Consider the following 72,089-nt stretch of genomic DNA (forward strand, 5'->3'; position numbering starts at 1 on the left):
GTAGAAATAAATATGGACAAGGGTATAAAAGACTTGTACAATGAAAACTACAAATTACAACTGAAAGAAATTAAAGACCTAAATAGATGGCAAGACATCCTATGTTCATGATATGGAAAACTTAATATCATTAAGATGTCAATATTGTCCAAAGTGATCTACAAATTCAGTATAATCCCTACCAAAATTCCACAGTCTTTCTGCAGAAATGTAAAAGCCAATCCTCAAATTCATATAGAGTGCCTGGAGCCAGAGTAACCAAAGCAATTTACAGTACAACACTACATACTGTACCATGCTGTTTTGTTTTGTAATATAATTTGAAATTGGAAGTGTGAATCATCCAACTTTGTCTTTTTTCAAAGTAAAACAGTGTGTTATTGTATAAAAATAAATGCATCTACCACTATAACAGAATTTAAATCTAGAATTTTTAATGAAGGTGCTATGTACATGCAATGAGGAAAGAACTGTCTCTTCAACAGCTGGTTAAAAAAAAGGTTGAAGATAAACAAATGGCCAAGAAGCACATGAAAAGATGCACATCATTAGCCATTAGGGAAATGCAAATCAAAACCAAATAAGATTCCACTTCACATCTACAATTCAATCATGGCCATCATCTTTCTTAAAAAGTGTTGGAGAAGAGGCAGAGAAATTGGAACTCTAGTGCATTGTCAGTGGGAATGTAAAATGGTGCAGCCACTGTGGAAAGCAGCATGGTGGTTCCTCAAGAAGTTAAATAAGAATTACTATATCTTAACCCAGCAATCCACTTCTAGGTATATACCCAAAGAAATGGAAAACAATGTCACAAACAGATACTTGTACACCAATGTTTAAAGCAACATTATTCACAATAGACAAAAAGAGGAAACAACCCAAGTGTCTATCAACAAATGAATGCATAAAAATTAAAAGTTGTACATATACACAATGGAATATTATTTGGCCATAAGAAATAATGACCCTCTGAAACATGCTGTAACACAAAAGAACATTGAAAACATTACACTCAGTGAAATTATGAGGAAACGTAAGTTCAAATATTATGCTGGCACCTATAAGAAATGTCTAAAAACAGCAAATCCACAGAGACAGAAAGTAGATTAAAGGTTAACCAGGGAATGGGAGAAGGATGTATAGGGAAGTTTCTGTTTGGTGGATATGAAGCATGTATAAAAAAACAATAAAAATAAAAATAAATTTAAAAAACTAAAAATTCTTAAAGAGAGAATGATATAAAATAAATGAACTTATTTTACACCTTAAGACTCTAGATAGAGAAGAGCAAATGAAATCCAAATTAAGCAGAAGAAGGAAAAAATAAGTATCAGAGTAGAAATTAATGAAATTGAAAAAAAAAATGAAAACAAAACCTAGCTATTGATAGCAATACAATTTTTAAACCTCTAGCCAGATTGATCTGGAAAAAAGAGAGGACATAACTTACCAGTATCAAAAATGAGAGAGGTGACATGACTATGGATTCTACAAATAGTAAGCGGATAATCAGGGACTATTATGAACAACTTAATGCCAATAAATTTGAAAATATAGATGAAGTATAAAAATTCCAAAAAAGACCCAAATTTATCAAAATTTGCTTTTTAAAAAATAGATCTCCCAAATACCCTTATATTTGTCAAAGAAATTGAATTCGTAGTTGAAAACCTTCTTACAAAAATAACTCCCAGGGCCTTCTTTCACTGATGAATTCTATCAAAAAAAAAAAGAAATGAATATTAATTTTATACTAACTCTTCCAGATAATTAAGAAGAGAATACATCCCAACTCATTCTGTGAGGTCACCATGATTCTGATACTATCTTAGTTTTCTTTTGCTGCCCTCTGTTTATGGCTCCTGCTAAGATGGCTGAGGGACAATGCCCTTAAATTTCTTTAAGGTCATCAGGTTTGATTGAGAAGCTCTTGAGGCACACCTTTATCTCTTGAAAGAGGCTTTCGTGTGACTGGATATCTGACTCTGATTTTTCTGAGGTTTTAGCAAAAGGTCTATGGCTACACCTTCAGCTTTTTCTCTATATGCTACATTTTCAGAAGAAACCTTTTGCCATCTAGAAAGTCTGAGAATTTTCAAAATCATCCAATCCTAGTTCATTTTTGTTTAAGAGTTTTATCCTCAATTTTATCTCTCTTCGAACATTTTCTTATAAGCAGCAAGAGATACCAGATAGTGCCTTCTGGAAATGTCTTTAGCTATGTATCCAAATTCTTCATTTATAAGTTCTGCTTTCAGATAATTACAGGGCAAATTTTTCTGAGCTTCTTCTACCAATTTTTAATAACATATTCTTCATTTCCTTCTGAACCCTCACCAGCAGCATCCTTAAAGTTCAGATTTTTAGAATGACAAGTTGCCCACCAAAAAAGTAAAACTATATTAAGGATTAAAAGAGACAATATTTCATTAAGGAAGAAAGAACAGCTATAAGCATTTAAGCACCTTAAATATAACTTTCAAAAACATAGGGCAAAAACTGATCAAACTAAAAAGAAAATCTGAAATCTGATAAATCCACAATTATACTGAGATACTTTAACCTAGTACTCTTTAAAAAGTCATAAGTTGAATATAAAGAAATAAGTAAGAATATTGATAATGAAGATAGTCATTGGACAAGTTTGAGTTAATAAATATTTGGATAGAATTGTTATGAACAAAAATGGAGACTAAGATTCCTCTCAAACAGGTATGGAATGTAAACTCAAAAACAGTGCGACGAAAGAAAAAACAAATTCAAAATCTGACATCATAAAGACCATGTTCACTACTTATACAAAGAAACAACATCTAGAAATTAACAATCATCACAATTATATCTGGAAATTAACCAACACATATTAAAGAATTCTTGGTGCTTAAAGAGTTAGTAAACTGTCATAGGTTTCTGAATCTCTCTTCCAAATAAATCCCATAGAAATAGAATATACATACCACAGAAATCAGAAGGAAAGTGTATTGGTCTAATGGATCAAAAATAAAGACACTGAGAAAAAGAGCAATAATGAGCTGGCAAAAGGAGAAACATGTCAGAAAGGAAAGAGGAGGGTGGAGAGCCAAGGTGGAGGGGAAGAAAAAGTAAGAGCTTCTGAATTGTGCAACATTCTCTCCAACATATTGCCTACCCCCCATAAAAGGCTAGAAAAAAAATAGCTAATATCACTGGGGGAAAATGATTTCACAGAAAAAATAATAATAAGACATCAGATTTTCATGGGAAATCTATACAAAAGATAGAAAACAAAATAAAACAAACAAACCATGACCATCAAAACGGGTAGTTTAGTGGTTAGAGTGCCCACCTTTCATGTGGGAGACCTGGGTTCGATTCCCAGACCATGCACCACCACCCCCCAAAAAAACCATAAAGACCAGTAGAATTGATGAAGTGAAAATATCAAGAATTTTTAAAAAGTATAATATACACTTTCAAAGAGATAAAGAGGGATATTGGCAAAATGAAACAAGAATACATCTATGAACAAGAAACATGTATAAATATTTGCTATTAAAAAGCAAAGAATTGAAAGAATTTAGAAGCTGAAATGCATAGCAGAATGAATACAGCCTTAAGTAAATTAGAGAACTAGAAGTTCCCAATTGCTAAAAAAAGAAAAGAAAAAGAAAACAAAAGAAAGGGTTCATAAAATCCAGGAGAAATTAAAGCATATTCCTCCTTAATATAATATGCAGAGGTTATCTCTATATCAATTAAAGAACAACATAATATAAGAGAATAAAAGAGTTGATCTGGAAAATTTCAAACAAAGCCTATGAAAAGGCTAACACAATAGAAAGAGCTATACATGTATGATCAAAAAATAAAATAGAGAAAACAAGCATAAAAATTAGGAATAGAAAGAAAAAACCAACCATCAAACATAAAGAGGAATTTGGAAAATTTATAAAAGTAACATATACAACTTCATACCAACAATTTCAGAAAAACTTTAAAAATCACATGCTTTACTAGTAATATCTCATTATTAAAATTGGCTCAAGAAGAAGTACATCCAGTGTTTTGACTAACAATAATGAAATAAATATGAAATTCATTCAAATATCAATATCCTCCCCTCTAAAACAATAACAATAAAAACATAGACTAAAGCACAATGTCCAGATGATGCAAAGAATACATAATCTCCAATGTGAATGTTCATGAGAAGGGGAAAGGAGGAAACTTATTTTATGAAGTCAGCATAAATTTGTACCAAACCAGACAAGGAAGTCAAAACACAATAAAACTAGAGTATGATCTTCCTTATGAAAATAGATCTGAAAAATTAAACATAAAAGTGAGAATAAAAAGAACATAGAGGGTGCAAGGGTAGTTTAGTGGCAGAATTTTCACCTGCCATGTGGGAGACCTGGCTTCAATTCCTGGCCCGTGCACAGAAGTGGTGCTGTAATAATGGGATAGCCACATGGAAAAAGAATGAAATGTGACCCCGCCATATAGCATAGAAAAAAAAGAAGAAGAAGACAGAGTAGATAGACCAAAAGGAAAACAAACAGTAAGATTTACCATTGTAAATTCAAATGTGTTAGCAATTACATTTTATGTAAATGGTATAAATGCTCCAAATTAAAAGCCAAATATTATCAAACCAGATATAGAACAAAACCAAATACATGTTACTTTCAAAATATACCCTGTATAAAAGTTGAGAGTAAAATAAAATGAAATACATATATGAAATGAAATATATTAACCAAATTCTAAATTAACCAAGTGAAAGATGATGTAGCTCCATTAATGTCATACAAATTAAACTTTAAATCAACACAATACATTTTAGAGGGACACATGAGAATGATTTTTAAAAATCAATTTTCTAGCAAGGCAATTCTAAATGTGTGCATACTAATAAGTCAGATTCAATATATATAAAGCAAAAATTGACTAAACCACAAGGATAATTAAACAAATGCACAGTCACAATGAGAGATTTATCATTACTGATTGTGCCAGTTTGAAGTTAATATATACCCTAGAAAAGTCATGTCCTTTAATCCTCATTCAGTATTGCCAGATGGGATCTTTTTGTTGTTTCCATGGAGATGTGCCCCACCCAACTGTGGGTGGTAACTTTCGATTAATTGTTCCCATGGAGACATGTCTCCACCCATTGAAGGTGGGGCTGTTATGGGATCCCTTTAAGAGGGAACCATTTGGGAAAGAGCCAACAGAGCCCACACAGGCAGAGGTCTTTGGAGGTGCAGCAGGAGAACCCCCCCGGGGAATCCTTAGGAAATAAGACGCCAGGAGAGAAAGCTAGCAGATGTCACATGTGCTTTCCCAGCTGACAGAGGTGCTCAGGACCCATCAGCCTTTCTTGAATCAAGAAAATTAAGGTATCTTTCCCTGGATGCCTTAATTTGGACATTTTCATGGCCTTGGAATTGTAAACATGTAATTTAATCAATTCCCCTTTTTAAAAGCCATTCCATTTCTGGTATATTGCATTCCAACAACTTTTACAAAATAAAACACTGATGAGGAAGCAAACTTTTCTCAGGAATTGCTATCAAGAAAGAAAATTAAGAATATAGAAAACTTGAATATGTTAAACGTATAACATTTCTTGACATAAAGCTTATGTCAAGAAATATCAAGTAAACATATATAGAACCTTGTAAATAGAAACTACAGAATAAACTTTTTTTCAAACACCCATGGAACATTTACAAAAAATAACCATATGCTCTGACATAAGGCAAATCTCATATTTCAAGGGACAAAATCATATAGGTTTCATATATACATTCTCTGACCAATGCTCAATTAAACTAAGAATCAATAAACACAGTTTAAAAAAAAAGAAAATCTCATAGGTTTACATATTTTAAAATAGACTTTCAAATGACCCATGAATCAAATAATGGAAATAAAAATATATTTTGAGGCAAATGGTATGTAGTATATAACAAAAATTCAATATATCAAAACTTTTAGTTCTAGTTTCTCAGCTGCTAAAAAAAAAATACAATACAATGGAATGCCTTAAACAATTGGAGTTTATTGACTCACAGTATTGAGGCTAGGAGAAGATAGAGACTTTCTGGGGCTGGGTGCCAGTGATCCTTGGTCCTTGGCTTTTCCATCACATGGCAATGCACATGGCCATGTCTCCTCCTTTCTCTCCCAGGTTCCAGCTTCTGGCTTCTCTTGTGGCTTGGCTTATAAGAATTTCAGCCATATTGGATTCAGGCCCACCCTTACTCAGCGTGGGCACATCTTAACTAGTAACATCTTCAGAGAACCTATTTACAAACGAGTTCAGACCCACAGAACCCCAGGAGTTGGGATCTGAACACTTTTTTGGGGGCACATGATTCAATATCCGACACAGGTAAAATTTTATATAGTGAATGCATGTTAGGAAAATAAATAAAACTTTAACTCACTGAGATAAGTATCTATTTCAAGAATTCAGGGAAAGGAATAGAAAACTAAATCCAGATAAAATATAAGGAAGAAAATAAAATGAGTAGAGATTAATGATACGGAAAATTTTTTTAAAAAATAGAGTTGATTAATGCAAAAGTTGGTTCTTTGAAAGGACTAATAAAACTGCTAAGTCCTTGATTAGACCAATATTGAAAAAACTAGAGAAGATATAAATAACCAATACCAGGTATTGAAAAGGAACATCATTGCAGCTCTTCAGGCATTAAAAAGTACATTAAGTGATATTGTATACAACTTTATACCAATAAATCATAAAATTAAAATAAATGAACAGATTTCTAACAAAATGCTATTTACCAAATTGATACAAAAATAGTTTTATAATTGAATTATAAATTGAATCTATAATTAGAAATCTTTCCAGAAGGACAATGCCAACTCTGATCCCTCTACCAATCAATTCAAACAAATATTTCAGTTAGAAATAATGCCAATCTTACAAAACTTTGAAAGAATAGAAAAATATTTTTAAAAAAACTCCTCAACCTATTTTACAGGGCCAGCATAATCTTCAAAGCAATATAGCTAAAGAAATCATTTAAAAAAAAAAAAAACATGGAAATTCCAAGGCTATTTTCATTCCTGAATGTAAACGCAAAAATTTAATCCAGAAATAAAATTAAAAATAAACACATGACTGTGCTGTGTGTATTTTCTTACTGTTTCAGATCCACTCTGCTTGGTGTGATTGGAGAATGGCATTCAAAGTCTGCATCAATGACTTTCTGTTCCCTTATGCTTTCATCTGATTTAGGGAGCACTGGCAGGAGACTGGAGGAAAGAAAGACACGGAGACCAGGCTATGCATTCCTCCCGCTGCTGCCAGGCATTCCTCTCCTCCTGGCTCTCTCTGTCTTCGGGTCCTGATAACCACTCCTGATCATCACTCCTGCAAGGCTGGGGATATCAAGGGGGTTCCACTAATATACTCTTGTGATTTCATCTCTAGTTCACACCTTTCTAAATAGCCCTTCTATGAAACTCTCTTTAAGATACTCAGTTTGATTAGGTTGTCTGTTTCCTGCAAGGACTCAATGAAGCTTAAGGTTTATTAATTATGCAAGTTTCACTTACTACCCTAAAGTCAATCTAATGCATTGCCAGTATAAAGAGAAAGTATCGTAACATGTCAATAGATGCAGAAAAAGCATTTGATAAAACTAGATAGATGATTGATAGAGAGATAGATAGATATAGATATGGATATACAGATAGATGCATGTATGTATGTATCCGCAAATTGAAATAAAAGGGATGTGTTTTCTTTTAATCAGATAATCGATGTCTACAAAAAAATCTGTACAAAACACCATTCTAAATAGTGGATGCTGAAAATTGTCCTTATGAGATTGGGTATGAGACAAGGATGCCCCATATTTCCTTTGCTGATCATTGTACTACAGGTGCTTACCAGTTTAATAAAAAGATATAAAGGTGAAAGAGATTAGAAGGAAAAGACAAAAATTTTGTTATTAACTGACCATTCAATTGTGCATGTAGAAAATCCAAAAAGTAACTACAGAAAAATTATTGAAATGAATAAGTGGTTTTAGGAAATTTGCAGGACAAAGTTCAATTTTTAAAAAATCAGTTGTATCTCTATGCACCAGCAACAAAGCATTAGAAAACGAAATTCTAAATAACTCTACTCAGCACAGCCACAAAATTGTGAACATTGAAAAATAAATCTGAGAAAGGTATGCAAGAATTCTACCCAGAAAATTGGAAAACTAAAGAATTTTTGAGGTTGTGATAAAAGGTGAACAAAATCTAATAGACGAGTCTAGAAAATAGAGACTCATGATTATATGGAAACCTGCTTTATGATAGAGGAGTCACTAGAAGGCATCGAGATGAAGATATACCAATGGCTAGAAGGCACATTAAAAGATGCTCAACATCAATCATCATCAAGGAATTGCAAATCAAAACCAAAGATATCATTTCATAGCCATAAGAATGGCTGCTATTTTAAAAATGAAAAATTGTAAGTACTGGAGAGGACATGGAAAAATGGGAACACTACTTCATTGCTGGTGACAATATAAAATGCTACAGTTGCAGTGCAAGACAGCCTGGAAGTTCCTAAGAAAGTATAGAATTAAAAAGAAAAAGGGGGGGTCCACTTTCTCTTTCCTTTTGCTGGCTCCCCAGGCAGGAGCCATTTTCAGGCTCCCAACTGCTTTTCCCTTTCACTTCCCACCTACCTACCTGCTTCCTCGCCTCAATAAATCTTCTAAGCTTTAAAAAAAAACCAAGAATTACCATAAGACCTGGCAATCCCACTACTAGGTACATACCCAAAAGAATAGAAAGCAATTCCTTTAAACTCAAACAGATATTTTCACACTGATGTTCATAGTGGCATTATTCAAAATTGCCAAAGGATGGAAGTAACCCAAGTGCCCATCAACTGATGAGTGGAGAAAGAAAATGTGCTATGTACACACGATGGACTAGTATTCAGCTAGAAGAAGGATTCCAGTTCTCATACGTGTAACAACATGGGTAGGCCTTGAAGACATCATGGTGAATGAAATAAGTCAGACATGAAAGGACAAATATTGCGTGATCTCACTGATAGAATACATTAGGATAAGCAAACTCAAGAGTCAGGATCTATAGATCTAGATCCCAGGAGACAAGCTGTGGATAGGGAATGGAAAGCTAAGGCGTAAAATGTACAGTGTTCCAATTCAGAACGATGGAAATGTTTAGATAATGGGTGGTGGTGATGGTAGCACAACCTTGTAAATGCAGTTAACAGCACTTAAATATATATATATATGAATATGATTAAAAGGGGAAATGTTAGAGCATATACACTGCAACAGAATAAAAATTTAAAAGAAAATTCATGGGCTGCACTACACAAGCAGTGAACAGTAAGTTAAACCATGGACTTTAATTAATAGTACAATTATTAAAATGTGCTATCAATTGTAACAAGTGTTCCACTCCAATGCACCGTGTTGGCGGTGGGGAGGGTATGGGAATCCTGCATTTTTTGCATGATTGTTCTGTAAACCCACAGCTTCTCTAATAAAAAAATTTTAACTGAGAAAATTATGGAGTAGTCAATAAATGGAGTGGGCAATTATACTTCCATTTGGGAAAAAAAAAAAATGTGTTTCCTTCCATACCCCACTTTCAAATGTAATTCCAAGGAAATTAAAAACCTAAATCTTGAAACCAAAAGCATTTGAGTAGAAGCCATGCAATTGTGTTTATAAACTTAGATGAAGGAAAGAAAGCCTTCTTAAACATCTTCAAAAAGCAAAAGCCAGAAAATAAATGATTTGCACATTTAGCTACAATAAAAATGTTAAACATCTGAAAGGTAAAAAAAAAAAAAAAAAAAAAAAACACTTCTGAAATGCAACATTTTTAACATATAAAGCAGACTTGTAAAAATTCCTTTAAGTTATTTTAAAAAATCAAGCCAGTAGGAAGAGGCTTTCTCACACTTCCTCAAGCAGGTGGGTCCTCAAAGGGGGAACTTGGTGGGGACCACGGGCTGCCTTGTGTGGGTGGCAGGGGTGGGGTCAGGAAGAATGGAGAAGCTGACCCTGCCAGCCAGGAGCTAGACACCCTCCCCAACCCCCTCCAGCTACCCATCAGTCTCCTGCCCAGCTTGGCCCCTACCACTCAAAGACTGACCCATACATAGCACACAGATGTTTGTTTTAAATAAAAACAAACTAACAAAAACCATACTGTCTTTGTTTTACTTGAGCTTCTATAATATTGCACAATGGATTGGTTTAAATAAACACTGGGAATTTACTGGCTCATGGTTTTGCGGCTAAGAGAAGTCCAAAACTGAGGAATCAGCAAAGCCGTGCTTTTTTCCAAAGTCTGTAACATTCTGGTGCTGGCTGCCAGAGATCCTTGGGGTTCCTTGCCTTTCCAGTCATGTGGTAATGTCCAATCCTTTTCAGCCCGATTCTTTTTATCCTTTATCTATGGGGTTTCTGATGACTTCTGGCTTTTCCTTGTGACCTTCTCTAACTCTGGCTTCTGGTTTCCATCTCTTTATAAGGCTTCCAGTACTGTAGATAAAGACCTAATCTCACTCAGGTAGACTACACCTTAATTTAAAATAATATCTTCAAGAGATCCTATTTACAAGCGGCTCACACTTATAAGAATGTGGATTAAGATTATGTCTAAATTGTGGCAAATAATTCAACCTCCCAAAACATACAATGAAAGAAAGCTAAGGATATACACAAATGATTTCTAAAATGTAGATACTAATAGCTAATATAAAAAAAGATGTTTAATCTCAGTGGTAATGAGGCAAATGCATATTTTAGTTGACCTAACTTCTCTACTGTTTAATCAGTTGACTCTGAGTGCTCCCCACTCATCCCTCTCTCCGGCTAACCAAGGAAGACAGCTCTATCACTGTCTGGTGGACTCTACCAGACTAGGCCAATGAACCTGAGAAGGGCTCTAAGCAATTTACAACCACAAAGAAGTTTCAAGGAGCCGAAGGTAAGTGACCACTTATCTATGCCTGTCTCAGCCACTCTGTAGCTAATACCAACAGCAAAGACGAGTGTACAGTCGTCAGAAGCTCCATTCACTGCAGCCTTCAGAGAGCCTCATTTAGACCAAAGGAAAGCCTCTGCTCATCAAATGCAATCTAGAATTTTCTAATAATTTCCAAATGTTTAGGAAAAAAACAAAAGCCTGGTTGGGGCAGGAGGTAGGACTTCAAATCTGACATAGTAAAATTAACGTCACAATTAAATAGATTTTATATTTTTAAAAAGCAGAATATAACTTTAAATAAATGAAATTCATATCCTCAGAGAGTCTTGTCCTTCTCATCCAAAATAAAAGAGACATGCTTCTCTAAAATATTTAGGTGCTTAGAAAACAAATACAAGTATGTTTAATTATTAGTAATGTATTTTTAACATAATTATCAATTTCATAGATTTAAATATTCATATAATATATGTCAATATATGTAAACAATTTAATGGATGCAGACTTTTACACAAATATTCATTAGTGAATGCTGAATTTTTTTTTAGATAAGTTGTAGTTTTACAGAAAAATCAAGCAGAAAGTACAGAATTCCCATATACCCCCCCACACACTCATTCACAGTTTTCCCTGTGAAACATACAATGAAAAAAGCAAAGGATATAAACTTTGCATCAGTGCGGCACCTTTGTTACAGATTAAATAATACTATTATAATGATAGTATTAACTGTAGTCCACAGTTTACCTTCAGTTTCACTGTTTGTGTTGTACAGCTCTATGTTTTTTTTTAAACTTTTATTCTGGTAACATTTATACAACCTAAATTTTCCCATTCTAATCACTTTTGAATATGCAATTCAGTGGTGTTAATTCACTTCACAATGTTGTCCAACTACCACAACCACAATGAGCTAGAAAAAAGAAGAAATCCAGATTTTAAAATTGAATTATCACTCTCGTCTCCCTTACTCTTTGCAAGAGTGCCCACATGTCCTCTTCCCCTCTCTCGGCCTCTCCATCTCCCTTCTCAGCTCTCCAAAACTTCCCACTCACTTCTCTTCGTCTAGGGCTGTGATGTGGCTTGCCTAGTGTATATAACCTTGGTTCACGCTGAGCCTTTGGCTCCTCCCTTGGAGGTGGCAGAAGCCCCATCTCCATGCCCTGTAGATCCAAGAAGGCTCAGGGCAGTGGGTGATAACCCTTTGGGACCTGACTGGGGGCTTCTCCCCATGTCAAACAAGAATCCATTGGGAGCCAAATCAAGTTCAGTCTCTCTCTCTCTCTCCTCAGCTCTCTGAGACTTCCCCACACTCTCTTTTCCTCCCCTCTGAGGACCCCAGACCCTTTCTGCTGAATCTGTTTCTCTTTTCACCTCTTTGACAGAGGTCCTCTCCCTGCCTCCATGAGAATCTTCCTCAGCCTGGCTTTCAATGCCTTCTAAAGCATTCCATCTTTCATAACAGAATTCTGGGTTGAGGATTCTTGTACCACACAAGGTGTTGTCTTTGATTCTAGGGAGTCACCTCTGGTGTAGGCCCAGGGGAATTGGGTCCATTCCAACGGGAGTGTCACCCCTTGAAATCCAGAAGTGGGGTTTGCAGGAAAAGCAAAAGTCCTGGCTCACCTGATTGAAGTGGGTTAGACTGTGAGAGCCAGTAAACCCCCCTCCTCCCCTCCCGCATTTGCCTTAAGATACACATGCATCCCTCTTGCCCTCTGCTCACTCACGGCATCAGCACTCCAATCCTCACCCACCACGGGCCAGCCTGAACCGTGATTTCTCCTCCCTACTACTGCTCTCCGGTGTGGTTGAAGCCATGATGGGACTTTCTCTTAGGAAACTACTAGTGTTAAGTTTGCTTTCACTTTCTAAAATCTGCACTGCAAGGAACAGAGGGAGCCTCATTTGTGGCTCTTTCCTATAATACGCCCATGTCCAGACCCCATGGATTGCCTGAAACATGTACTAAGCCACATTTCATTGTGTAACTGGCCTTTCCCAGGACATTGCCCCTTAAGGGGAACCTAACTTCTTTGTTGTATATTCCTTTCCTCTAGCCCAAACCTGGAAGCACCCAGGAAGATTTTCTCCCTAACGTTTCTTTGTTTGTGGCAAATCCTTTCCATTCTCATAGGCAGTAAGTCAGGCAGTAAATTAAAAGCGCAAACATTTGTAGGAAGATGAGTAAGTCATCTCAGCAGCATCTGATGGAATCAGGCCATCTGTCTTCTGAGTCTTAGAGGACCCCAGGGATGCCTGGGGATAGAAAGCTTGATCTCATGGCGCCAAAGGATAAGCATTCATAATGGCAGGCCAGTGACCCAGGATGCTGGGGACTGGTACAGAAATCTGCCTTTTTCTCTTCTCTCTCTTCCTTAGAAATGGGTTGTGCTTCCAGTATTCCAGCCGACAGTCCACTGGGCTGCCTGCTACAAAACTGGAATAATCTTCCCACTACAGGGCTAAAACAGAAAAATTTATTCTCTACTGCAATGCTGTCTGGCCACCATACCACCTGGAGGACAGCCAGTACTGGCCCACAAACGGAACAGTCAGTTATCACCTTATCCTACAGCTAAATCTTTTTCGTAAAAAGAAGGGAAACTGGTAGCTGTTTAATGACCTTATATCAGGATAAATCCATGAAAGGCTTTATAAAAACAAAATAAAGTTTCAGTGGCTATGAGATTTCAAATAGAGTTGAGAGGTCATTCCAGAGGTTATTTCTATGTATTAGATAGATTTCCTTTTTAGTTTCTAGTATATTAGAATATCTAGAAGGAAATATCTGAAATTGTTGTATGGCAATCCAGTAGCCTTGATTCTTGATGATGAGGATATAACTCTATGGCTTTTTATGGAGTGTCCATGTGATTGTGAAAACCTTGTGACTGACACTCCCTTTATCCAGTTTATGGGCAGATGAGTAAGAAAATAAAGGTGAAAAAATTACAACATTTTATTTAAAAATTTATTTAAAAAATTATTTCCCTATAAATAATAGGGAGATAGTGGGTAAGGGATGTTTTGGGTTCTCTTTTATATTTTTTTATATTTTGGAATAATGAAAATGTTCTCAATTGATGGTGGTGATGAATGCATAACTATATGATGACACTGTAAGCCATCAATTGCATACCTTGGATGATTACATGGTATGTGAATGTATCTGAATAACATTGCATAAAAAACTGTCCACATCATCAAAGTGAAATTGCTTAGTCAAGATGTGGGTTACCTACATTAAAAGGACAAAAAAAATCTCTTGCAGAATCAGGAAGCTCCATTTCCATATAGGACACAGTCCTTATGATTTCTTCCTTACCCCAGAAAAGGTGTGATAATCTGTTATGTCTAAGATTGTGTATTCTCTTTTTTCTTAAGCTATATATATTGTGCCTTCATATATAATGCAGTGTAGCTATCAGGCAGGATCATCCTACCAAGGAGAAAAATAAAGAAATGAGTATTTTGTGCCTCTAATCAAGCAGTCTATTTTGTGCCCTTATACCTCGAACTGGGTGGCCCAGTGTCGACTATTATTTCTCCCCAACAAAAGCTAATCTTCAAATAGGGTAATACATCAGCACATCATTAAAATCTCAGGATGAATTTAATTCCTTGGTTAACTTCTTTCCATTGCATTTGCATTTTAATTATCATCTTTATAGGTTTTCCCAATACAGGTATGACTTTCAAGTGCTAATTTGAGTCATCTGTAACCCCTCCACCACGTACACTTCCTGAATACAGAATGAGCAAGAAAAGTGTCAGGGGGAAAAAGGGGGAGAGAGCAAGAGAAGGTCTAAATGTTAAGTGCTATACATTAGTGATAGACTGTTTACTCCAAAACAAATTACACAGATTTTTGATGTTTTACTTTCTTCTTCCGTAAAATTGGATAGTAGCGACTCCAGCCACTTTCACAGAAGCTTGTAAAAACTAAATAAGGTGTAAGAAAATTCAAGATCCAAAAGAAACTCCTCATATTCCTCTAATGGCATCTTTCTTTTTATTGCATTTCTCCTCTGTAGCTAAGGATCTGCTCTCCACTCCAATTATCTCTAATAACTGAAATGTAAAATCGAACTTTTGCATCCAAACTGCAGGTCACATGTCTAAGCAAAACACAAGAGAAATAAACAGCATGCATGAAAAACACACCCACATTCTTCCAAAATGGTTCTTTTAAATATAATTCTTTCGTTAACTCAATGCCAAGACAGTATCTTTTTGTTGTACCTTATATAGGTGCTCTGACAAATCTCTGAATTCTTGTTTTTGCCTTATTGAAAAAGAAAAGTGAAAGGAAACCATAGTGTCAAAAAATTAGCATGTTCATAGCAGCAAATATAACATCAGATTGGGAGGATCGATTACTCATGAAGACACATGTTCACACTGTAAGTTTCAGAGCAGCCTAGTTTTTCTAGTTATTTCATCACTGCTTGTCTACTAATGATTAAAAATAAAAATGGTTGAAGTATATGGAGAATGCTAAGGTGAGGACGTATAGTTTTGATTCCACTCCTTTTACTTCAGAAGTATAGAAAAGGAGGTGTTTGTTTTACCTAGAACCTAAAGAAAATAAAAGGCGGGTGGGGGTAGAGAAACTTCTGAAACAGAGATAAGGAAGGCTGGCTCTTCATTGATGAGAAAGACAGCGATATCAATCCCCTTTTAGTGTGTACATGTATGTGTGTGTATGCGATTTAATGTTGTGATGAACGGAGACAGCATAGTGTCGTGATTAAGAGCATGGGCTCTAAAATCAGTCAGGTTAGACTGAATTCCAATTCCCCCACCTATGAGCTGTGTCACATTGAGCAGACTATTTAAATTCATAGGGTTTGAAATTTTTTAATCTGTAAAATGGATACACTAACAGGTAGTAACTCATACAGTAAAGTGTCAGCAAGAATTTGGCCTGTCACTATTTTTAAAAAAAGATCTTTGAATATGAAATAATTTAAATATATCAAGTGTAACAGGTCAGATGGTTTTGAGTTCTTAACAGTAATATAAGGGTTTCTAATACCTTTATTATCTTAAAGCTTCACAGAACCCTTCCCCCTCAGCAACCTGATGACTTCTCCTCATCTTTTACAGAGAAACCAGAAGTATTGGAAAGAAATGTAATCATCTTCCCACCACAGAACTTAAAAACCTTTCTGCATTAAAACTCATATTCCTATCTCCTATACTGTTTCAATGAAAGAATGTCCATGCATCTGTTCATGGCCAGTCCCTTCACATTTTGCTCTGGATCAAATTCTCCCTTGCCTCTTTAAGAACTGGACTTCTCAGCTGTCCATCTCTCTCCCATATGATTAGTCTTTTAACCTCTATGTATCATTGCTATTAGGATACAAACGTGCTCTTGAATCTTTCATATGAATAAACAAAACTTTGATGCTGCCTCTTACCACCCTTTTTGTCAGCTACCATTCACAGCTAAACTTCTTTTAAAAGTTGGCTGCTTTCCCTTTGCTTCCTCACTTCCACCTCATTAATTTGAACCACTGCATTCTGGCTTTTTACCCACTGAAGCTCCTCATGCCAAGGTGACTGGTGAGATCCATGTTGCCAAATCCAATGGGCACCTCCTTTATTCATCCTACTCTACCTTTCAGTCTGATTTAATTTGACCATTCTCTCTTTCTTGAAATGCTACTACCTCTTCCTTTCAAAGACACAGCATTTTCTTTGCTTCCCTCCCACCTCAGCCTCTTTTACTCTTTCTCTATTACCTGACCTCTAAATGTGAGAATATCTTGGAACTTAGCCCTTTTTCTCTGTCTATACCATCTCCCAATATTGGTTTTTCTGTTCCTAGGGTTCTAATTAATATATTTGTGCTAATATATTCCAAATTCATATTAAGCCCAGATCTGTTCCCTGAGCTCAGAACCATATCAAGCACATACCTGAAATACCCACATGCATAACTCAGAGATTTCTTAATGTTAATATTTCTAAAATGGAACCTTTAATATACCCTCTTTAGAAGACTGGTTTCCCAGTCTTCTCCATCACAGAGTTGGCACATCATCACCCTAAAAACCCAAGCCAAGTAAAGACTACATTTGATTCCTCTGTTTTCTTTGCCTCCTATTTTCTATGCATCAGCAAATTCTACTGATTCTCTCTCTGAAATACCTCTGTAATCCAAATCTATGAATAGTATTAGGAGAGAGTTCTCTCACCGTATCAATTCATACTCTCAAAAGCTGTTTATTGTACTCCCAACCCCATGAAACCCTCTAAACACAATCAAAAGGATACAGAAGGAAAAATCTTCATTTTCAATGAAATCATAAAATATGAGCCATGCTCGTCATACAAGGAAATCTACACATAAAGTAGGAAGTTACGAACATACATATGGGTTTAACTCTTGAACAAAATACACAAGACATAGACAATGGGGGTTGGTCAGTAAAAGCAACAAGGACTACTCAACTCCACAGGGCCACATGGAAAGTGGAACCAAATGAAAAGCCATGCTGGTAAGCCATTTTTCTGGTTTACAACCTAGGCTGCTCATGGATGTATAAAGTAGAGTGAAGGCAAGAGGAAAGACAACTATTACAGCCCACCAGACCTCAGCAGAAGAGTTGTAAAATAAAGGGTTTTGATATGCCATAGAGACATCTAGGGCACTGAAAGCTGATGTCAGAGGTGTCCCAAAGCAAAGGAAATGGCACCTTCACTAAGAGAGCTGTTAAGATGAGAAACATGCATTGACCCTACATTTGCTAATTCACACCTTCTCCGTGCAGTTCTCTAGTAATATTCCTCGGCAAATAATCTGACCCATTAAAAGCAGAAAAACAATACTTGAAACATATTTATATACACTCCAAAAAATAAGTAGGAAGGGAAAATAAAAAGCAGGCAAAGAAAAAAATAAAACTCATTGCAAGAACAATACTCAACAGATTAAGAGTTCAGACAAATAATCATCCATGGTCTCAACTAAATTTCAGACAACATCATCTGTCCACAAAAGAAGAGCCCTCAAAAAAGACAAATGAATAAAGAGTTGTTAAGACAGCAAAAGAATAAATAAAAAGCTGGTTGGGTGCAGGAATAAACTGGAAAAAAAAATACACAAAAAGAAAATATACATGTATTAAAAAGCTATTAAAATATAAAAAGATGACAAAAAATAACATTCAGCTACACATTGACAAGCTAGATAAAAATATAAGTAAATAAAATTGGGAAAGAATAAATATATAGGGATGCTTATAGAGAAGATGGTAAATCAATGACCAAAGAGATCCACTTATGAGTATAAGTAGTGTTCCTGAAACAGAATTCATAGTGAATAGAACTGAAGAACCATGCACAGACATAAAAAATGTTTTCAAAATATAGAAAAAATTGAATCTGCAGATTTAAAGAACATTCAATTTCCAAATTGTCTACGGGAAATTGATTTAAAAATGAGAGACACCAAATGCTACTCTGGTAATGGATTTAGCTAAAGAAAGTATCCAGGTAGGAAAGGAAGAAGTGTACAGAGAGAAAAGTCAGCTGGCTTCAGACCTCTCAGTAGCTACTCCTTTTGCTAAGATTCAAAAGAAGACATGTCTACAAAGTTAAGAGAAAATAAAGCACAACCTAATAATTTAACCCAACCAGGTTATCCTTAAAGTTAAGACTAGAGGACACATATTACCAAACATGTAAGAACTTAGCATCTCTCACTTCCTCAGGAGAATAAACAAATATTTGACTACTTACCCAAATAAATATTGAATCAAAATACGGGAATAAGTACTGCATCAAAACAAGATTGGTACCAGATTTCTCATTGGCAATACTGAATCCAAGAAGACAAAGAAGTAGTAGCTTGACAGTTTTGAGGAACAATAACTCTGAACCTAGACACCTCTACAGAAATAAGCTATCATCTTTGTGATGGTAAAGTTCAACAATTTAAAGCAGTTAAAAAAAAAAAAGTTAACCACAGATCTACTCTGAAAGAATTGCTTTATAAACTATTTCAGCAACAATAAAAGAAAAGCCAGGCAGAAAAATCAGGATGTAAGAAACGCTGATGAACAAATGGAGCAGTAAAATATATTGCTAATTTTCTTATTTGTTGTAAGGGGGAAAATAATTGATACTAATTAATTCTAGATATCATAAGTAAAATGTAAGTAGGAATTTGTGTTTCGAACAGGTTTTACTAAGTAATAGAGTGACACACAATCCCAAACATCTTGATACCCTACAAAATCAATTTTTTTCTTACTCGTTTTTATGCTGTCTACAGATTCCTCTAAGTTGGACTTATATTGAAAGATCTTCAAGATCTAATGCTAAATGGACATTAATCAAGATACAGAGAAACATTTATATACAGAAATACATATAACAATGTGAATCAAAGTGCAGCCTGTAGACTAGTGTTACCAGTTTATGGTAAGTACGAGAATTCAGTGCTTTATAGAAACTTGAAGTTCCCATAAACTCTTTTTTTTTTTTTTTTTTTTTTGCATGCACAGGCACAGGGAATCGAACCCTGGTCTCCAGCATGGCAGGCGAGAACTCTGCCACTATGCCACCATTGCTCGCCCTCCCATAAACTTTTAATTATATTTATAAAACTCTTGGTCTGTATCTGATTGGAAATTTTTAAAAATAACTGGTCATTCATTACAGATAGTTTGAGAAGTACCGATAGGTAATAGTCTACATAAATAGAGATTAGCATGTGCTCATATATATAATATCTCTAGAAATATTTATAAGAAGCTAATAGTGTTTGCTTTTTTCTCCTTTCCCCGCTAAACTTCTCAAAAGAGACAATGCCTTTGAGGTCCTGAGCTCCCTTATCATCATGTGTGTGTGTGTGTGAGAGAGAGAGAGTGTGTATGGAACACTGTGGTATTGTTATTGTTCCTGAGTGAGAGGTGAGAAGGGAATAGTTTGCTAACAGCCTTTTAGGTTCTCAAGCCTGAAATGGAAAATTCACCTTCAGCAGCCTACCGAAAATCTTACACAGAGGCCGTTTTTGCTAAGTCTGAGCTATTGAAAAGAAAAGTTGGTTTTGTCTGAGATGGGTAGGAAGGGAGGCTGCGCAGTCTCCCCAACTGAAAAGGGACAGCGCTTCAGTGCAGAATATGGGACCCCCCCTTACGTGGGAGGTGGAGGGGTGCAGGTAGAATCTGGGTCCCCCTGGCTGCAGGAACACCAATGGGATTGACTACATGAGTGCCTGTGAGGATGTCAATCAAGGAGCTTTGTGCTCCAAAGACCTTCTCGTGGCTGAGGCTGAGCACAGACCTGACCGCAGCCTCAGCTGTGCCAGCACACTGGGTAGAACCCGGCCCTGTGCGACACAAGGAACCACCGTCTCGTGGCCAATGAGGAGAAGACCATGACCCTGAGCCACTTATTTAACTGAGCCATTTATTTAACTCCCTTTAAGTTCTGGAGCTCTTTTCTGCTATAAACAGAGCAGTGATGCCACAAGTCTTATTGATATTGGCCATAAGCCAACTGTGGCACGTGGTGTTAAATCGAGATTTAATTTCATTTAGACAAATGTAGGATGTGACATAACTTACACTGCCAGTGTCATGGAAAGATTGAACTGGTTTCCTCTTTGTTGGATATGATGATAAGTAAATTAGGTTATTTAATTCTCAAACCCTATGAGAATATAATTTTCTCCATTTTACTTAGGGAGATTTACCCAAAGATTTGCAGCCTGATTTTGGCAGAGCTAGCACAAGCCAACTGTTGTCAGATCTACTAAAACTTGTGGAGAATTACTGTAGTACAGTAGAAAGAAAATGGACTTTGGAGTCAGAAAATACGTTCTGGAGATTAAATCCTGCTGTTATTACTACTAAATATCTAGCACATAATACACAACACCTAAAACATTAATTTTCATTGCTCCCTTCTTTTCCCTGTTGGTATTTAACCCTAGAAAGAGAAGAGCTTGATTTACATTTTTTTAAAGTCACAATCAAAACCCACATGCATTTTTACCATATCATATGCTGCAAATAGAATTTAGGAATGAGTGAAAAAGAGGTTTTAAAAATCAGCTTCTGAATGCTCACTTAGGAAAGTCAAAGTTTACCTCCTTGCATCAAAATGTAGTTTGCAGTCAATCATTAACCTTCGGTTAAGAGAGCTTGTCAGTTTCTGGCTTATTGGAGGTGTGCATCCAGCAGCTGTAGGAAATTTTCTCGTGCTTTGGAAAGAGTGAAAATAGTGAAAGAATATGGTTATCAATTTAGACAAAACGGAGCCTGTATCTTGCCTTCTCTACTTACTCAACTGTCTAACTCTGGGAAAATCATCATATCTTCATGGAATTATGGGAGAATAAAGTGAGATAACACGGTAAAGCATCCTGTAGAATACTAAGCCCAACATAAGAGTTTAATTGCTCAGTAAGTGGTTATTTTTTTTTTAACTTGCTCTTTTCATCCATCAGATTGACTTGATGAGCTCTAATAGGGAGAGAACTGAGGAACTGATGCAACAGGGAAAGGCTTCTTGACTAATTAACATAACAATTTTCTTATGAATTACTCATTGCATTAGGTCATTCCCATTTTCATTCCTCTGTGTTTCATTTCAGAAATAGTTCAGAAACTATTCAGAAATGGTTCAAAAACTATTTCTTGAGCATTACTGCCCTCTACTAGGTATTAAATAATGACTAGCTGTCACCCCTGCTCTCAAAGACAGGATTCCTGAGTAATAAAGAACTCGGTCTGACCACAAATTCCTTAAAGACACATGGAGTCTTACCTTTGTAAGACCTACGTCACCTAGCACGGTGCCTGCACCACGCTGAGATTTAATACAATTTTGCTGAATTTAACTGAATTTCTGTCAGGGCCCCATTTCTCTATAGCTTAAGTTCAAATTCCTCTACAACATGACACAGTCTTTTATCTGTGGCATATATATAGATGCCTGGAATCCTTCTACAGATGTTTCTATTTTTCTCATTTAAGCTAATACCATTTTTCTGGATTTAAATGGGCCCATCTGTGTCTCTACAAATCCTCTCATCTATTAAATTTGTTCTTGTTCCAGAGAATTTATCAACTAAATAATAAAAATCAAAAAGTAAAGCTAAAAGCAGGAGGAGGTGGAAGAGGAGAAAGAGAATTACAATAGGGAGATACAGAAAACAATTTCTTGGAAGAATTATCACTGAAGACATAATTATCATGCATTAACAGCCGACAGCTAGCATTAGTCTAAGGAAACTGTCTGTACTCTCTAAGTACTTCAGACAATGTGGTATTCATTTATGAATTCTTGACAGTTCTTAGATAAAGTGTGCATAATAATTTTGCAGCATTCCATTATCTGCCTGAATGTGCTTTAATTTTAGAGTTCTAATATATTTTAAATAATTTTCCCAAGTCCTAAACATACTTCTATTCAAATATATGACCCATGTTTAAGGATCATCAAAAGGATTAAAATAAATTTTTAAAGTTCCTCCTTTCCTTCTTTGATTCATCTCTGTTCTATCCATAGGTCTTTGAACAGGTTTCCGCCTTGATAAATTGAACCTATGTAATTGCCTTGAAAAGTACACTCAGCTTTCAGGAAGGAATATGTACCATTCTCCTGCCCAAGCCAAGGCTGTCTGAAGGTGCCAAGAAATGCTCATGAGGAGATGGTATGGACCCGGACTGCTAATGAAGGGGAAGGTACCAATGAAAAGACTTGGGTAGCTAATACAAAGAGACAACCTATCACATATACTCCACATTAAACCATCAAGGTCTTTCAAAGAATCTCGAGAACTGGAAATTGTTCTTCTTTTTCTGTTTTGCTTTGTTGTTTTTTGATGACCCTGTCAGCCTGCTTAAGGACAGGTTGTCCAGAGCCACCTCTTTACTAGTTGCCAGGAAATCAATTTAATACCTGCAAACATGCAAAAAAAAAAAAGCAAAACTCATTGATTTCAGAATGCCTGTAATTTTTTCTCTACTCATATTCTTATATATCCTGTTCTTCAAAGACAGTAGAGTGGCTCTCTTCTTTTAACATGAATAAGCTATTTTGCTTTCAGTTAGCTAACTAAAATGCTTGCATTGTCCTTCAATAGTCCAAAACACAAATAAGTAAGTGGCCGCCTTGTAAGGGAAAGTCCAAGTGGGTTTTCTCAAAACAAGTTATGAAGTGGAGAATCAGATTCATGCAATAACAGAAAAGGTGGAGCTGCTGAAAACTATTGAGTAAATTCATAAGGATTCATCATTTCACTTTCTGCATCTACTTGGCCTTTTGGTTGAAAGGAAACTCCACCAGAGGCATCAACAACAAAAAAAAGATGGTAGAATGGGGTCATCATAAGTGCAACATGAACAAGGGGCTCTGTGTCCAACTAAATATTCAGACTCACAAGACTATCTTAGGTTGCCTTGGCCTTAGCTAACTTTGAAAGACATAGGACAGAAGCCAGCGCTTGCCAGCAGGAAGGCAAAGCATCGGGCTCCTTCCTCAGGAGACTCACAGCTATTCATGCAGCAGCTGAGGGGGCCATCCGGGAGCTATTCTGTTTGCCCCCCCCCCCCCAGGTGACAACTCAGGTGTGAGGAAATGAGACTGACATCAGAACGGCGCATGAGACACCCTAGCTTAAAAGCCTCAAACCCCATAAGAGCCAGAATTCCTGTATTTATACAGGGTCCCACAAGGGACATGTCCAACTGCAAGAGTCACCACATTCAGAAAAGCCTAGAATTATGGCTTTTCTTCAGGTTTTAAAAATTCTTCCATACCAGATACAATTCACTAATCTGGGTTCATTTCTACCTCAAGCAATTACTGTCTAATAACTGACTGGACATTTTATCTTTCTTCAGTTTCCAGGGAGAAAAAAAAACTAGAAACTTAACTGGGAATCAAATTCTCATACAGAAAGGAAGCAGGTTGTGTTATCCTTTAGTCTCATTGGGTATAATGAAAATGTTGTATTTTATGTCTTTACTTTTCTCCACTTCCCTTGTCCTAACTCTTCCAAAAGCACACATGGGCGTAAGAACACACACGCGAAAATATACACATCTACACCCCCAATCTGTCATCTTATCCTCCACCACTTAAAAGTGGCTGAAAATCCTTTTCATTGAAAGTTATCTTCAGTTTCATAATTTCACAACTCTAGTAAGTTAAACGAGTTTGTGACAAGTGCTACTGGTACATATATTTAGCTCTGTCAGTGTTCTGATTTCTGTTTCTTGTATTTCATTTCTATTCTGCTCCCTCCAACCTGGAAAACTATCCTCAAGGGGCTCACCTGTATATGTATTGATTCGAGCCCTCATTCATTCTACCTCCATTCACTTAGTACCCAAGACGGCCAGGCACTGCAGTATGCACTTGGCAACCACACGTATCTTCAGTCATGGAGGCTGGTGGTTAGAGGACAATGGACCTAATTTCTTGCTAAAATAATTTGAGAAAAGTTATAACTAAAGGTATACACCTTAGTAATAAAATATAACAAGTGATAACACAAAACCAAGGAAAAAGTAAGTGCAAATGTGTTTCTCTGTTAATAAATCCTAAAACAAATTTCTTACCCAGGAATTTTATGTAGGGACTACTGATGTCATATTTTATATTTAACATACATTTTAAAAATACCAACAGAAATAGAAATAGATCCATACAGTTGCTTCCTAAAACGATCTTGAATAAAAATTTGAACAGTGGAATTGCTTATTGCTGAGAGGAGATGTATAATTTTGGAGACCAAGAGAACCCCAGGTAGGGGTCACATGGTATTGCTGATGTTAAATTAAAAAAAAATTAACCAGTGTTCTCCCACAAGAATACATCTGTATGGAGAGGCAGCACAGAAGTCGTCCCATGCATGGCCAAGATTTTCTTTTGGGAAAAGTGTTGGCCCTGATTTAGCACTCGACCAACCGAGTGCTCAGATGAGCTCTTGGAAACCAGCCTCCTGCATCATGGAAGATGCTTTAACCAGGGAATGTTTTGATGTGTCACAAACCTTTAGGAATACCTTCAGGAATACCTTCAATACTTCAATTGGTCCCTATTGGAATATCTGGTGCTAATCTCCATGACATCTAGTCATGCAATTCAGAATTATTTAGCTATAATATGTACTCTCTGATCAAAAAACTAAATTTCCTTGCGAGGTAGAGCTATTCAATATTGACATTTCATTATTTGAAGAATATCTGCCACAGGAAATGGGTTTTCTTAAAATTCATGTTATTGAATTCTTTATGGCAGTAGTTATATGGCAAGTGCAATTATCTTTTGATTTTATACCTGGTAAACAATATATACAATACATACAAAATATAATAAACAATATTTATTTCAAGTATATAGGAGCATATGCCCCTATATTGTATGGATTGAACTCATAGATCCAGTTCATCTAAAAGGAGTATCAAACAACATTTATGAAATAAAAATAAAGGATGAGGGAAGTGTTGAGGGCCATTCTTTTTTGCCCTAATTCTTGTGATATTATAAAAACACACGCTTTACAATGCTCAACAATAATCAAGAACATAAATTAAGGCCACAAATCTTGTCCCTTTTATAGTTAATGCTACAGTCAAAGATGGGTGGGAAAAAATGACCCTACTGTTGTTACATGAGCTTCTCATTTGGAACACAAAAAATTGTTTTGGCTTAAAGCATAGATCACAATCACTCAAAAGGAAAGCTGATTTTGTCTGATGGATTTGGAAAAGATAAATCCAGGAATAACATGGGGGTAAAAGACCAAGATTAGTCACAGCTGATCTCCCTTTACAGTAAAATGTATTTTCTCTGCAATGTAATTCTCAGTAACCCTTTGAAAATTAGCTACTTTCACCATGCTTATCCTGTTCAGTGTTCTCTGGGCATCTTAGGCATGTGTGTTCATGTATTTTGCTAAGTTTGGGGATTTTTCCATCATTATTTCTTTGAATATTCTTTGAGCCCCTTTCTTTCTTCTTCTGGGACTCCCATGTGCATATATTCGTATGCTTGATAGCGTCCCTCATAGGCTTTTCTTGCTTTTTATAATTCTTTTTCCTTTCTGTTCCTCAGCCTGGCTCATTTCAGCTGTCTTGTCTTCAGCTCACTGATTCCTTCTTCTGCCAATTCCAATCTGCTCAGGAAACCCCCATGGGAATTTTTCATTTCAGTTATTGCGCTTTTCAACTCCAGTCATTCTGTTTGGTTCCTTTTCAAAATTTCTCTCTCTTTACTATAATCCTCATACTTCTCATTCATTGTTTTCCTGATATCCTTTAGTTCTTCCTCTATTTTCCTTCATGTCTTTGAGCATTTTAAGATCTTTTTTTTTTAAAGTATTTGTTTGGTATGTCCACATTATAGTCTTTCATTTGTGTTTTCTAAATTTTATCTCCTCCTTTGGATGGGCTATCACTTCCTGTTTCTTTAACTTGTGCTCTTTTGTTGCACACTGTACATTTTAATATTTTAAAATGTTAACTCTGTGAGATGTCTGTTTCTTGATTTTGTAACCAGCTTGTGATAAGACAGGGATTTTCTCGAGCTTCAGCCCTCCTATCAGGAAGGTCTGCCCCAGTGAATGCCGTGTGCAGGGGCCTCCTGTCTTTCTTTGGCCTGTGTCTTGTCTGGGTTTGGGTTTGTTAGTTGATTTGGAGTTACTCTGTTTACAAGAGTTTGAATGCCCCTCTGAATCCCAGGAGACAGACCTCTCTCTCTGGGATGCTTAAAGTAGGCAAGTTTTTGACCCAGGCTGTCGCCTTTATAGTTTTTTACACTCCTTTTGTTGTATCAAGCTGCTTTCACCTGAAGGGCAAAGTCTGGGAGAGGAAGCATGCTGGAGATGACTTTCTTTTCCAACCAAAGCAGGGCCGTGGACCACGAAGTGGGCACAACTGGTTCCAAAGTGCCCTGGAGAGGGGAACGGGAAGGTGCCAGAAACATCTCCTACAGCTCCCCAAAGCTCAGCTTTCTCCACCTGCCCAGCAAATGTAGCCCATCGACTAACTATCCCCACAGCCCAGACGATGCATCGCATCTTTAAGACTAACTCCAAGGCCTTTTGTCTGGGGAGGTTTAGAACAATGGCTCCTCAGAGCCTGGCCGCCAGCTAATCAAAAGCCATGATGGTCCATTGGCCGTGCCCACCCCTGTTCTTGGGAAGGAAGATGTTTATCCTCCCAGGGGCTGGACCCCACAGCAGTTTGCCAGCAACCACCACATAGAGAGGAATTTACTGGTCTTTCCGTAATCCACCACCCTATTCCTTGCATGTGCCCGTGGGGCTGCACAGTTCTCCCAGTCCTGGAGTTTGGGAATAGTTGTTTCAGACAGTCCTTCCTGTCTAATAGTGGTCCTGGTGCAAGGCCTGGATCCTAGAGCTTCTTCCTCCATCTTCTCACCATCCCTGCTCAACCTCAGCTCCTGACTTTGCCTATGGAAAAAAAAAAAAAAAAAAAGGCTATCTGCGACTTTTAAGAATTTTTTGTATTTCTTTCCTACAACCTATTTCCTCAGCAAGTTGACACAGAAGTTCACATTTTTACTTTTGATTAAGAGTTCTTAACCCATAACTTGGATGGGAAAAAAATACATTTTATTTCATCTTTATTTAATTTCACTAATCTCTCACTGAAAACACGCCATTTCCTTCATTCTGAATATCAGCAACTAACCATGGAAATATTAGCAGTACCTGTAGTTTTATAACCGATAGAAACCAGATATTCTAACATCACGGTATAGTGTCATATTAACTTCAAATATTATTTATTTTTATCACTACTTAGAAATTGCAATGATATTAGAACTGCCACTAGGAACTAGCCTGTGATTATGGTCTTTCCACCTTCAGCCACTCATGATACACGGCTGGCCAACTACACAGCACACAGCGGTCTGACGTCATCAAATGGTGGCCAGCTCCCAGCCAGACCTTCTGTCATACCCCATCTACAATTCTTTATTACTGAATACATGGAAGGAGGTAAGTTCTTCTCATTGCTTGCTAAGGCTCTGTCAAACTGAACAGTACAAATGAGATCCCTTAACTGCTGCAAAGAAGCAAATCGTTCGTAATGAGGAGGGGGGATGTATAAACAGCCCGCACCTGATATATCTGTTAAAAATAAAATTTAAATTTAACTTTCCTATTTTTTGGGGGGGATGCATGGTCCGGGAATTGAACCCAGGTCTCCCACATGGAAGGCAAGCATGCTGCCACTGAACGCCCCCATGCACCCTATATGTTAAATATATATCCTGTTGCTGTGTTAGTAGAAATTTGTTTTCTGGTTTTGTTTGTCTGTGTTTGGCTTGGGCAGGTTCCAGGAATAGAACCTGGGTCTCCCGCATCGCAGGCGGAAATACTACCACTGGGCTACCCTTGCACCACCCAATAGAAATTTGTTTTCAATATTTTGATGATTGTGCTAGAATGAGTTTCCTTTGTAATCCTAGGTGTATTACTTTATGCATTTAAAAACATTTTTCTGAGAGGAGATTATGAGGCCTCACCAAACTGCCAAAGGAACAAAAAATCCCCGATTTAGAGGACGAGGTAAAGGTAACAACTCCTAATTTCTACATAGTCACGTCTGTGCTGGCTGTCAACACTGTAGATATGCCATTACCAGTTTGATTTTCAACATTTTTATTAAAGTATAACATATGTTCAAAAACATGCATACATCATAAAATATAAATTATCACAAAGCAAACAGCCTCATATAACTACCCTCCAGGGCAAGCCACCCAGAACTCCAGCTCATGTACCCCACCCCTTCATTCGCTCTCACTCTCCCTCAAAGGTTACCACTCTCTTAACTCCGAATACCATACATTAGTTTTGCTTGTTTTTGACCTTTTTGTAAATGAAAATAACTGCAAAGATTCATCCACATTGACATGTGTAGCTACAGTCCATCCTTGTCGCTGTGCAGTATTCCGTTGTATGAATACACCACATTTTCCCATTATATTGTGGATGAACAAAGTGGGGACATTTTTAGCAGCTTAGTGGGAGGGTGCTATGAGGCTTCTTAAGACTTGTCTGCCCAGACACATCATCCATCTCTTATTTTTGCCCCTATATCATGCTGTCTCTTCCTGGTGCCCCAGGTATCAGTTCTGAGGGCATTTTTGGGCCAGTTTGGGGCCATTGCAAATAACATTATCATCCATGTCTTTTGGAGTCCATAGGAATTACTAATTAGTCAATTGTGAACACTCAATTTTAGTAAATAAGTCGAACAGTCTTCTAACGTGCTTATACTAATTTATTGGCCATCAGCAATGTTTGAAAGTTACAATAGCTCCATATCCTCACTGATATTTAATATTGTCAGTCTTCTTAACTTGAGCTAATCTGAGGTACAGTGGTATTTGACTGCTGTTTCCAGTTTAGCGTCCTTAATTAATACTAAGGTAAAGCAAAATTTTATATGCTTACTGGGTATTTGGATATCTTCATGGGTGAAGTGCATGTCCACTCTCTTGGCATTTTTACATTGGGTTGGCTTTCTTTATCTTCTTTATTTGCAGGAGTTCTTTATACTGTCTGCATATGAATGTTCTACTTTGCAAATATTTTTCTCCCATTTTTTAGCTTTTCCACTCACTCTCTTAATGCTGCCTTTTGACCTCAAGATAGCTTGTTTATTGAAATTTTATTTCATGTCCTACTTTGCTTTTGGATTTCCATGTACTCAGATCATTCAATATCATGTTCATATATATATATATTATTTGCCTTCTTAGATTCTGAAATTAAAAATAAAGCAAAAGTATCACAAAACATGTTGTTAGAAATAGATCAGTACCGAGGCAAAAACATCTTTTAAAAGCCTGATATACAATAGGCGTGGTTAGGAAGTAGATAAGATGACAGAAACATTGAGCTCGAGGAGCTGTTAATTCCTTACTGTGAGCTGACATCTCAAGTGAGAATATTTACCTAAAATATCCCTAACGAAGATTTCATATAAAAGTTCTGTGACAGGAGTTAACATGCCAATTTTCTGAAAGAAAACATGTTTCAATTCCAAACAGCTTTCATGGACTAAAGTATTTTTGTTAAGTGTATGGATGTTATGTGAGAATTAAGACCATTACATACTGTCTAAGTGATAAAAAGAAAAGCCTAAATTACTGGGATTCTGTGTGTTATGTCTGTAAAGCTTGATGATAATCTCCAGGAACTCACAGTCAGGTGGGGGGAAGCAGACAAACGAATAGGTGTTAATAAGGGAATATGGCAAGGGCTTATGGGAGCACATAAGATGGCACTGACCCTGTCTGGAAATTTCCAGGTCTGGAAACTGAGCTCTAAGCTTAGATGTAAAAGATAAGTAAACTCAAATGGGTGAACAAGTGGGGATAAAGGGATTAAGGGCAAAGGCAACAGCTTATGAAAAATCCTACAAACAGAGAATATGGTCAGCTCAAACACCTAAAGCAGTTCCACAGGGCTGAAGCCCAAAGTGGACATTGGTAAGGAGAACGTGGAGATGAGACGAGAAAGCTAACGAGGAGTTAGACATGGTCCTCTATAACCCTCACTAGGAAAATGAATATTTACCTTTTGGGGTACTACAGAAAGACTCTTTTGAAAGGAAGTCATGTGATCAGACTCACGATTTTCTGAGTGCTCCGACTGCAGTGTATAGTATACACTATTTTGGGAAGAACAGAGAGATCAGAAGCCAGGGTGCCATAAGGAGGCTACTGTAGCAATGTAGGGGAGAAATGATAGGGTTATTTGGGGATATCTATTAGTACAGTGGCAGTACAAATGGAGATTGGGGGATAAGTTCAACATTAAGGGATGGATTCAAGACAGAATCAATAGTACTTAGTGATGGAGCCCAAATTCCCTGAAGAGTGAGGGCAACTAAGGAGTCAAGAATGACTGCAGGGGACTCTAGGGAGATGGCAGTCAGCTCACCCTCCCTAAAAGATGTCCTAAGTAAAATAGGCAAGATGGAGCCTGGTGGGAGCTCCAGAGCATCTTAGGTCAAAAGTACCTTAGAAATTGGGCCAGTAGTGAATCTGTGCTGGACCCCAGAAAAGCCAGGTCCTTTAATCACCATTCAGTATTGCTGGGTGGGAACATTTTGATTGGTCCCATGGAGATATGACCCATCCAATTGTGGATGGTAACTTTTAATTAGATGATTTCCATGGAAGTGTGTCTCTACCCATTGAAGGTGGAGTTGCTTACTGGAATCCTTTAAAAGAGGAATCATTTTGAAGAGAGTCCCTTTTTGTAGAGCCATGAGAAAGCCAGCAGATGCCACCATGTTCGCCATGTGCCCTTCCAGCTGAGGGAGTAACATTGAATGTCATCGGCTTTCTTGAACTAAGGTATCTTTCACTGGATGCCTTAGATTGGACATTTCTGTAGACTTGTTTTAATTATGACATTTTCTCAGCCTTGGAACTGTCAGTTAGCAGCTTATCAAATTCCCCTTTTTAAAAGCCATTTCATTTCTGGTATATTGCATGCCTGCAGCTAGCAAACTAGAACAGAAGTGGTACAGGAAACATTGTTAGCAGCACCGGGGAAGGGATTCTTTGAGTCTGTCTAAGGCTTGTATGACCAGACACATCATGCTGGGTCTTGCTGGCTTCCCGGTTGCCACCAACTAGCATGATAAGTGACCCTGAGATGGGAGACCTGGAGGTATCATGGTTTAGACAGTGAGGCGGATGCAGTGAGTTTCTCCCAGGTACCTCCCTAATTCTCCAAAAGTCAGCCTGGAAAAGGACATCCCATAGATTGTAGTGTAGTTTTCTGACAATTCTGAGGAAAGGGCCTCCCTTCCAACCGCTCCCAACCATCATCTCCACAGACTTTCATTTTAACATGTTTTTGTTATTTGTATGTGACTATTACAAATAACCTTAGGAAAGAAAGGTGGAATCTCTTAACTGCCTGAGTTATAGTTTCTGTCACCCACGGGACTGAGAGTTTAAATGAGAAGCTAATTTGTTCTGGCAGGATGAAATGAGTACATTTACTGCACACCTTAGTTAGCAGAGTGAGATTTGCATCTTTTACAGTGGAGGTGATTTTTCTCCAAAAGCTTAGCAACCCATTAGTAGAGTGGGTAGAGACTCTGTGCACAGATGGGAGAGGACAATAGAAAGGAAAATGGAAGATTCTAGCAAGAGAGTACAGTTCAATGATACACCACAGAATCCAGGCTTAATAAGCAGGAAAATGGAAACAGAGAGGAGCTCAAATATTTGAGAAAAGCAGGCCAAGGAGCTAGAGTTGACCTTGAGGCTTGGCCAGGCATAATGGCCCTGAGTGAGCATGGTAGGAAGTTGGGAGGTAGTCAGGGTGGAGTGTTTCCATGGTGAGGGTTAAGTCCTAAACCTTGGACACATCATTATTTTCAAGCTGAGCTCTACCATACTCTGACTGTATGACCTTGAGCAAGTTACTTATCCATTCTGAGTCTTGGTTTCCCTCTCAGTAAGATGGGGGTCATTACAGTATCTACCTCACAGAGTTGACTTCAGAATTAAATGAAGCAATAAAATTAAAGCTTGTAGCTCAGTGTCCTGGCACATAATGAGTGCTTATTCAGTGGCAGCAATTAGTCATTGGTCAAGCAATTACTATTATAGGAATTCAAAGAGCAGGAGTTCTGGGTGGTGGCAGGACAAGGAAGGGGGTGGCTAATGTGCAAGGCAGTTAAGCCTTTGGCACTGAAGAGGCCAAGGATGTACCGGTGTATGGCAATTCCTGTAAACCCTGAAGTCACACAGCACAACGGCAGGATTGGCGTAAAGAAGAATTCTGTGAATACATTTTAGATGCTAAAATGCGTATTAGCCAACAGGGAGTGACCACGTCAATAACAACAATTTGTAAGGAGAGGATGAGCATCGAGGATGGGACATTTCTCAGAAAAGAGGAAGACTGGGACTTGAGACGTGACACTGAGGGGCTAAGAGCTCCACCTCCCCGTGCTGTTGTGACTGGGAAAATGAGCAAAATTCACTTGGAAAGATTCAAGGGGAAGGATCCTCGGGGAGATTCGCTTTCATTTAAAACAAGAAAGGGACAAAGCGTTCCAGAACGTGGGGTAACAGAATTTGTTTACTGAGCGTCCAAGAGCACATGGCAAGGTTGGAAGGAAGAGATGCAGGGGAGGTTGAGCGCTCTGAGCAGTGGCACCCATCAAAGGCGCCCTACCCTACAGACCTTAATAGCCTTCTTAAGAGACTTGGTTAGACTTCTCTGTACTGTCAGGGCTGGAAAGGCAAAAAATGCATAAATCAGAAACAGACACATAGCTTAAAAAGAAATTTGATTAGAAGAACTTTCAAATGCTAGTTAGTAAATCAGTATATTCAGTGATACTTGTCAGTAACTCCCATTCTATGACAATTCCAATAAAACCTGGAAAACTTCCTAATCAAATATCTGCATTGCTACATCTCAAAAGCACCAGAAATTACCCAGGCATACGTTATTCAAGACAAGCATGAGCTGCTTTGCTTGGTGAATCCGAGAAGTTGTGAAGCAACGATTGGTTTTTAGCAAAGCTCTTTAGATATACCACTTCCCTCCATTTATAAAGTGGGTATTTAGACTTTCTTGGGTCATACCTCCCATCTGTTGAGAGGTCTGTGTGTTTTTCAGGATATGGTCTCATCTCAGTGTCTTAGACACCTTTTTGGGAAACTGAACCGAGCTGCCCGTCTGGAAAACACGACTGCCAAGGTCAGTTTTGACTGTGGCTTTACTTCAGATTCCAAAAGCTTTTCAAGTAAGATTGATGTTGCCAGGCTCACCATGTGAAATAAAAGAAACAGCCATAATGAGGGGGAAAAATGAAGATAAAATCATTGTGTCAGGAAAAATAAATCAATCCGCTATGGAGGGCAGTTGTGATCAGATCTGTTTCCTATTGAAGTAGATTATTTTCCTCCATCAAGGTAAATAACACAAAGGCAAATTTTGTTGGAGAAAAAAAAAAAGTAAGAAGCAATGCAGACATCTGCCTGCCAGCACAAGCAACTTTAAACCAGGGGAAACTCTCTTCAGCTCATTCAAACATTTGGAATAAATCACTGGCTGCCGACTGGAAATAACTTCTTGAGAAGGATTTCCTGAGATACATATTATGCTCGGAAATTCAATGCTGTGGAACAAAGAGAGTACTATTGTGGGGTCCTGCCACAAATCCAGTGCACCTGGGCTCTCTGCTGGGCCACCAAGGCTCTTCCTGCCACTATTTGAATGTGCAGGAGTTTTCTATCAATGAGCACCATTAGCTACTGCCGGACTCTTGGTTTAGAAATGGGAGAGTGGGAAGAACATTGAGCTGGGAGTTGAGTAGAACTGGAACTAAAATTCAACTTTACCATTGAAAATGTGGGTGACCTTGGGCTAGTTCTTATTCTCTCTGGAGTTTAGTTTCCTATAGAACCTGCAGCTAGGACCTATTGAGAATTACATGAGAAAAAGTACGTAAAACATCTGTAAAAGCTCCCAGTTCTTGGAAAATGCTCAATTAATAGTATTTATCAAATGAATAATACTCTATATCCATCCTCTCAAAGGAGAGGTGAGGAGGGACCATCCACTATTAAACAAACCTACAGTTAGATAATCATGCATTCACACAAAGCCCAGACGAATCTGCAACACGCCTGTGTAATTCAGGTTCAAGCATAGCTTCCAACTTCTTCAAATACCAAATGGGTATGGGCTCTCTGGAATGGGTTCCTCTATGCTATTTAACCCAAAACTCAGTCCTCAACTGTCCAGAATTCCTTGTGCTAGAGGAGGTCACCATCACCTTCCCTAGCATAAACAGAAATAAACACTCCACAAAGATGAGATCTTGCTCCCTCTCCTCTGCTTCTCTCCTCTAGAAGTCCCAGCTCCTCTCAGCCTTTTGTAGATACCATCAGTTAAGTGGATCTAGTTCATCTCATCATGAATATACTCACGTGGGGGGTGTGTGGGAAAGAGGGACCAAGGGCCCCTGGGTCCTAATGGGATGGTCAGATTTTTTAGGTAGTCAAGATGGGTCCTCCCTCAGCAGATCTTCTATGAGTTATAAAATTTTAAAATTTCAATCTCTTGCTCAACTACGAGAGCTCCTTTTGTCTCCCTTGCTTCTTTCTACCATGCTTAGTGTATCTGTGTTTGGAAGGTTGAGTGTGGAGAAGGGGAAAAAATAAGAAAAAGAAAAGAATCCCATCCTGTCATAGTCCCACTGATGGAATTCACTGAGCTCTCACAATGGAGGGAGAATGACCTCATTCCTGATGCTTAAAGATAAGCTGAAGTGTTCTTCTGTGTCCTTACCCTAGGTAAAAAGTCCCCTGGCATTCTTAGCTCTTAAAGGCCTCTTTGCAAGATCTGCCATTTGTTTCTCCACTTTTGAATTCTTTAATATCTCCAAATAGCAATCTCCATGACCTTGGCCAAGATAAATATTGACTGGTCCTTTGGGCTCTGCTACCTCTGTCTCCTGCTCAAGAATTGTGGGAAGGTCTATATCCTTACCAAGATTTATTCCTGGCTCCCCTTCTCCTTCATAGTCATCCTACCCTCTTTACAAGGGAGAATAGGTGTTTTTTTTTTTCTCTCTCTCATAACCGAGAAATCTGCCTGTTAACCTGGTTATGGGTGTTAATGGAAGTGTCTTATAAAGGGCTGATCCTCTCCACTTGACTCCTTAACATGCCCCATCCCAGCTTCCTGATCCCTTCACAAGTGACAGGGAGATTAACCAATCTACCATAGAATGTGTGGAACCCTTTCAGCAATCAGCTAGCTCGTGCCTATCCAGGACACAAAATTCCATAGCAGGGCGGGCCGTGGTGGCTCAGCGGGCAAGAGTGCTTGCCTGCCATGCCGGAGGACCCCGGTTCGATTCCCGGCCCCAGCCCATGTAAAAAACAAACAAACAAACAACAAATAATAAAATAATATTTAAAAAAAAAAAAAAAAAAAAATTCCATAGCAAAACTCAGGTCTCCAGGTTCTTGCTCCTGTCACTGCACCCAGTTACAGAGTGTTTGGCTTTGTTTGCTCTGTTGCATGTTGCTACATTAATCCACCATATACATCAACCAATTAGCCACTTGAAGTTTATTGCTTAAGTTAGCAGTGTATACCTAGGGCATTTGGCTCCTTTTGCCCCCTTATTACACACCACAAAAAGACAAGAGGCAGCCAGGGATCCTGCCAAAACTTTGACAAATATCAACAGTGACATTTCTAGTGGCCTTATATACACAGATTTGGAAATTCATAAACTGATTCCATGGAGATGTCACTTCACACTCATTGGCAAAATTGAGAAAGATCTGTAACATTCATTTCTGACATGGCTGTGAAGAAAGGGTACTCTCATATACTGATGACAGAAATCTGAAGTATTACATTTTTAAACATCTATTAAAATTTAAATCACATATACCATTCAACCTACCATGTCTAAGAATCTATCCCATAGATATAAAATATTCCAGTTTGAAGAAGTATGTGTACAAGAATATTTTTTGCAGTATCATTCATCATGCTCAAAAACTGGTGGCAGATTTAATATTCATCGATGGGGGAATGACTGAATAAATTGTCATATACCTGTACTACAAAATATGGTACAGCCCTGAAAACAAATTTTTGTACAATTTGTACAAAAATCATAGAGAACTTTCCATGAGAAAAAAGTGTGTTTTGCAAAACAATGATAAAAATAAGTTCCCTATGTATGTAACATAAATTTTTATATATACATGTGTGTATGTGTATAGGACCTTATAAATTCTGCTAGTTTGAAGAAAAAGATGGGAAGTTGTTAATATGACTTATTCATGGGGAGGAGAGAGATGGGGGAAACAACAAAAACATCAAAATGAACAAATCTATGCATCCTTGACTATAGTAGTTTACTATATATACTACTATACTACTTGTACATTAGTATACAAGAGTTTTAAGTATAGTTAAAAGTCCCTGTACTGGTAATGGACAGTGGTGATGGTAGCACAACTATACTAGCAGCACTGAATTATATATTTGAACATGGTTAAAGGGGGAAATTTTAAATTGCATAAGTGTTGATGGAATAAAAATTTTTTTAAAAAATCCATGGAACAGCACAACACAAACAGTGAACCCTGAGTTAAATCATGGACTATAGTTAGTAGTAAAATTATTAAAATGTGCTTTCGTCAATTGTAACAAATGTACCAGACCAACGCAAGGCATTAATGATAGGGTGGTATATGGGACTCTGTATTTTATGCATGATTTTTCTGTGAACTCACAACTTCTCTACTAAAATTTTAAAAAATAAAGTCTTTGTACTGATAAGGTATCCTCAGAATTTTCAGCAAGATGTCGGTTCTCTAGGACCATCTTTGACCTGTACTATCTACCGAGTCCCCTAAGCAGCTTTAGTTCTCCAGTGTAGTTTGGATGAGGGAAGAAGGCTCTTCAGGAACTGTGGTTTTTCTCTATTAAAAAAATTACGTTCAATGCCTGCTCCCCAGATATGTGGCAGGAATGACTCTGGTCATGAGACAAGTCCAATCCTCTCTCCTCAAAGCATTCTAGCATCTTCAAGAGTTTTTTTCTCCCAGGGATCCTTCATAATCTTCCAAAAAGTAACATTTTATCTAATTTCATCTACACTTCCAAAAACGTTTAAATCCCAATGTCCTTCTTCCTCAGCCAATGAAATAGAACTTAGCTTCAGGAAAAAAATGAAGAAATGTATTCCACAAGTCTGACTGGAAAAATGAAAGCTGCCTTCTTAACTCCCTCAGCCAAATGTAACAAATACCCACCCCTGTTAAGGTTTTTTAATTCACACATTAATGAAAAGCGATCCTCTGAAGAATGCTCTGGAAAATTTCAGACATTACAATTTTATTTCAATGCTTTTCTTCTAGGAGAACTTCAGGTGGTTCTCAATGACCACACCCATTTTTGACCAGTGTGTGGAGATTTGAGTGCATGATCTCACACACGTTCTCTTTGGAAGTCTAATCTCTTCATAATATGCCCAAGACACAGGTTGATCTCTGACTAAGAATATGGTAGCAAATTGGAACCTACTGTCAGACATTGCTTAGCACAACCTGATTCAGTCTAGCCTGTGGCTCCACTGGTCACCTAGGAAATATCTCAAAATCACTGGGCCACAATTCCAGGTGAGAGGTCCCAGATAGTTTTGCAAGGTTTACTCTAACACTACAAGTTCCTGTAGACATGGCCTTGGGACCAAGTTCACTTTCTAAATACCCTAATCTCTTCTGCAACTTTTCAACATCAAGCCATGCTTTCCCAAGCGTATGCAGTCCATCAAATGTCCATCCTTTTCAGACTGGTTACATAAATGAGCATCATTGTTGAGGGAAGTCTTAGGAGTTTTGTTAGGAGCATCTCTCTCCTGCTCCCTCAAAAAAGTTCTGGATGACCTCAATCCCCAATTTTTTCTCTGAGACACTAATATTTCAACTTGACTCCACAATGTCCTCCACCTTGACCACCAAGACGTGAGCTCTGAAAAGTGACATTTCTCTTCAACACAATACTGGGATTTTGCCAATTTTTAGTAGCCTCAGCTTTCTCTGTTTTTATCCAATCTAACTAACTGTAATAACAGGGGGACTCCAGAGGACCTTGCTGACTGCAATCTGCTAACAGAGCCTGGGCATATTTGGCTTCCAGCATTGATTGATCTTAATTCACTTCTCTGTACAAGTTCGGTTGGCTACTTCTCCACTATCTTAAGTAAAACCTTTTTCTGATTTCATAAAACTGGAAATCTTTTATCTCACTGTGCTGGAAAGTGAAGATATCGACATGCATTCTCTGAAATTGTAAGGACACTTTTTTACATTTTGCCAAAAATAGTTGAGAAAAGATAACAGACGGTTGTTGTATTTTGCATTTTCACGATTATGACTGAGGACAGGCATAATTTCACACGTTTACTGGCCATTATGTTTATTTTTCTATGAATGACTGTTCATAGCCTTTGCCTATGTTTCTACTGAGCTGTCATACTTCTTGTTTTGAATGCATTTATCAATTGTTGGCAAGGGTATAGAAAAACTAGAATAGACATACACTGATGTTAGAGTATAAATTGTGGAAAGCAATTTGGCCATACCTGCTAAGCCTAAACAGGAGTTTACACTATGCCAGAAATCCCATTCTTAGAATCTGCCTTAAAGAAAACTCTCCTTCATGTTCTCAAGGAATGTATAAGATATTCACTGCAGAGTCTTGGGATAGCAAAAGCTTCAGATAGCAAAATATTGGAAGTTAACTAATTGTTCATCAATTGAGGAATATATAAAAATGAATTATTTGTTCCACATACTAAGACAAAGAATTAACACCTGGAATACAGAACGAATAATTCATAAACATGTTTTCCTTGTAAAAAAAAAAAAAAACAAGAAAAAACAAAAACAAAATGCTCTACATAAAATAAAATCCCTTTTTTACTACTACCCTCTAAATGAGGTCCCTCTAAAAAGGCAATTCCTTTAATTTCCTGCAGAACATGTTCATAGCCTTTTTTCCATTTTTGTACTTTTTAATCGATCTTTCCCACCTAGACTTCCAGAATTTTATATACTCTTGATATGAATCCAAGGTCTGTACATATATTGCAAATACTTTCCTCAGTATGTGGTTTATTACATTTTTTAATCATAAGGAAGCATCTAATTTTTACATCAAATCTATCAATCTTTTCTTTATGACTTTGTTTTTTTGTGCCTTGTTTAAAAAGGCTCATGTTATTCCAAGTCATAAACATAAGCCTGTTTTTTACTACTCTTGTATTGTTTAGGTTTTTGACATAAGGTCTTTATCATATATGGGATTTATTTTTGTGAATAACATGTAATAGGAACTCACCATATCTCTTTCCAATTTCCTCAAAACTTTATTGGTTGCTTTATATTTTGCCCATTGACTTGAAATACCAATTTTACCATATACTATATAAATAAATGTGCGTGGGATATTTCTGATGTTTTATTTTAACATTCTAATCCATTGAATTTATAGAACCCAAATAAATATCTCAAAAGAAGCAGCAAACGTTGGCTAAAATTCAAAGCCCATCCAGGTAAAAAAAAAATCTTAAATTTGTACTAGAATACTGTCTCATTCTATATCATTCAGAATGGTTCCACCTTCCAGATTCAATCCTAACTAATACAAGAGTTTTAATTATGGTCTACTTCTTGGGACTAGCCAGTTGTGTAAATATTGTATATTGGACTTTATGATGAGACATTAGAAGCCAGTGAACATGGAATATGTATTAAAGAGAACTGAATCAGGAAAACCAATTAAGAAAAGGCTGTTGCTATATTCTATAAATGAGAAAACTTGTCACAGTGAAATTACTAGTAATGTAATAAGTAGCAGAGCATGAATTTAAACATAAACAGATGGAACCCAGAGCCCATGTACTTAAACACTAGCTAAAGTGACTTATAATTGAAGTGAGATTAAACACTCATAAGTATAGAACAATACTCTGTGTGTCTGCAGTGTTTACTCAAAACAAGTCTGTTTAACTACATATCCCTACTTGGTCTTATAAGAACAATCAAGCAATTTCTGCATGACTACAATTTTAAATGTCATAGAACTTCGTAGCCAGGCAGTTAAATATAGACAGACAAAAGGCTTAAGAAAAAAACTGTTTTGAACTGTAACAGAATAGTCTTTTCTCATTAATGCATGATTCCGCACTCCCAAGTTATTCTAAGACCTAAATAATGGAACGACAGTAATTAAAAAAATTATTCTATTCCTAATATGAAGTAGATTCTCAACTTCCAACGATGGCACAATTGCAAACTAGTATTTTCATGTACTGATCGGCACCTAAATGAACAACCACTGTACTAACCTTGCCTTTTGACAACCACGTTTCTGGGATTATCCATTAAATCATGTGTGTAGAGTAATTAGTATGGTGCCCATCACATTTCTGGCAATCAGGATATGGTGGCTGTGACCATTATAAATGAAGCCATTCTAAACGAAAAACAAGAATAGTATATGCTATTCTTAAAAACAAACTTTAAAAAGTATGAAGGTGATAAAAATCATTAGCCTTTCTTCGATCATACTTGGTATCATGGTGTTCTCAAGATTCCAGAATGTATATGAAGGAGGATGAGAAGGGGATGCAAAGCAGAGGGGAAAGGAAATGGAGTATAACAACCTTATACAATCAGATTCTGTGTGATCTAGTAGTAACTGAGATCTAACCTCATTAAATGCAAACTCCTAAAGGGTAAAGAATGCAGCTGGGAAAAGTTCCAGAGAAACACACTTTTAGGATCACCTTGTCTGCTGCAATCTTCAAGTTAGCCTTCATTTACTAGAGAGAGAATTACAGAAAGAAATATTTAAAATATAATCATGTTGAATGGTGCTCTGGAAGAATAAAAAGTTTTCCAACTAAGAAGTTCCTCTAAGAAATTCTTAGACCAGAATTAGCCTCCACTGTCTAGCCCAGGCAGCGATGGTGACTCCATGAAGAAATCTTTCAAGATTGAATGGTCAATTGCTCTCTGTACAATCCTTTGGGACATAATGATCTGAATATGAGGACTTGTCTTCAGGATTTTCTCTTCAATATAAGAGGCGACTGTTAAAACAGTTGAAGCCTTAAATAATTTGAAAATGTGGAAGAAATGGGAGCCCTTTGGGCGGTAGGAGTCATCAACACCTTCTCAGCCATGCCAGCAATGCTTCATACCAAAGCTTCCTGTTGGTTTTCATGAGGAAGGGAACTAGGAACACTCCCGTTTTCTTAGTGGGAGTGCTCAAATCGCCTACTGACGGTAAGGCATGAGTCAGAGTCTTCTCCGCACCATTCCTTAAATGAGAAGATTAAAATTAAACATCACTTTAAGGCAATTAAAACTGAATTACTAGGGAGCATGATCGTGAAAAAGAAAAGATTGATTTTTATAGTATTTATGCACATATTTTGACATCTTAACTCCAAGGAATATGGCCTTAATTTAGGATGGAAAGTTTTCTGAAAACAGCAGCAACAATTTTCCACCTGGGCAAGCAAATGTGCCAGGGAGCCATCATTTATCTCAGTCATTCTTTTCCACAGTAAATGGTCATGAGAGACCTGAATGAATATTAAAACAAAGCTTGCCACATCCAGCAACGCTCTCCAGGGACTTAAAGATGGACTGACATAAAACACTGTCCAATTTCATTGCATGCATTAACCAATATAAAAGAGTGAAATAGCAAAACCTCCAGAAAGTCAAGAGGCCATGGTGATAAGATCTTTAGGAATTGAGGGGGAAATATCAGAAATAATACAGACCTAAGAATTAACTGCAGAGTAAATTACTTATGAGCACTGGAGGAGAATCTTTCAGATATCCCTCAGCTCAACTCAAAAGTCACTCCTTCTTTGTAAAAAGCCAGCTGGGCCCATCCCGCCCCAGAAGCACAGGGTGGGACAAGCATTTTGTCATCGATGATGGCAGCAGTCATAATTAGAGCACTGCACAATCTGAGCATGAACAGATGGGATTGGAAATAAATAGAACAGTGGATATAAACGTGGTAAAGATTCTGTGCTCAAACACTGAACGTTGATGAATTCCTGGTATGAAGGACAATAATTCCTCCAAAGATCATTTCAGCACTGGTGAGAGTGACCAACAGACAGACGCAAAATTAGGGGGCACTTTGGCTTACAACAATGCCAGCATAGCCATATCTGTGCCATTCCACTACCCTTCTGCCGTGTATGTCAGATGTAGGAATAGAGACACCAAAAAATAAAACTGAATGAGTCACTGCCTCTCTCCTAAGAATCTGGAGTTTGAACAGAAATACATGGAAACCCATGGGCACATGGATTGCAGCATTAGAAGGCAACACCCTAAGAAACCATGAACTCCAGGTATTGAGTTCCCAAACCCACCCCAGTAACCTGATTAATCTTTTTCTGCTTGAGTTATCCAGTCATTTTATTTCTGTTGGTTGCAATAAAATGAACCTTGCCTAATATATCTGTCCAGTATAAAATGTCACAACGTAAGATGTGAATGGGTATGAGCTACAGAATAGGAATGAGCAAATGATGCTAGGCAAAATGCCCCCCTCCAACGACAAGGTCCCAAATAAAACCAGGAAGCAGACATTAATTAGTCTTACCTACTCCTGATTAGAAAATAGTTGGTAATGGATTAATAGCCATGTAGAAGATACATCTATCTAGGGTCTTTTTGTATTTGCACTTATGGTTTTCAAATTTAATGTACTTTTTTCCATAGTGTAGATCTAATTCTCCTCAAAGGATTCTTTAACAGAGAATAAAACCAAATTTACCCTCCATTGCCCAAGTCTTACAAAATGATGTCTAAACAGGACTTATGGCTATCTGGAGCCTCCAGAGTTATTCAGATAATACAGATATGATAAAGCAAATGAGTTCTAATAATGAAAATCACTGGGGGTGGGGACACAATGAAGTGATGCTATGCCTTTATTTCAAAACAACTGAATATATGATGCTCTTCTTTAAAATAAGTGATACGGGGAGCCCAAGGTGAAAATGCTTTGGTTGATATATATTTACAAAGTAGTTTTTTAGGACATGTGCACCAGTGTTATATATATTATGCAGCAAAATATATTTTATAGGATGAATAAGTTCTGAAAGCAAGTTATAAGGGTGTTAATCATTCTGTGCAGTTGTGCTTTCCTATCCTTTAAGTTTACAGGCGCGCTCACTGCCTTACTGTACTACACGGGATAAAAATGTAATCCAATTCTTGGAACACACTGAAAGAAAGTATTAGCACTGTGAAATTGTGTCTCATCAAAATTCATATTTAAGAAACTTCTGGGTTTATTATTTGATTGGATCCTTCTATATTTGTCTTCAAGTGACTTTTTCAATATAATTGCCTGCCTCCTCTCTATGATTCATATGCCATAACCTAATTAGAAGTTATTGTCTTGAGTCCTGTTTTATTTAACACATATTCTGAATTATTGACATTGGGTGAAGTGCACTTATTGTTCATTTGATGGAACGTAATTATGTTTCATTATAAATAAAGTTTAATACATAATATTTAATATCCTTGATAAGACCAGAAAGTAATTAGAACAGATAAGTGACTATTTAATTCTACCCAAATAGATATATTACATTTTTGTTTATGGCTCAAATTTTACATCTTGCCAAGATGAGGAATCAAAAAATGATTTTTATTTCACTATTGTTTTGTGAAATGTAAAATTTTCACTAAAAATCATATAATACCAAACCATATTTCTAAACACCAAGATGGATTAATATTCAGTGAAACATGAGAAACAATAAATATAACATTTAGTTTATGAACTCATCAATGGAAATGCATTCAATCATAGGCATGGCTATTGTACAAAGATAAATGGAGAAAGGGCCACCCATTCCTTTTTCCTGAGATTTTAATCTTGAAAAGCAGGAATACAGACAGGGCACCATTGTACACTTACATGTGCAAGATGATACGGTTATTACTCATGATATTTTAACAAGCATCAGAAATTTGATAATTTTCCTGATAGTAACATATTGAGATTTTTCAAAGGAATTTCATATAAAACATTTCACATTTGATTCTAACAAATAAACCACGGCAAGTAGTGTCCACAATCTGAGGAATTTGGACTTAAATTGTTTAATGTTTTTATTCAAAACTGTGCACAGCTGGAATCCTGACCTTAGCGTTCTACTTCTCAATTCTGTGGAGTTTTCCACTGTGTCATACAATAGGACATAGAGTGCTGCCATTGCTCAAAACATTTCTTGAAATATTATTTTGAAATTTCCTTCCCAATCAATTTATGAGCCACAAAAAAGAGTTAACTAATTACTACATACCAGAGGTCTCTAAGATTTCTGTGAGAAATAACTATTGTTTATTTCCTAAATATCATGAGATTATGGAGATGGGCACACTACAGATGAGAGAGATTCTACAGAGTAGGGAAGGTAGCACATTCCTTTTATCCATTCATCAGCTCATGAGTATTTATCTTGTGACTATGCTATATAAAATATTGAAAATTCTGGTAATAATTTAGTAATTAATAAGCCATAAATTCTCTCATTGAGCTCACAATGAGTGCAATGGGAGAGCAGAAGAAAAACAAGCAATTTGATCAGTAATCTGACTGGGATAATGCTGTCTCTAGAAGACAACACTAGAAATGCTTTCTACAGAAAGAATAACTGGGCAGAGATCCCAGCCGTTTAAGGTGCAGCAAGAGAGTGGTGTCTTAGCACACACGCTTTTAATTTGCACTCCTTGGACTTCAATCTCTTGAGTCTTAGCTGAGTGACTTTGAAGAAGCTGCTTAATTTTACAAAACCTCAATGAATTCTCATAAAAATTGGGATAAACACAATATGTACTCAAAAGTGTAACCAAATGGAGAATGTAGTGAGAAGAAATCAATGTATTCAGAGGGTTCCACAAAATTCCCTCCATGGGAAATGAGGAAGACCAGAGAGCATGGAGTTCCTTGGCCTCCAGCCATCTTAGAGTGCCAATGCTTAGCCAACAGCTGAAGGAAGGAGAGGATACGAAGGGTTACAGGGGAATGGGGAAAAGAGAAAGCAACACAACAAAAACCACATTTGACCCAATGTCAGAGAGAGAGTTTTGGAAATTTCACAATTACTGCGCTCCAATGGATACAAGGGAATTGTGGGAGTTAGGGAACTTCTGCTGTGATTGGTTATCTATATGTCTGTTAATGTTCATATTTGAGAGATCTGAGTAAGAGTGCGTTGTGTGGCAACGTGGAGCGTGACTTCCCGGGATGAGTCTGGCCCTGGGACTATGGGACTGACAATGCCTTCTGGACCAACGGGGAGAAGAGGGGCAATAAAATAAAGCATCCACGTCTGGGAGAGATCAAATGCAGTCTAGAAGCTATTCTGGAGGCTACTCTTTTGCAAGCTGTGTAGAAACTGAATCACTTTGGACTCCAGGATTTATCTGAGATACATGGTTGATTGTATGAATTAAATTAGAAGATATCATTAGCATAGTGTGTCATACAAACTAAGTACTCATCACTCAGTGTCATCTGTCATTACTCAGAATGTCCAGTTTAGAAACTCCTACTGTTGTTTTTATGTCTCATCTAAATCTAATTTTAATTTAAGGAAACCTATTAAAAATGTACAGAAAAATTTTAAAACACTGATAAAAGATATATTTAAGAGAAACAGAAGAAATCATCTGCATAAATTCTAAGGAAAGCAACCATATCTGAATATAAAACAAATATTTTTTCTTCCTTTAGCTAAGGCAAATAGAAAAATGTAGTGATTTGCATTATCTGCATAAATTCTAAGGAAAGCAACCATATCTGAATATAACACAAAAATATTTTTTCTTCCTTTGGCTAAGGCAAATGGCAAAATGTAGTGATTTACATGTGTCCAATTGTCTAGTAAAACAATAAATTTTTAGAAGAATGAAACAGATATATTTACCTAGGTCTGAGTGCTGAAAGAAATTAGTCACACAGAAATTTCCATCAGAAGGACTGAACAACACAATATATAATATCCTCGACAAAAGTTATACATGCAAAAAAGTGCAGAGATGTTTCACATATGACTATTTATTACATCTCTTCCTGTGCAGCGGACAGCATAATGTTAAATAGGTTTTCTGCAAAGGCATTTCTACTGAAATGTAACTTTCTGATGATTTACCTCATCATTGAGATACAACTTGAGAATAACTGGCCAATGGGCCCAAGCCAGAACTCCTGGATCAGAATCTCCAAGCCCAGGACTTGAGTTTTAAAGTTCCCAAGGTGATTCTAACAATTAGTCTATGCATCCATAAGATTGTTAGCTGCCCCCCAGATCCATTCCCTCCTTGCCCTCATAAGAACAGACACCTTGATTTCTGCTGGACACCTGGACACCCAGAATAAAGACAGAACTTCCCAGCCTCCTCTTCTTCTAGGTGCGGCCAGAGGACTAAGTTTTAGCCAACGGACATGTTGAGAAGTGACGCTTGCCCCTTCTGGACTTGTCCTTAAAGGGAGAGGCCGCGCCTCTTCATCCCTCCCCAGTCCTACTGCTTAGAATGAGGGTATAAAGCCTGGTTCTCCATCATTTACCAAGAGGATGAGAACCACGAACAGGGAAAGTAGAGGAGAATAATGGGCAGAGCCTGGTCTCTGGCTGGCCTTGTGAGACAGTCTCCATTCCAGCCCTGGACCACCCGCCCCCTAACTAACTTCTATCATATTTTAGCCACTAGCCAGCAATGGCTAGTTACAAATTCATACAGACAGCTCTCAGAGTCATTTTTTTAGATAACAAACTAAAAATTAACTCCTTGATTTTGTAGGTGAAATTTAGATTGTATCTCTCCTGATTCTTAAGGACATGCATGGAATGTGAAAATAGGGCCCATATTACTCACATTAAGAGAATTTTTCTCCTCCTGTCTCCCAGAACAGGTCAGGTCCATTTTGTCTGAAATCTGTACCAAACCTAAGAAAAAGGAATGTTAGTACTCCCTGGACTTAGTCTTTTAAATACAGTGACGTCCTCTACCAAGAGTCTCTTATTGTCCATCTAACTCTCGTGGTATATTTTTATGAAGGTTGAAGGTGTATTAAAAGCTTCAGATCAAGACGGAGATGAGGCAACGTGACCTCCAGACTATTTAATTCTATGGAACCAAATTGAGTTTAAGGCCAAAATGCAATAAAATGTCAAGAGAAGTTTCAAATCATATTTGAGTAGTTTACTATTCAGTAAAGAGTGGATTAAAATTTAAAATCAGACTCTCTCATACTCTTTCTCTCTCATAAGGTATACTAGAGCAAGCGTCCATATCTACAATGGACACCAGTGAAAGCCAACTCTTACAGAACATGTGGACAAGGAACCTTGGAAATCCTGCCTCAGCAGCCTAGGAGATTTATTAACAATTTGACCCAGTATGACACTGAGTCCTTGGTGCCGAAAACAAGTCATTCCATTCCCAAGGACAAATCTATAAGTGGAGGGAAAACAGTTTTGCTTATTCTTCAAAACTCTTTAAGTTTTAAGAAATTTTATATGCTTACTACTTTTTAGTACTTTCATGAGAAAAGAGATATCCCAAATTAGAGACTAAAAGTTATCGTTAGATGTCACCACTGTCAATTATTTTAGATATAAAACTGAGAAAGGCTGGAGAGCAGTGACAAGTGAAGAATCTAAGATAGGCGAGCTCAGGCCTTCCTTTCCAGCTTTAACTTTCTGTGATTATATGATTCAGCCAAATGTATAAATTCTGATATATTTGTCTTAAACTCAAAACAACAAAGAAATAAAGGTAGTCGCATGATACCATACCTCACCCAGTCAAATTTTATACATGGAAAAACAGGTCGACACTGAGCCCCAGGGCCTGTCTTCATAAAAAGGAGGTGAACAAATGTAGAGATTTCTGAAAATTCCTACATAGCCAACAGATGGGCCCCTTCAGCCTGTGGGAGGCCAGGCATGGAGCACATGACATAGTACCTGGAGATTCACAATGAAAACAAGTTTATTTCCAAACCTCACGGCAGTGTCCACATCGTACCATCCTTGGTCAAATGACATCTAACCTAGAACCCTAACAACATTTTATGAATCGCTTTTATTGTACAAGAACAAAACTTCATCCCCGATATCAAGGGCATATATGTGATTGAGTTTACATGTCTGAGAAAAGCACAGTCAATGACCCATTCGGAGGTCTTACCTTTCTTCTTTTAGGTTGAAATTCTAACTTTAGTTACAAAGTCCCAAAAGCCTTGTTGACTTTTTTTTTTTTCTGCCAGTACAAAGCTCTCCTTGGAAGTTAGAAACCAAATACTCTTATGTTTTGAAAGCCTGGTAGGGGTGGGTAGAGAGGTGAAATGGAAAAGAGAGCCCATTTCCGGGGAATCTGCCATGTAAATCTCTTACATTCAAATAAGGACAAAATGGGAAAGGTATCTGAAATGGACTCTTAGGTTTCAGGAAATGCAGAGACAGCTTGAGAGCAACTCATTTAATATTTCCTCCACAGGACAAGTCAAATTATGATTTTCTGATTCAACTGTAATTTGAAAAAAAATCATTTTTAACAATTTAAAATTAGATCACCACTAATCTCACTACACAGAGCTTTTATTCTTTCCTGAAGCACCATCAATGGCTTTGGTATTGGCAGCATGGAGCGTCCAAAATAAGCTTTGCAATCAGAACACCTGTAAAGCTGAACCAGGTGTTGTGGGCTGCCCAGGACAGGTGCTCACTAACCTTGACTCCATCTATGATATTAGAGAGCAGTTGTCTACCTGCTTATTTGATTTACTTTTCTAAAGTCTACAAGTTATTTCATAGACTCACTTTCCATCTGTTTTCTCAGTGTCCAGCTTCAGCATTTTCAGACTCAAAGCACCGTATTGACTCATTGTGGCCTCTTGCAAAATGGGTAAAGTTAATACAGAAGGTTTGACAAACCTAATTTCTTCCAGCAAATTCCCAAGAGAGAGATTCGCTATCAGCAGATGGAAGAATTTCTTTACTGTGCTGGGTCCGTAATGCCTAGAAAAGGTAGGTAAGTCAGGACTTGGCATCTTGTGAATTAATAGTGTCTCTAAATATAATTAGAAGCAGTCCTTGAGCACTGAGACAACCTGAGTCTAAGCTGATTCTACCACCCCTTCATTATGACTCTCGGGGAAAATTATTTAATCTCTTGGAGCTTCCATCTATTCACCTTAGGAAGGAAATAGGGATTAGACTAAATATTTCCTAGAACTGCTTCCACTGGAAAACTGGACAAACTAAAAATAGCTTATTAACAACTGGAAAACGCTAGTGTGTTTATCAAATAACTTGAATGTGACCTTTTGTCAATAAAACCAACCCTAAGACCTTGCCCTGAAGAGTGCTGGGGTGTCCCGTGCCGGGGCGCAGGGCCGCGTGGCAGCGCCTCTGTGGCACCCAGTTCTGCCTCGACTTCGCAGCTCTCTGTCCACATGCGTGCAGACAAAGGCTCTTGTGAATGTCTTCCCAAATGATCTATTTTGATGAATCTGCTTGATCCTCACAAGATTCCAGAAGATTTCAAGCTTTCATAATAAATAATAAACACAAATATAAGATATTTTTCATTATGAAAGTAGTTTGCACGATAGAGAAACCATGAAAAATAGAAAAGTACAACATGAGAAAGTCGCGTGTGGCTTTTTTTTCCACAGTTCTATCCAGAGATCCGATGTGTTGCTTATCTCCCCACAATCTTGTGGGTGTGGACAAATTTAGTTGCGGTCACCTGATATATTCAAATTGTTACAACACTAATTATTAAATATCGGTCATTATAAGAATAAGGTTTGGAAAATAAAGAGGGAGACACAAATAAAAAAATAAAAATTTCTAAAATCTTATTTTAAAAGATAAACACTGAACATCTGGGCATATTTTCTCAGTCTTGGGTATATGCATATAATTTACAACATGTATATTATACTCCAAAAACTGACCCAAGATGAGGTATTGGAACTGAGACTCCAGAAAGCTGCCCCCTCTGCTCTACTAACACCATTTGCAGGTTACAGGATGACGACGCAAAGGAGGTGCCTTAACTGGTGGATAATTCACCCTTTCCATAGTTATATCAACATCTGTGTCAGCACTCTCACTCCTGCTTGTTCCAGCATCCCACGATCACCTACCTTTCAGTGCTTCCCTAAAAGGACTCAAGGATCTCAGCCTATGGCTCTAGTCATGGCTAGGATTTATTACAGCAGCTCAGCAAGGCTAGACTGCAAGATTAGTAAGGGGAAAAGACTCTTCCAGCAGCATCTGGAGGGACGCGCAGCAGGCTCCTGTGCGCTCCCTTAGAGACCTCAGGGCACACGCTCCCTACAGAGTGATGTTCAATCACACATGTGCAGGGCTTCTGCCCAGGGAAGCCCACATGAGACTCCAAGCCCAGCCTTTTATTGGGGTCTGGTCGTGTAGGCACTCTCTGCCCAGCCACAGCTACCAAATTCTAGACTCGCAGAAGAAAAGCAGGTGTTCAGCCTAAATCACATTGCTTATCCAGGCAGATTGTTAAACTGGCCTTGTCAGCATGAGAACATTCCACAAGCCAAGTTCCCAGGTGCCAGCCAAAGGTCAGGCACGCTATGTTAACTCTTTCCTGCACAGTAGTCTTTTAGGTTTTTTTTTATATTCTTTAGTGGTTAAGATTTGAGCCCCTCAGTCAAAGTGCTGCTTTGCATTTCAGCTTTGCCAGTTTTCTCACCTATTAACTGTGGGATATAACAGGCAATAGAGCTGTGAGAACCGATGAAATAATCCGCATGTAGCACGTAGCATAATGCCTGGCACATAGTAAGCATTCTATGCAAGCTACTGTTACTTAGCTAAACAAAATTATATCAAATATTACTTATAATGAATCAACGATGCGGACATTCAATATGAGTTTTAAAGACACTGAGAAGTGTACAAGTTCCTTGGTAATGAAAATGGATATTATATTGATTCATACAATCCTCTGTGTCTGTAGAGTATTTGGGAACTGTATTTTATTTAATAAAGCTCCTATGACTTTATACCAATTATCCGAGGAATATAAACATTATGAGCAAGTATTGTAAAAGAACAGCCTAGGTCATTGATACACATGATTCTCGGCTTTCAAAAGGTTTCATTTGAATTGTGATGTGAAGGTTTGCTTCTCCTAGTACTAGAAAAGAAAAACAGTGGAAGAAAAACGGGCTGCGAGGTGCTACGATGTCATATTGTACCTCTGCACTCAGTTATAAATGAGGACGTCTGTGTTTTATTTATTGAGCATCTTAATGTTCCAGGTACTGGGCTAAACGTTATATTCCTTTATCCCGTTTAATCCTCACAACAACCATGAGAATTAAGGTGCTATTACCCTGGTTCCATAGGTGAGGGAACTGTGACCCAGTGGATTTAGTAACATGCTGAAAGGGACCATAGCAAGTGCTGGTCTAGGAAGTCAAACTCAGGAATTTCCCACTTGGAGCTCTTTGCAATGTTGTCCTCCTGCTTTCTCTGTCCCAAAGGCCACACTTGCTAATCATTCTTTCTTGTTGCCTTTACCTGACTCTAAGCATCCAAACTGCTAGATACAAAGGAAAGCAGATTTATATTAAGCCAGTGTTTCAGTTTGGTAAATTCTGGAATGTAAAATACCAGAAATGGACTGGCTTTCACAAGGGGGATTTACTAGTTTCAATTTACAGTTCTTAGGCCATGAAAATGCCCCAACTCAAGGCATCAACAAGATGCTACCTGGACTCTGAAGACGGGCTGCTGGCAGCCAGGACACCTTGTCACGTGGGAAGGCAGGTGGCCAGCATCTACCAGTCCTCTCCCAGGTTTTGTTGCTTTCACTTTCTGGCTTCAGTGGCTTCCTGTCTCAGCTTCTGTGGCTTATGTCCTTGTCTATTAACCAGCTTCTCTTGGGCTTCTGAGTTTTCTGGGCATTTTCTGTGTGCCCTTTATCCTCCTATAAAGGACTCCAGCAAGGGAATTAAGACTTACCTTGAATGGGGTGGGTCACATCCTAATTGAAATAACCCAATCAAAAGACCCCACCCTCACAGGTCTGCACCAACAGGAATGGATTAAAATAACATGGCCTTTTCTGGGGTACAGAAGAATTTCAAACTACCACACCCAGGATTTAGCAGCCGTTCAGATTTCATTGAATAATCATCCTAGTTTTTAATAAGCTTTCCAGAAATAAGTCTATATAAATGAGGTTTTTTTTAAATGCTTGTACCACAGCTAGTTTCATATAAAGTTTGTATTCAAGGTAATCTACTCGGAATTAAACATTTTCAACAAAATGAAAGCAGCAAAATATAATACGTATTTGGAAAAGCAGAGAGACCATTTTATCCAGACTTCCTTTCTCCAGAGGGTTATATAATTTGCTTTTTTTCTCTACAGAAAAATTGGCTTGGGATTAAGGTGCACAGATACAGTTTCTCTCTCTGTCTCTCTCTCGCTCTCTCACACACACACATTCAGTTTTTAAAAAAATGAAAGAAAGAAAGAATACAGGAAATCCAAATTAATGCTGTCCAAAACCCCAGGGAATCTTCCATAAACCAAAGCATTCCATGACCAGATTTCTTAGTCTAAACAGGGGGAAATGCACAGGACTTAAAACCTCCTGAGACCAGCGCCTCCATTGTGAGGTCACTTGGTGTAAAGTAGAAAAACATTATTCTATCCTAAATAATGAAACGGAAAAACCAGGATTCAGCATGTGGACAGCTAGAGAATCTGCCTTCAGACAATTAAAAATAGCAGCCTAAAACATGTAGAAAACTCACAGGCTAATAAAACTGCCACAATGCACCTCAAGAAGCTGAAACATCTGATTTAATAGGAGGAAAGTACTGACATCTTTCTAGAGCTCTGAATTTCCTATAGGAACAAAGCCATGCAAAATGTGCCAGAAGTGACCAGTTTTAAGTGGGATTCTAGGGGGAGTCAAGGGTACTAGGAACACTATTTAAAAATAATCCTGTGTTATCAGTGCCACACCAGAGAAAATTCTGGGAAGAGACCTCTATTGTGAATTACCCCCTTACTGTATGGCTCATTCTGCATTTCTCTTTACCTGATGCCAAAGGGTAGTTCTTTCTAATTAGTGGTAAGAGTCCAGAACTCAGCAGAAATTCCAACCTGCTTGTATCAAGAAGAGTAAAAATAGACAGAGGGTCAGAAATAGAAATGGATAAAGATATAGACATAGGTGTAGCTGCTAGGTTCTTCATGACAATGCAGGTGATTGTAGAGAAAAGTGTCTATAACTTTAGTGAGAAATATCTTTATCTTTGAAGTCCATAAACCTTCTACAATCTTTTATTTTTTAATCTTATGCCCAATAGCAAGAACTATACTCATCGATAGCATTCGACACAGTCATTGCCAGAGATGTATGGAAGTTGATGCATAGAAAATAAACCGGAGAACCAAACTGGAAGAATCTGAAGTTGAGATACAGAAGGACAATCTCACAGGCGTTAACATGTGCCCTTGCATCATTAATGTATTTAACTTTTCTTGGTGACAATAAGCAGAATAGCTAAAAGTCCTGATTTGCCCTACATCTGCTTTCCTGGCCTAATTACTAATAATGCCCCCTATAACTCTGAAAAGCGCCCAGTTCAGATTTATCAGCGTATTAGCTATAGCGCTACCTTAGAAATTACTGCAATGATACATTGTATATTCAGAGAGGTATTTAAATATATAAACCCACTACTCCCTTTTACAAACCCTCCCTAAGAAAGAAATTCAAAACCAGGTTGTGCCTGTCAAGTCAAAAGTATTTTACTGGACCTCAATAAGAAGTTAAATAAGAACTGTTCTATTTTGCCAAGAGGTTCTGGGTCCATGTTATCATTCATTTGTTTTATGAGTCTGTGAGTCCAGTTCCTCCCAGATTACAGTAGCTGTAGACCACAGGAAGGAGATTATGCTGTTCGGAAGCTGTTCTAAGGCACCAGTGATGAAGCTTATTTATTGCCTGTCAGTGTTTCTCAGGCCAAACTTGTAAGGGCCAATAATTACACTGTCTTGTTAGTGACTCAGAAGAAATAAATATGGTTTAATTCAGTTCTTGTATTTTCTCTTTTGCTGCCAGAGTCAAAATACCATTTCTTTTGCTTTAGACATAATGAGAAATCCAATTATAATGTTATTTTCCAAAACTTTGAAGGAAAGTAAGAAATAAAAAAGAACAGCAAAAATAGTAAATTAAACTGAAAAAAAGAATAGCAGCCTCCTAATGGCTTAAAAATAAAAGTAACTAAGATTTATCGGCTCCTTATTAAAAGCTAGGAACTGTTCAAAGTTATTAACATGCACTGAAATTCATCCTTAGAACAATCCTAGAGCATAAGAAATATAATTTCCCTAGTCGACAGATGGGTAAACCGAGGCACAAAGAGTTCAAGTCACTTTCCCAAAGCCATATAGCTACTGAGTGGCAGGGCCAAGATTTTAACCCAGATTTCAATCAGCGCCTACATCTAACATCTTCGTACACTGCTTACCTAGACTGCTAGAAAGCAGTGTCCCTAATTCAACACACCTGTGGCTTCTGGGGTCTCCTTCCATGACCAGTCACCTGTGCTTGTAAATCACCCCTCTGTGACCAACTCTGTGCTGAGCAGCACAGGGCACGCTGTAAGCTTAACTCCCAACCCTGCCCTCTGGGAAATTACAGTGTAAATTAAGAGTAGTGGTTCTCAAATTTGAGTGTAAGTTGAAGTCACCTGCAGAGATTTTAAAATAATGATGCATCGGGCTTACCTCCAGAGATTCTGATTTAATTGATCTAGAGCAGCCCAGCCCAGGGAAGGGAATTTTTGAAAGCTCCCCGACTGATTCTAATGTGCAGTCGCTGAGGAACGACAATTTGCATACAGTAAACATTAACCCAGGGGGAAAAGCCATTGCAAACACACTAACAGTGAAACAGGGTTGAGAGTCGTGAGACCAGGGCAAGCTGGAGTTATCAGAGGAAGCAGTCTGCAAACTTCAGATGGACATGGGATGCTGGGTCAGGTTTGAGAAGGAGGCACAGAACAGAAAAAGAAATAAAGACAGGAATTAGGTCCTAGGCAGAGGCAGGGGTGGGATAGAGCCGGTGTCTCTCCTCTTGAGCACAGAGGCTCCTGGGAATTAAAAGTACTTCCAGGCCCTTCTGATCCACAACTGCTTCCAGTAATCCTGTCAGAACCTCCTCATGCCTGGGCAGCAGTGAGCTCCACCGCTCAGCACACCTTCAGATTGTGAATCTGGGCCCACCACCAAGTGGCATCTGAACCCCATGAGAAACCCAGATCTCACTTACTGCCCACCCACCCACCCACCATATCTTCCACATCATACTCCTAGGAAAGTCCTAGGATAAATTAATAGAGATTTGTATTCCAAAACCCAGACCAGAACCCTTGGAGGTATTATGCCTAGTATGTACCGATTATTTCTCAACCCATACACAAGCATCCCTGGGTTCCCTGGACAGTCCCAAAGCCATAAGCCAGCTTCTAGAAGCAATTCCGTGAAACAAGTTGGTCTCTGGTTTTTCAAGCATAAACCAGGCATTAAAATTTACTTTGGGGCCACGGTGGCTCAGCAGATAAGAATGCTTGCCTGCCATGCCCGAGGACCCGGATTCAATTCCTGGTGCCTGCCCATGTAAAAAAAAAAAAAGATTTACTTTGTTCCCTGAAACATATCACAAAGTAAAACAAGACAGTGCATGCAGTCTTTCTAAGGAGTATGTCATTAAACCATTATAGTTTACAGAAAAGGATTAGACTCATACCCTAGTCACTAAGTAATTTCCACCCATCTTCACTGCCAACCTCCACTTCCCACATCACTAAATTCACAGAAATAAAAGAATCTTCTTCTAACAGACACACCATTAGCCATGGTGGCTAATTCATAATAAAACAAAACATAAGGGAAAAAATATTGACAAAGTCCTGAGAATTACTCCCGGTTCTGCCACAAAGTGCTGTATCAGTTACCTTGAACGTGTCACTCTAATCTCTGTAGGCCTCAGTTTTTGAAAATGAGGAAAGGAACAGAATGCCTCTAGGGACACTTCCAGCTCTGAAACGCATGGATTCCTGCATCTCAAGTGCTCAGTCTTCTGAAAACACTTTGTAAGATCCAACCTAGAACACAAAATAATTGTGAGGACTATAGGAAGTCGTTCTAGTTTGCTAGCTGCCGGAATGCAACACACCAGAGATGGATTGGCTTTTAATAAAAGGGGATTTATTTCATTAGTTCCTCAGAGGAAAGGCAGCTAACTTTCATCTGAAGTTCTTGCTTACGTGGGAAGGCACAGGACGGTCTCTGCTGGCCTTCTCCCCAGGCCTCTGGGTTCCAACATCTTTCCCTGGGGTGATTTCTTTCGCATCTCCAAAGGTCTGGGCTGAGCTGCGAGTGCTGAGATGAGGTATGCTGAGCTGCTTGGGCTGTGCTACATTGAGTTCTCTCATTTAAGCATCAGCCAATTAAATCAAATATCATTCATTGCAGCAGGCATGCCTCCTAGCCGACTGCAGATGTAATCAGCAACAGATGAGGTTCACGTACCATTGGCTCATGTCCACAGCAACAGAACTAGGTGCCTTCACCTGTCCAAGTTGACAATTGAATCTAACTACTACAGAAGTCATTAGGGAAGTAGTGTTTCAAGGACATATACATCCTAAATATATGTATTTATTTTGTCTACTAACTTGGAACTCATTTCCATGAAACATCCATTTTAATTTTAAAGTTTTAGGCCCAATCTGATCAAATAGAATGAGAAAGCCAATATATTCATAGGTGATCTCCAAACATGGCTCCCTAACGAGCCACACCTCCCAGGATTTGCATCTCTGAGTGGTCCCCTACTGAATCTGGGAAAACTCCGTGTAACAAACAGAATGCAATTGAAGTGACACTGAAGGGCATCCACCTTCTCCTCGGAATGTCCACTCTGAGGAAGCCATCATGTAAGACCACCCTGAGAGTGCCATGCAAGGACACTTAAGTGAGTCATGTATGCAGGTCACATGGAAAGAGAGAGATACCTGACCAGTCCCCTAGAAGCTCCCATCACCCCAGGCAGGGCCACACACATGAGTGAAGAAGCCTTCTTGGATGTCCATCTCATTTGATCCTTCCAATGACTCCAGCCCCAATGCCATCTGACTACAACTGCATGAGGGACCAGAAGCCAGAAGCACTCAGCTGAGCCCAGTCAATGCAGAGAAGTGTAAAATTATAATAAATGGTTGTTTTAGGAAAATTTGTTACGGAGAATAGATCACTGAAACAATGTCCCAAGATCCAGAAATTCTACTTCACTGTAAATACCTAGGAAACACTTATATGTGAAAGTAGGATTATAAAGTAATCTTTATTGAGCACTTTTTTTGCAACAGCAAAAAAAAATTGGGGAATTTTTTTGCATCACTGAGAGAATTAATAAATAAATTATGGTATATATTTATTAGGAATACTAGTAAACAGAAATTAAGAAGAATGAGGTAAATCTTATATGTACTAACAGGGAAAGATACAAGTTCATCATTCAGTGACCAAAAAAACAAGGTGAAAACTGACATTAACTCTGCAAATGTAAAATAATTTATGTTAAAAATCTGTATTTTCATGCTCATACATCAAGATCATTGGATAGAGAATGTGTAGATATAAATACTGTACATTAGATGGTTATAAGTGCTATGATGAAGAATCAATAAAGGAAGAGCAACAGGATGTGTTGGAGGGAGTGGTACACATTTTAAGAAGCAGCAAAGTCTCAAAAAGAAGGTGACATTTGAGCAAAGCCCTGAAGGAGGTAGAGGAATGAACTATGAAGAGGTACCTGTGAGCAGAAAGTGTCTCAGATAGAGGCAGGAGGATGCCCTCTTACTATAACTCTAACTGGACACTTACTTGAGTTAATAAGTTAGTTTTAATAAAATCTTCTATAAATTTATCATATTTTCCAACATCAAAATTAATATAAAATGTCATTTTGAAAATTTGGTAATATGTCTCAAGATTCTGAGACCTTCTAAAGTTCTGATACAGAGATGTAAATCACCAACCTCAGAATTGTTTGCAAAATCTATGTTCTCAAATATCTACAAGTGATTTTAAAGACTCTCCTTAAAGTAAATATCTTAGGCTTCAGATTAAATAACCAGATAATCAAGTCCACCTATGTAAAGACACTTAAATCTAGACAGATTCACAATCACTTCCCTATCACAGGCAATTTTCTATGGTCTTTCTTGATCCCAAGGAAAGATCTTAACAATAGTGTATCACTGATCCCATTATTACCAATTGAATATTCAGTTGCAAATAGAAAATTTCCAGCAAAGAGTTGAGCTCTTGCCTAAGAGTTGTCCAGAACACATTTTTTTAAATCTCATTTTCATTTTCTTCTTTCTACTTTGCAGGAAGAATGTCAATCATTGCTGTGGTTTTTGTTGGTGGTGGTGGTGGTGGTTTTTTAAATATTTTTTAATTTTCTTGAGCCAGAGATTGAGAGCCCTAGTTCACAGGATTTGTAAGCAGAAACAGCTCACACGTCTAATTCAACCCTAAGAATGACATGCTGGGCTAAATAATTTATGGAGAAACAATTTCCAAAGACCACTGGGTCTTTGGAACCTTTGAACTCATTCTTCAAGAAGTATATGTTCGCTTACTGATGAGGGTGTTAAATAGAATTTCTGGCTACTTCAAAATTTAAGAGAATATTGGAATCTGCAGATAATGCCCCTGTCATCGGCATTAAAGGGGAGACCCTGCAGCATCGCATTCAGGTGTGCGTCCCAATACTGTCTCCTCCACCCTGTGGGAGAAAAGTCAACATTGGCCCAGTGAGAGGCTGCAGAGCCCTGGGATTCACACATGTATTCCCTGGAGTCATAGAGATCCCCATGAAAAAATTTAAATCATAGGCTCTGAATTCACTTATCAGTGAAAAAAAATTAATGTAAATACCTTGTGAATAATTAGGAAAACCACCATCAGAACTCACCACTTACTAATTAACTTTACTATTATGCATGCCCTACAGGTTATTTATATCTATTGTAACCATGGGGTGGAAATGCTGTTATGGGATGCTGATAAGAATCTCTTTCCATTCCACATGCAGTGACATCACGTTGGCAACCTGAAATCAGCCATAGTCAGGGTATTAAATCAGAAAGCATTCAAAATCAGGGGATGATTTATGGTTGTGTAGATCTAGACCTCAAAAAGTGGTAGAGAATATGTTAATAACGCAGCTTGAATTTTAAAGTGTGTCATGTCTTTAGCCCTTATGCTATGAATTTATTAACAATAAAATATTCTTCTAGTAATCAAAAAACTATTATCTGATTCAACAAAGAAGTTGCTCATGTCATCGATGAGCAAATGAAGTTCCAACATACATCTCCCTTGCTTTATTTCCATCTCACATTAATGTAAACAAAAATATCACCCAACACTGATGTTGAAACTATGCCTGTTTGTCAACTGCAACCATAGGTTAGCTGCAGATACAATAGTTCTGCAAAGATCAACAAAAGCAACCTGTGAGAATCGACTGGCTATATGAAATTTTACAATAAAAATTGTATCTGCTATACAGCCTTTACATCATTAAACTTTATAATAAATTTATATTTATATATCTATGTACACATACATGCCAGTTTGAAGCTGTTAAGTACCCTAGAAAACCATGCCCTTTAATCCTCATTCAGTGCTGCTGAGTGGGAGCTTATTTATTGTTTCCATGGAGATGTGATCCACCCAATTGTGGGTGGTAACTTTTGATTAGGTGGTTTCCACGAAGACATGTTTCCACCCATTCAAGGTTGGGTCACTTACTGGAGCCCTTTAAGAGAGAACCATTTTGGAAAAGGCTTTAGAACTGACAGAGCCCACACAGCCAGAGACCTTTGGAGATGCATAAAGAAAACGCCCCTTGGGAAGCCATTGAAGAAGCCTGGAGAGACAGCTAGCAGACATCACCATGGGCCTTTCCAGTTGAAAGAGAAACCCTGAATGTCATTGGTCTTCCCGGGTCAAGGTATCTCTCCCTGGATGCCTTAGTTTGGACATTTTTATAGCCTTGCCTTAATTTGGACATTTTCAAGGCCTTAGAACTATAACCTTACAACTTAATAAATTTTCCTTTTAAAAGCTGTTTCAATTCTGGTATAATGAGTTATGGCAGCTTTTACAAACTAAAACAACATACATACAGATATATACAAATACACATGCATACTTTTTTGGAGTGCTTGTTTTTAAAGATTTACCAGCACATATATAAAAACTTTTACCACCACACTTTATATATATAAATAAATAAATAATGCATTGGTGTAAACCAAAGACCAAGAATCAAGTGAACAAAAATTTTACTTAATAAGGAAAAAAAACTAGATAGAAGAATTCAGCAACCATAAGATTTTAATAAAAATTCTGAAGACACTTTTGTATCATGTTCTGCCTGAAAGTGAAATTTAATTTTAGCAAAACAATATCATGTGCCACATTAAATCAGTGGGCTTTGTTGGATTCATTTTTATGTATTTAATATTTAAATTTGCTTTGAATTGTATATTTCTATAAGAATTATAAGCATCCATTTGCTCATTTTTCAGTGAATGAATGGATATAGTTAATACATGGCAGGCAGTAATCTAGGAGCTGGGATACATCAGTGAAGAAAACAGAAGCATTTATTCCTTATTTGTTGATATTTAAGTAATATTCTCAATTTTTTAATTGTAGTTTAACACTGAGTATTTGTGATCTTTTTTCTTTAGAAGAAGTCTACACATTACTCAAATTTGATTTTAAAAAACAGGAGGAACTTAAAATATTTTTAAGAAGTTAGACAGATGGTTCGTGGCCTGTTCACTGCTAAAGAGGGCTAAATAGAGCACAGCAGAAAATGAGTGGAGACTAGCTCTGTTATTGCTTTGTTTTCATGTGTGTATGTGTGTTTGTTTATAGATCATCAAAATAGAGACAACACAACATTTATAACTTCTGAAACATTTTCTTTGGTGACCAAGTCCTTAAACCTAAAAGATTTTTCCCCTTTTAAAAAGATGGACTTTTAACAGGGAAATTTAAAGTAGGTCGGATATTTAACAACATAAGTCCATTCAGTTATTTATTGTGTAATTGACAATTTTCAAAATACGAATGAAAATATTTACAATTTAATGTTATGCTTACCTCTTTTCAAGATAAGAAATCATTTCTGACAAATAACCATGAATTAGATCCCACTGCATTTAAACTTATATTTATCTTTTCCTATTTTCTGTTTAATCCGTTTGAGCTGGAACAGAAAATTGAAAGTAAATTAAACTGAAGTTATTAGAGAATAATTGGAATGTGAAAAGAAAAAATGAAAGTACTAGGTTTAGGAATACATATAAAGAAATAAAGGCCAGGTGTTGAACTATCTGTGTTGTCATTTTAAGCAGTTTCACTAAAAATAAGGGTTCAGTGGTAATTCAAACACGCGCAGACTGAAACATGACTGAGCTAAAGAATAAGAGAGACGAAACTTCTGCCTGTATGTAAAAGCAAGGAATTGCTGGGGAGAATCAGAAAACTGCACAACAGAAATGAAGTCTAACCAGGAGGATAAAAGAACTATAAAGGTTTCCAGGCTATACAGAAAAGGCTAGGAAGAGAGGCATCCAATAGATTACTTTAAGAGTCATCCATGCCTCTGAAGTAATAAATGTACTGAGATTTATGGCTGAGGAAACAAAAAAGACAGAGTCAGAGAGCAGGCAAGGCATGCCAATCAGTAACGCTGCATGTTCTGATGCCTTACTCCTTAAGATTCCGTGGCTCGCAGAGCCATTTCCACCAACAGCCAACTTGGCAACCACCAGTTCCTCTGCATCTACTTAAAATTTTCAGCTGTGATTTCTCTGATATGAACTAATTATAACAAGCAAACTCGCAGAGTTAGAAGCTTGAATACAGGTTACCCTGGGACAGATTGAGGTAAGGAAATGGGGAGCTGATGCTTCCTTTGTACAGAATATCTGTTTAGGTTGATCATAAAGGTTTGGAAATGGATGGTGGCGATGGTAGCACATTGTTTTGAGCCTAATTAACAGCACTTAATTATGTATGAGAATGTGGTCGAAAGGGGAAATTTCGTGTCACTTATGTTACTAGAAAGAAAGAAGATAACACACGGAACTGTATAACACAGTGAATTCTGTTGTGGGATGGGCTGGGATTAATAATACAAGGGTAAGAATTTTCTTCCTTGACTTATAACAAATGTACGACACTATACAACATGTTAATAACAGAGTGGTATGTGGGTAAAATATACCTAATGTAAACTACAGACTATAATTAGTAATATTTCAATATTCTTTCGTCAATTGTAGCAAAGGTACCGCACTAAAGCAAGTGTCAATCACAGCGGGGTACATGGGAAGACTGTATTTTTCACATGGCTTCTCTGTAAACCCACAACTTCTCTAATTAAAAATAGTAATAATTTTTCAAACTATTATGCTAAATGAAAGAAACCAAAGTGTGAAATATTGTATGATTCCATTTATATAAAATGTGAATATCAATAAATGTCTAGAGACAGAATTAGATTAGTGGTTGTGGAGAGCTGGGGAGGGATAGAGGGATAGGAAGGTGACCGCTAAGGGGTATGAGGTTTTCTTTTGGGGGTAAGGAAAATGTTCTAAAATTGATTATGGTGGTTAATGCAGAACTGTGGCTATATTAAAAGTCGTTGATTGTACACTTTGGATGGATTGTATGCTATGTGAACATTTCTCAATAAAACTGCTGTAAAAATATATATTCAAAGCATATATTCAGCTGAGATGACTTATCATTAGAGGTTAAATTAATTAGCCCAGACATGGTCAACAATAAAATTTCATTTTTTCCTTGTACAAGAGGAATGCATTTAATATCCCTTTAAAAAAAGACAATGCTGAGTAGCATGGGGCACTGATTGGTGCTTCACCCAACGCTCCTGGAACCCACCTACCATTTCCATACGCCCTCCCCATGGTCTGGTGTGGTTTTGCCCCCCCACCCCACCCCCAGAGGCCTGCACACTGGGCGTCCTTGAGCTCTGGCATAGCTTGGCCTACTGGTGAAGAGTCAGACACCCCTGGGAGTTTACACTTGAACCTCTCAGCCTCCCTCCCCCAACAAGGGCAGCAGTCCATCTCCTCGGCTCAGATTAAGACAAGTAAGGCTTCCACTGCTGCCTTCTCTGCAGGGCCAGGCTAAGCCTCCCAGGGCCTCACCTTGCTCGGCTCCTGCCCTGCTCTGTGCTGTCTCCCTCACACCCTACCCAGTTTCTCTGGGAACACGTCCCTAGCAAATCACAGGCACAGAAGTCCTTGCCTCAGTGAAAGATTAATCTACAGTTCTTGTTCTTTTGGTATTTGAAGTTCTGTCCAAACAATGCAGGTAAAACAAGATAAAACAAGTCTCAGACACTGATGTAATGAGTCCCTGGTTCCATAGCCAAAGTTCTAAACCAGCAGTGAGTCAGTCCCCTCTCAGTTCTGCAGAGGTACCAGCGATGTCACATAGTTTGTCACTCATGGCCTAGATCTTAGGGTGGAAAGGAAGGCCATGTTCCAGAGACGCCATGGATGTGGGAGCCAAACAGACTTGGTCCCGGTGTGGCCTCCCCAGTTACCATGTGTGACCCTGAGCAAGTCACTTTCCCACCCTAAGTCTTAGGTTCTGAGTCTACACAGCTGCAATACTGACCTTAAGGAGTTTTAAATATTAAATGAGTGAATGTTTAAAGTGCTGTTACATAGAAATATAAATGATTATTTCACTTTGCTTACTAAAGGGAAGGATTTTGCCCCAAGGAAAAAGGAACTGATTGAAGCATCTGTTTCCCTGCAGTGGCAGGCCTTGAGGTAGAGTGCTAATTAATTCCAGTCATTAGCCACCAGTTTACATTTGGGAAAGAGTTATATGGCAGTTATTTCCTCCTGTTTACCATAAACCCTAAGGGTGTTTGGAATTATTGATGCCTGTTTCACTCATTCAATAATACAGGTGTATCAAGAGGTTATATCCCAGCCACTGGGATATACAAAGATAAAACAGAGTGTTTTAACCCCAATCACAAGTAAACAAATAAGTAATGAAGATTTTTAGGGCTTGTGGTAAACACCATGAAGGAAATAAAGAGGGTGAGGAGAGAAAGTAACTGCATAAGGGAGGGGCGCTCATTAGAAAGGGCGTCAGGAACTGCCCCTGAGGGCGCACGGTTGAGCTGAGTCCCGAGCAGAGAGAGGAGCCTGTCTGGTGAAGATGTGGGAGAGAGCATGACAGGCTGGCACTGGAGTGCTGGGAGTCCCGGGAGCCCCGAGCGGAGGCCGCCAGAGAGGCGGCCGGCACACGTGCTCCTCCCCGGGGCTGGGCCTTAGAGAAGAAGCATGGAGAGGGGTATGTGTCTCCGACTTCACTGGGGCAGCTGCTCATCCTCCTGGATGTCACCCCCAGTGCGGGGTGTATAGGGACATCTCTCCACGGGGAGCGGGGTGGGCTCTTCAGGAAGCCCTGCAGACGGTGTCCACCTCCTCGACGCAGACGGTCCATCCCAGGTGCTTCGTCCCATCTGTCCGCACTTCCCACCTCTCAGCCATACATTCCGCAGCCTCGGCGTGCAGCATCGCCGGAAAGCCCGGCTCCACTCCACAGTGCCCACATGGTCCACGGGAAGGTCACCTTCCTTCACCTACTAAAGATGGAGATGTGGCTTCCCCGGTGCCCAACCCTCTCCCTTCTCTTCTCTCTCTTTCCACCTGCTGTTTCCAAATCGGCGCCCAGGCAGACCAGCACCCCCCGCATTACCAGTGGCCTGCCTGCCACTCCCCCCCACCTTCGGGGCACACCCCACTGCCCCAGGTGTCTCAGAGTGTCCTCTCGCTTGGCGTGAAATGAGGTGATGCCTTCTCCTTCCCCAACCAGAGAAAAAGGAAATCTACCCCACTCTCCCACAGGCTACCTCAGCAGTCCCAAAGATCCTTTTCATGTCTGGTAGGTAGACCCGACACGGGACAGAGCGGGAGGACCAACACTGACGTGTGATAACCACACGGACACTGCCTTTTCTTACCAACTCGTAGGGTGTGCCTAATGACACTCTTTAGAATGGAGAACTACTTAACATTTTCTTTTCGGCTTTAGTTCTTTAGTAATAATTCTAAGGCTACAATAAAAGTTCATTCACACACTGTTATGAAGACCATGGTGAGAATGTGGGATTTGATTATAAAAGTATGGGGAAGCCATTAAAGTGCTTTAAGCAAGTGAATTACACTATATTTTCATTTTTTTAAAAAAAGGAGGAGGGAAAGTGAAATGGAGAGACCAGTCGGAAAGCTATTACAACAATCCAAACAAAAGAGGGTAGTGACTTGGAATTAGTTGGTTGCACGGGTAATGTGGAGAAGTATACTATTTGGTTATATATAGTTTATCAACTTTATTGAACAAAAGTTAACATAAAATAAATTGCACACACTTAAAGTGTCTGGTTTGAAAAGATGTGATAGATGTATATGCTTGTGAAACAATCACCACAATCAAGATAATAAATATATCCATCACTTGTAAATGTTTCTTTGGAACTTTTTGTGATCCCTCCATCCCATCCCTTTTCACCTTCCCTTAACCCCCAAAAAACACTATCTGCTTTATGTAACTAGAGATTAGTGTGTATTTCTTGGAATTTTATAAAAAAGGAATCATACACCATATACTCTTTTCTGTCTGACTTCTTTAACTCGGCATTATTATTTTGACATTCATCCATGTTGTCATGTGTGTCAGTAGTTCACTCCATTTTCTTGCTGAGTGATATTCCTTTGTAAGTATAAGCCACAATTGGCTGATCCGTTCGCCTGTTGATGGATATGTGGGTCATGTCCACTTTGGAGCCATGACAAATGACGCTGCTAGGAGCATTCGTGTGGACATATGCTCAGATGAATATGGAGGAATGAGAGGCTGGCTCATTTAATAAGCATGTTTAACAGTTTAAGAAACTGTCAAACTGTTTTCCAAAATGATTGTAACTTAAACCCCTATCAGCAAGGTCTGAGAGCTCCAGTTGCTCCACATCTTTACCAACACTAGGTATGGTCAGTCTTTTTACTTTAGATATTGTAATAAGTGTTCCAGAGTTATCTCACTATGGCTTTAATCTTTATTTGCCTATAAATAAAGATGTTGAGACCTTTTCAATGGCTTATTTATTAGACATAAAGCTCCTTCGGTTAATGTTTATTCAAATCTTTTGGCTGGTTTTTACTTGGGTTATCTGTTTTCTTATTACTGACTTTTGAGAGTTCTTCATATATTGGAATTATAAGTCCTTTATTAAATAATATATTTAATTAATTTAAATTAAATTAAATCATATATTTACTAAAAAGGAATACATAAGTCCTTTTTAATATATTTGATTTGCAAACATTTTCTTCTAATTAATGGCTCATTTTTTTCATTTTCTTAATAATGTTTTTCAAAGAGCAGATGTTCTCAATTCTGATTAACTTCAATGTATTAATTTTTCTTTCAGTGTTGTGCTCATGAAATTTTGTCTGACTCGAGATCAAAAAATAGTCTATGTTTTATTCTAACAGTTTTATTGTTTTAGGATTTACATTTAAGCCTATTGTGCATTTTGACTAAATTTTTGTATGTGGTGTGAAGTGTGGATCAAAGTACAGTTTTTCTGATATGTATATCCAATTGTTCCAGCACCATTGGGTGAAAATACTGCCCTTTGATCATGGAATTGCCTTTTCACATTTCTTAAAAATAGATATATACACACACATAGATATCTGCACTCTCTTGTGTTCCATTAATAAATTCATCTATCTGATGCCAATCCTCACTATCTATATTACTATAACTTTATAATAAGTCTTGATGTCAGACAGTGTAAATCCTCCAAAGTTGTTCTCCCTTTTCAGATGTTTTGGCTATTGGCCCTTCCATACGGATTTTGGAATCACATTGTAAATTTCTGCAAAAGATGCCTGATAAGATTTTGATTGGTATTGTCTTAAATCTGGAGATCAGTTGTGGGAGTTTTGGCCACATAACAATATCAAGTCTTCCTGTCAATGTATATGATCTATTGCTCCATTTATCTAGGCATTTCCTTCACTTTTCTCAGCAATGTTTTAAGTGTAGAGATGCTGTGCACCTCTTGTCAGATTTTTCCTTATCTCATGTTGTCGATGCCATTATAAATAGTATTTTTTAATTAAATTTCTCATTTGTCTTTGCTAATATACAAATAGAACTGATTTTCTATGTTAATATTACATCCTGCAACCATGCTAAACTCACTAACTAGTTCTAGTAGATTTTTGAAAATTCAAACCAATTTTCTAGGCAGACAATCGTATCATCTCTGAATAGATTGTTTTACTTGTTCCTTTCTAACCTGAATTGTGTTATTGCAATGACTAGCAACTTCCATGTAAGACTGAATCAAAGTGGTGAATGGATGTGCTTGTCTTCTTCCTAATCTTAGGGAGAGGGCATTCAGTCATGAATCATAAAATATGATATTAAACTTAAGGTCTTTCAAAGATGAAGTTTATCAGGTTGAGGAAGTTTTCTTCTCTTCTAATTTACAGAGAATTATTTTTTCAGAAGTAAATAATAGATCTTGTCAAATACTTTTTCTGCATCTAGTGAGATAATCACTTATTCCACTTTTATTCTGCTAATATGGTGAATTACATTGATTGATTTTTCGATGTTAAACCATTCTTGTATTCCTGAAATAAATTCCACTTGGTCATGGTGGAATTATCTTTTTATGCATATCGCTGAATTTGACATGGTATTAAAATTTTGCATCTATGTTTCTGAGGGATAGTGGTCTGCAGTAAAAGCTATTTGGGTTTTTTGTCTGCATTATTTGGTATCAGGAACTATTCACTATCACATATTCTATTCCTACCACAGTTCCTGATTTCCTGATAGAAAATATTCAGGAAAATATTCACTATTAATATTTACTATGGGAAATATTCACTCTTCTTCAATTTTCAGAAAGAATTTATATGGAATTGGTATTGTCCCTTCCTTAAATGTTTTATTGAATATCCCAGTGAAGTCATCTGGACCTGGAATTCTCACTGTGGAAAAGTTTTTAGTAAATTAGATTTTTTTTTAGTAGATGTGTTAGTTAGATTCAGTAGTCAACTTGACCAGGTGAGCATACCTAGTCTTGTTGCTGCGGACATGAGCCAACGGTATGTTAACCTCATCTGTTGCCAATTACATCTGCAGTCAGCTAGGAGGCGTGTCTGCTGCAATGAGTGACGTTTGACTTAATTGGCTGGTGCTTAAATGAGAGAACGCAATGTAGCACAGCCTAAGCAGTTTGGTATTCCTCATCTCAGCACTTGCAGCTCAGCCCAGGCCTTTGGAGATGCAGAAAGAAGTCACCCCGGGGAAAGTTGTTGGAACCCAGGGGCCTGGAAAGAAGACCAGCAGAGACCATCCTGTGCCTTCCATGTAAGAAAGAACCTCAGTGGAAAGTTAGCTGCCTTTCCTCTGAAGAACCAACAAAATAAATCCCCTTTTCTTAAAAGCCAATCCGTCTCTGGTGTGTTGCATTCCGGCAGCTAGCAAACTAGAACAGTAGATATGGTGTTTTATGGGCCATTTCTTCTCATGGGAATTTTGGTAGTTTGGAACTTTCAAGGAATTTCTCCTTTTATTTCTTTTGGGGATGGGCAGGCTCTGGGAATCGAACCCGGGTCTCCAGCATGGCAGGTGAGAACTCTGCCACTGAACCACTGTTGCACCACCCTAAAATATAGTTGTTTCTTGTTTGTTTTTTTTTTTAGGTGCATGATCTGGGAATCTCACCTGGGTCTCCTGCATGGAAGGTGAGCATTCTACCACTAAACCACCCCTGCACCCCAAAGGAAGGTTTTTGTTTGTCTGTTTGTTTTTTCTAGTTTGGGCATGTGCAGGCTCCAGGAATCAAACCTGGGTCTCCTGCATGGCGGGCAAGAATTCTACCACTGAGTGAATCCTGCACTGCCCTTCCATATCTTTTAAACTGTCAAGTCTATTCACAAAGTTTTCATAATATTTAATTTATTATCCTTTTATTATACGTATAATCTACAAAGATGTCACGTCTCTCATTCCTGAAGTTTTTGTGTCTTCGCTCTCATTTACTTTATCAGTTGGCTAGAGTTTTATCAATTTGATTGATTTTCTTCAAAGAACCAGTGCTTCATTCTGTTGATTTTCTATGTCATTTTACTATTTCATTGATTTCTGCTCTAATCTTTCATTTTTCCTTTATTCTGGTTACTTTAGATTTCATTTATTCTTCTTTTCCTGGTTTCTAATGTGGGAACTGAGGTTATACATTTGGTACTTTTCTTCTTTTCCTATCCAGGCATTTCATGGAATAAACCTCTGTCTTATCATTTTAGCAGAAGCCTACACATTTTGATGTGTTCTGCTTTTATTTTCATTTGGTTCAAGGCAGTTTCTTATTTCTCTTTTCAGTTTTTAATTTCTGACTCATGGGTTATTTAAAAGTATGGTATTTAGTTTCTAGATATTTGATGCTTTTCCACATATTTTCTGTTTTTGATTTCTAATTTACCCAGGAAACATACTTTGCAAGTGGAATACACTTAATTTATTGAATCAGGTTTTATGGTTCCGAATACAATCTATCTTGGTGAATGCTCTGTAAGCACTTGAAAAGAACGTGTGTTCTATTGTTGCCGAGCTGAGCGTTCTTTAAATGTCATTAGGTCAATTTGTTTGATAGTGTTTATCATGTCTTCTATAGCCTTACTAATTCTTGTCTATCAATTTTGACACAAGGTTGTTGAACCCTTCAACCATAATTTGGACTTGTTCATTTCCCTTTACAATTCTATCAGGTTTTATTTCACATATTTTGAGGCTTTGCATACGCACCCTGAGGTTATAAATCTTTAAGTTTCGGGTTATTATGTCCTTTTAATGGAGTAACCCTTTATTTTTATGAAATCTACTTTGTTGGAAATTAATGTAGTCACTCTGGCTTTATTTTTTATTTATTTTTTTTTTACTGGAGAAGTTCTTGGAAGGTTTTTTTTTTTTTTTTTAATTTAAGAAAACAAACAATACACTTAGAACCACCAAAAATAGATATCTTGGTTAGCTTAACCATATGTATATTTAAATAAAGTACCCATATAATTATTGTAAAACCTGTATTTTTGCAGTAAGTTTTATAAACCAATTTAAAATTAAGCAACAAAGAAAAAAATCTATAAATTCAGATAGCAAAGTTCTTAAATTCTAAATATTAAACACTAAAATGCCATTTGACTAGCTATCAAAACTGTGAATGTTCTCAAAATATCAAGTAAAAAGCTACTACAAATACTACAAATATCTACTGTATAAAAAGTTGTAAAAGTGATCAGACTTCGTCTAGAGATATGAATGAAACCTGATCTGGGTAGGACCAAGGTAGATCAGAATACAGGGTAATGGATGATGTGGCCCATATTTTAAAATTTCAACTTCTGAGTGAGACCAAAGGGAGAAATGTTTTTTGCACGAAATTTATATCTTGGGTAGCACATTACCTAATTTAACTTGTATGGTCTGTTTAGTTGAACACCATAATTACATGGAATCTTGAATAAGGCATGAGATCTTGTTGATTTGTCCAGGTTCATGTGATGTCCCAATATATCTGAGAGTAATTGGGGCAATGAATGAAGAAACATTTGCAAACTCCCCTTAGAGGACTGGGGAGAACCGAGGAAATGTTTAACTTCCTCATTTGGAGAATTTCTGATATTCTCACAAGCAGTGGGGACAACCAAATCAATATACTGAGCCCTCAATTTTGGGGTTTGCCCCTCTTATTCCTTCATAGGACAAGATAAGCCTACTTATACTTATGCCTAAGAGTCACCCCCAGAGAATATCTCTTTTGTTGCTCAGATGGGGCCCCTCTCTTTCTAAGCCAACTTGGCATGTGAACTCGCTGCCCTCCCTTTTCTATGTGTGACATGACCCCCATGGGTGTAAATCTCCCTGGCAATGTGGGACAGAACTCCTGGGATAAGCTGGGACCCAGTATTAAGGGATTGAAAAAGCCTTCTTGGGTGGGCCACGGTGGCTCAGCAGGTAAGAGTGCTTGCCTGCCATGCCTGAGGACCTAGGTTTGATTCCCGGTGCCTGCCCATGTGAAAAAAAAAAAAAAAAAAGCCTTCTTGTCCAAAAAGGGGAAGAGAGAAATGAAACTACATTAAATTTCAGATTGGCTGAGAGATTTTAAACAGAATCAAGAGGTTA

General features: G+C 37.9%; 1 long non-coding RNA gene across 1 annotated transcript; it reads right to left on the reverse strand.

Moving 5' to 3' along the window:
• Nucleotides 1-14,810: 14,810 nt before the first annotated feature.
• On the reverse strand, nucleotides 14,811-35,255 carry LOC143664433 (uncharacterized). The gene is made up of 3 exons (XR_013166416.1): nucleotides 34,990-35,255; nucleotides 21,113-21,226; nucleotides 14,811-15,122 (listed from the first exon to the last, which is right to left on the reverse strand). It is a non-coding gene; the product is annotated as an uncharacterized LOC143664433 (long non-coding RNA).
• Nucleotides 35,256-72,089: the final 36,834 nt, after the last annotated feature.

Source organism: Tamandua tetradactyla, chromosome 20, assembly GCF_023851605.1.
Source record: "Tamandua tetradactyla isolate mTamTet1 chromosome 20, mTamTet1.pri, whole genome shotgun sequence".
Classification (NCBI taxonomy): Eukaryota; Metazoa; Chordata; class Mammalia; order Pilosa; family Myrmecophagidae; genus Tamandua; species Tamandua tetradactyla.